The sequence below is a fragment of the Pan paniscus genome, chromosome 9 (assembly GCF_029289425.2).
Source record: "Pan paniscus chromosome 9, NHGRI_mPanPan1-v2.0_pri, whole genome shotgun sequence".
NCBI classification, from domain to species: Eukaryota; Metazoa; Chordata; class Mammalia; order Primates; family Hominidae; genus Pan; species Pan paniscus.
In genome coordinates this window covers 64,843,707-64,902,609 of record NC_073258.2, presented here as the reverse complement: position 1 = coordinate 64,902,609, position 58,903 = coordinate 64,843,707, and the positions used below count along the sequence as shown (strand labels likewise).

Here is a 58,903-nt window from a genome sequence, read left to right as displayed (position 1 = left end):
ATGGTGCGATCTCAGCTCACTGCAAGCTCTGCCTCCTGGGTTCACGCCATTCTCCTGCCTCAGCCTCCCAAGTAGCTGGGACTACAGGTGCCCGCCACCACGCCCAGCTAATTTTTTGTATTTTTAGTAGAGACGGGGTTTCACTGTGTTAGCCAGGATGGTCTCGATCTCCTGACCTCGTGATCTGCCTGCCTCGGCCTCCCAAAATGCTGGGATTACAGGCGTGAGCCACCGAGCCCGGCCACTATTAGGATATTCCTGTGGCAAACATAAGCAAAGGTGAATATAGCAAATCTGTATCCTCATCCCCACTGCCTTTTTTTTTTTTTTTTAATGGAGTCGCTCTGTCACCCAGGCTGGAATGCAGTGGTGGCATGATCTTGGCTCACTGCAACCTCTGCCTCCTGGGTTCAAGCCATACTCCTGCCTCGGCCTCCCAAGTTGCTGGGATTACAAGCATACACCACCATGCCTGGCTAATTTTTGTATTTTTAGTAGAGACAGTGTTTCACTGTGTTGGCCAGGGTGGTCTTGAACTTGTGACCTTAAGTGATCCATATGCTTCAGACTCCCAAAGTGCTGGGATTACAGGCATGAGCCACTGTGTGCTGTCCCCCGCCCCCCACTTTCTTTCTTTCTTTCTTTTTTTGGAGGTAGAGTTTGCTCTGTTGCTCAGGCTGTAATGCAGTGCTACAATTATGGCTCACTGCATCCTCTACCTCCTAGGCTCAAGCAATCCTCCCACCTCAGCCTCCCAAGTAGCTGGGACCACAGGCACCCCACCATACCTGGCTAATTTATTTGTTTATTTTTGGTAGACATGGGATCTCCCTATGTTGCCCAGACCATTTTGTTTGTTTGTTTGTTTGTTTGTTTGTGACAGAATTTTGCTCTTATTGCCCAGGCTGGATGCAATGGCGGGATCTCAGCTCGCTGCAACCACTGCCTCCCGGGTTCAAGAGATTCTCCTGCCTCAGCCTCTGGAGTAGCTGGGATTACAGGTGCCTGCCACCACTCTTGGCTACTTTTTTGTATTTTTAGTACAGACGGGATTTCACCATGTTGGCCAGGCTGGTCTCCAACTCCTGACCTCAGGTGATCCACCTGCCTCGGCCTCCCAAAGTGTTGGGATTACAGGTGTGAGCCACCACTCCCAGCCCCCAGACTGGTCTTGAACTCCTGGGCTCAAGAGATCCTCCCAGTTAGACCGCTGTGCTGTTGGCTGAAATACCAATAATGAAGTAGCTGACAAGGTCTTAAGCTTTCAGTATGTTACCATGTTGAGGACCTAATATTCAACTTTATAAGACCCTATCAAGTGGGGTTGGCTATTTTCTTTTTACAAATGAAGATGCCAAATCATTACCCCATTTTACACACATGCAAAATAAGGTATGGAAATTTAAATGATGCCCAGGGATGTAGTATTCCAACTTGTCCCTTCCAAGTTGCTTAAATACTGATCCTGCACATAGAGGGCAGAAAGCTGAACTGTGTCCCAGTACAGTCACAGTGAATGATATTGCCTCGGCTGTCTATCCCACAGGACTGCGAGTCTCTGGAGGATAGGAATGTGTCTTATGCAGCATTATGGCCTATCACGGTACCTGGCATATAACAAATGCCCTATTTTTGGAAAGCTTTGGAACCTGAGTCATGGTGGATGCCATTGCAGAAAACAATTTTGCTATTTTTGTGTTTCGTAAACCACTTGAGTATCTTGAATATTTATGACTTTATTTTGCTTTTCCAGAATGAATATGCTGATTACCAATTTTGATCACTAACCACGCAGTCATCATTTCCAAACACACAGCTCACTTAGCCTAGAACAACCGTGTGGGTCTTTAAATCATTTTGCAGATGATGAAATGGGTTCAGAGAGGTTAAGTAACTCACCCAAGTTTGCATAGCTAGTGAACATCAGAGCCAAAACTCAGAGCCAGGTAAGTCTGACCCCAAAGCCAGTAGTCTGTCCACTCAAATATGTCTACATGTCACCTACTTCTGGAAAACCTCAAGGAAAGCTCAACCTCTGATCATAGCACATGACTCAATTCAGAGTGAGATAGCTGAAGGCAGGCTGTAACCAGTATCGTCAATATTTGGCACTTTCAATGTCCAGTGTTTTGATGACCCTGGATATTTGAGAAGGAAATAACACAAAACATGTTTCTCATTTACAGGGGTTGCTTTCTAAGTTGTGACTAATCCTTAAGTCCACCTATAATTTGTACTGTTTTGTTCCAAATGCCAAAAGCTTCTACAAGGGCTACAATGCTGATGTGCTAACATTGACCTTGATACCTTGATGATGTAATATTGAGACATATATCAGTATTTGCTGTTCACTTCCTGAGAAGTTGGATTTCAGTGAATCTCTGGGGAGCCCTTAAAATAAACTAGGGTATTTTGTTCAATAGTAAAAGTTAGGTATTTAATATTAAAGGAACCAGAAAGTGAGTGAGCAGTGTTAGATGTAACATATATCTTCTTCATCCATTAATTCAATAGATATTTGAGTCTCTATTATCGGCCAGCAGTATTTAGGGACTGGGGATATACAAGTAAACAAAACAGACAAAAATTCCTGTTTGGAACTTACATTCAGTGGGAAGAGACAAACACAATGAAAGGTAAAACATAAGTCAGATAGTAGCAGGAAGTCTTTTTTTTTTTTTTTTTTTTTTGAGATGGAGTCTTGCTCTTTCTCCCAGGCTGGAGTGCAGTGGTGCCATCTCCACTCAATGCAACCTCTCCTGCCTCAGCCTCCCGAGTAGCTGGGATTACAGGCGCCTGCCACCACGCCTGGTTAATTTTTTGTATTTTTAGAAGAGATGGGGTTTCACCATGTTAGCCTGGCTGGTCTCGAACTCCCGACCTCAGGTGATCCAACCACCTCGGCCTCCCAAAGTGCTGGGATTACAGGCGTGAGCCACCGCGCCTGGCCAAGTAGTATGAAGTCTTTTGGAGAAAAGTAATGCAGGGAAAAGGAGCAGAGAATGCTGGGATGTGCGTGCAAGTTTTTTTTTTTGTTTTTTTTTTTTGATGGAGTTTTGCTCCTGTTGCCTAGGCTGGTGTGCAATGGTGCGATCTCGGCTCACTGCAACCTCCGCCTCCTGGGTTCAAGCGATTCTCCTGTTCAGCCTCTGGACTAGCTGGGATTACAAGCGTGCGCCACTACGCCTGGCTAATTTCGTATTTTTAGTAGAGACGGGGTTTCTCCATGTTGGTCAGGCTGGTCTCGAACGCCCACGACCTCAGGTGATTCACCCGCCTCGGCCTCCCAAAGTGCTGGGATTACAGGCGTGAGACACGGCGCCCGGCCTGGACTTCTTACATTAGCTATCAGAGCGGTGATGGTGCGCATCAGCCATGGCCAGGGACAGGAATATAGGCAGATGATAATAAAGGTGGTAATGAAGTCACGGCCACCTGCCCTTATGAAGTCAAAATCATTAAAGACCCAGTGACGTTCATGCCATCCAGGGTTGAGGCCTCTCTTCTGCCCATCTGTGGTCCCAGGCCTAGTTAAACACCAAAGCTGTCTCTCACACTGGGGGTTCCAGGATAAAGCCTCGGCCTGGGGCCTGGTCTGCACGTTAGGCGCCGGCCGCGGCTCGCAGGAGGACCCGAGCCAGCCCGCCCCTTCCCGCACAGCCTGCTGGGAGTTGTAGTTCAGTCGTCGGAGAACCACGCCAAGCCCCGCCCCAGATGAGTGCGCAGTATGAGGACCGCTGGGGGGGACCCAGTGAGCGCGGGACTACAATTCCCAAAGGACGTAGCACCCAGCGCCCCGCCAACAGGTACCCGGCGGCTCGCCTCGCGCACACGCGGCGCGCACACGCGGCGGGCGGTGGCGGGATTCTGCCGCGTGCGCTTTCCCGCCCCGCCTCGCTTAGCCTCGCCTAGCCTCGTCCTGCGCTCGCCACGCCTCGGGCTGTCCGTTGGGCCACGCAGACCGCGCTGCGCTCGCTCCGTCGCGGCTCCGCGTGCCCCACCTTCTGGCTAGTTTTTTCTAGAGCCCAGGCTCCGCCCGTTTCCCGCTTCCAGGGCCCGGTTCGTTCCCGCCCCCACCCGTCCCTCTCCTCTGCACCCCTACTGCTTCTGCTTTGAAGGCGGAGGCTCCATGTTGTCCCCTCAGCGAGTGGCAGCAGCTGCCTCAAGAGGAGCAGGTGAGGCGCCGATTTTCCCCGGATCGCCCCGCGGCCACCCCCGCCGCCCTCCCTGCTGTAGTTCTGAAAAGAACCCCCGCCCGCGCCGCCGCCCTTCCTCGTCCCGGGGCTGGGACCGTGCGTCCCTCGCCGGGGTCACTCGGTTTCCGAATTTGTGGCGGGGGGCCCCTCTTCGGGCCCAGCTGGTCCAGCGAGGGCGGCACCTTCCTTAGTTTTCGGCCGGGGGCGGCCGCCGTCAGGGCTCGGGCCCTGGCGCCGCCGGGGGCTCCTCCAGCTCCTCCCCTGGGCTGCAGCTGCCCCTGGGCGGCCCAAGGGCCGGTGGTCCCCGTGGGCGGCGTCCGGAGCTTCGGCCCCGCCGAGCCCCGCCCTGGGCAGAGCCGGGCGCTCCAGGGCGCTGCCCCTCCGTGCCCGGGCACTCAGCGCCCTCTCGGGTCGGAAAATCGGGGCCCGGATGGAGCGGGAAGGTGAATGCTGGTTTATTTGGCCTTTCTGGAAGTGCTGGAAGGCTGCGAAGTGTCTTGGAAGCTTTATTTTTATCCTAACGACCTTGAGGCACTGACCACAAGTATTAGGAAAGTTGGTTTTCAACCCATACTTAACGCCGTAAAGAATTGGTCTAAATTGGTTTTTCGTAAGTTAGTGCTTTTGGCACAGTACGTTGTTCTTTTGCTTTCCCGAAGACATGAAACATAGTGAAAGTATTAAGTAAAAACCAAATAAGGAGTCACCGTGTATTCACGGATCTGATTTAGTCTGTCATTTTACTTGGCTTTATTCTAGTGTAATGTGTGTGCTGTTGAAATGACCGTTTCACTTGCGAAATCGAAGGGCAAAAAGGAAAAGAACAGTGAAGAATTTTTAAATGAGTCTCAGTTCTCAAATTCAAATACGAAGCAATGGAACGTTTTGTCAGTCTTGGAATAACGGACCAAAAATGTACGATTTCACATATTGGCTTACTTTTGGAGATTTAAGAAGCATAACCTACGGAGTACTAATCCCTGTCAAGAATTTAGCATTGCAACATAGGTACTGAAATTCAAATTAGTGCTTTTTTTTTTCCATTCCCACAGAGATTAGCTTGTACTCCAGAAATTCCTGTTGCCGCTCTAACACCTGTAAACACTTGGCTGAGAAGGATCTCAGTATTGCAGTAGTCCAGCACATTGTTTTATTATTATTTTTTGAGACGGAGTTTTGCTCTGGTCACCCAGGCTGGAGTGCAATGGCGCGATCTCGGCTGATTGCAACCTCCGCTTCCTGGGTTCAAGCAATTCTCCTGCCTCATCCTCCCGGGTAGCTGGGATTACAGGCGCTCTCCACCATGCGCGGCTATTTTTTTTTGAGACGGAGTTTCGTTTTTGCTACCTAAACTGGAGTACAGTGGCGCAGTCTCAGCTCACTGCACCCTCCGCCTCCTGGGTTCAAGCGATTCTCCTGCGTCAGCCTCCCGAGTAGCTGGGATTATAGACATCCGCCACCAGGCCCAGCTAATTTTTTGTATTTTTAGTAGAAACGGGGTTTCACCACGTTGGCCAGGCTGGTCTCGAACTCCTGACCTCAGGTGAACCACCCTCCTCGGCCTCCCAAGTACTGGGATTACAGGCGTGAGCCATCGTGCCCGGCCCATTATTTTATTAGCTACAGTTTACTACCTCATTGTAGTAGAATTCATGAAATAGAAGTAACGGGATAGATGTGGTGTTGTGTACTAGCTTAATTTTCTCTTTCTTTTCTTTTTTTTTCTTCTGGTGAGAAGGAGTCTTGCTCTCTCGCCCAGGGTGGAGTGCAATGGCGCGATCTCTGCTCACTGCAACCTCCGCCTCCCAGGTTCAAGCGATTCTCCTGCCACAGCCTCCCAGGTAGCTGGGATTACAGGCGCCCACCACCGCGCCCGGGTAATTTTTGTATTTTTAGTAGAGACGGGGTTTCACCATGTTTGCCAGGCTGATCTTGAACTCCTGACCTCAGGTGATCCGCCCAGCTCGGCCTCCCAAAGTGCTGGGATTGCAGGTGTGAGCCACCGCGCCTGGCCCAGTTGCGTGGTATTTCGATTGTCAGAACACCTTAGATATATTTCACAGCTGAAGTATGTTAACAGATTAGAAGACAGGCTTTCCTGGTATAGTAGGCGCTAATTAGGAAATCCTTACTTGGCCGGGAGCTGTGGTTTACTCCTGTAATCCCAGCATTTTGGGAGGCTGAGGCAGGTGGATCACTTGAGGTCAGGAGTTCAAGACTAGCCTGGCCAACATGGTGAGACGCCCCCCCCCCCCAAAAAAAAATTAAAAAAAAGTTAGCCAGCGTGGTGTTGCAGGCCTGTAGTTCTGGCTACTCAGGAGGCTGAGGTGAGAGGATGGAGTGAGCCCAGGAAGTTGGCTGCAGTGAGCCTTTTTTTTTTTTCTTTTCTTTTTTCTGCAGTGAGCCTTGTTCTTGCCACTGCACTCCAGCCTAGGCAACAGAGTGAGACCTTGTCTCAAAAAAAAAAAAAAAAAAAAAAAAAGGAACACAGCTAATTAAAACCTTTGGTGGCATTCTTATTCTTAGGAAAGAGATACAAAAGTGTTACCGAGCTCATTCCATTAAAAAGGTTTTTTTCCTCCACTTGTGATATAGCCTGGCATCATTTTCAGATTCAGCCCTCTCCTTGGATTTTCTGAATCTTCAGTACCATTTAGTCATAGATAATTTTTGTAAACCTATGAAGCATTACACAATCCTTAGTCAACAACAAAAAATATGGTTTTGTTCAGCCTTCTGTGCTATGGCAAAAAGATTTTCTACAACAGACAAATATAAAATTTGCCCAGTATTCTGGTTAATTAGATTTAAATAGTATTTTCACCGAAACAGCCTTAAGCGTATTGCAGTGTATCTACTGGCACAATCACTGCCTTAAGACAAAACGGTATATAAAAGCACCCACCCCTCCACCACCAGAAGGATCCTACCACACCCAGCAGTTCTAGAGTTGGCTAAGGTCTTAGTATACTTACTCTTGCCTGTGATGATGTTTTCTCTGGCTTTGTCAGTTAGAAACCTTAAAGACTGCCAGCAAGAACAAGGCATGAAAATGGTATGCCTCTGTTTTGGGTGTGTTGCTCTTGCCCTTTGGAGAATATGATATTTTATAAGGAGACTGGAAAACTCAGGTCATAACTTTACCCTGAGTCATACATGAATCTACTCAGCAAAGTGTTTCTGTGACTGGTTACTTTGTTTTCAGAACTCTTTGAATGGTAAGGATGAGCACCAAGGCTGACTCTACTCAGTGGTTCTTAACCTATGGTAATATTGCCTCTTCCTGCCCCTGGAGCATTTAGCAATGACTGGAGACGTTTTTTGGGTGTTAGAACCTGTTGTGGGGAGTGTTACTGGTATCTAGTGGGTAGAGGCCAGGGATGCTGCTCAATAGCCTGTAGTGCGTAGGATAGCCCCCCACAACAGTTGTGCAGCCCCAATGTCAATATGTCAGTAGTGCTGAGGTTGAGAAACCCTAGTCTATACTGTCTTTTTTTTTTTTTTTTTTTGATACAGAGTCTCGCTCTGTCACCCAGGCTGGAGTGCAATGGCGCGATCTCAGCTCACTGCAGCCTCCATCTCCCAAGTTCAAGTGATTCTCCTGCTTCAGCCTCCCGAGTAGCTGGGACTGCAGTCATGCACCACCACGCCTGGCCAATTTTTTTGAATTTTTAGTAGAGTCAGGGTTCCACCATATGGGTCAGGCTGGTCTCAAACTCTTGGCCTCCCAAAGTGGTGGGATTACAGGCGTGAGCCATTGCACCCGGCCCACTTCTCAGGAATCCTAAACTCTTGGGAGGCTGAGGTGGGAGAATCACTTGAACCTGGGAGGTGGAGGTTGCAGTGAGCAGGAATGACGCCACTGCTCACCAGCCTGGGCGACAGAGCAAGAATGTGTCTCAAAAAAAAAAAAAATGCTTTCTAATTATACAAAGATTTTCAGCATTTTCTACATACTTGAATTGATGAGTGATAGAATATTATCATGAGCTATTTACAGCAATGAAGTAGTCCCCATTATCTGAGGGGCATATATTGTAAGGCCCCCAGTGGATGCCTGAAACTGCTGATAGCACTGAGCCCTGTATACACTACGTTGTTCAGTGAGAAGGCTACTAAATAACTAATGGGCATGGTAGTGTATAAAGTGTGGATACTCTGGAAAAAGGAATGATTCATGTCCCAGGCAGGATAGCACAAGATTTCATCATGTTACTAAGAACTGCATTGCAATCTTAAGACTTACGAATTGTTTATTTCTGGAATTTTAAACATAGGTTGTAAATTCACATAAATACATATGAATGACAGATGTAACAGTGGTCCAGCTGTAGCTTTGTGTCTGTGCAAAAATATCACGTTATCCATATTCATGTAAGTAATGTAATACAGCATTAACTGTTGTTGCAGTATGCAGAATTAGACCTTGGAAAATAATTGCTTCTCTAAAGGGACAAGGCATGTAAAGTTGCCACTTACAGATATTTTTAGTACCCTCCCCGGAGACTAGATCTCCAGAGTTTAAGATTCCTGACAAGTGGACCGGGCACGGTGGCTCATGCCTGTAATCCCAGCACTTTGAGAGTCTGAGGTGGATAGATCACTTGATCGCACGGTGTGCGATCCACCCCCCTTGGCCTCCCAAAGTGCTGGGATTACATGCATGAGCCACCGCACCCAGTTAGCACTTGACCCATTTTAGTGATGAAACTGAAAACTAGACATGCCAAGGATCACACAGGTTGTTAGTGGTAGGGCTGGAACAGGAACTTGTGTTTTGAGTCCTAAATTCGTATATTTCCACAGGTTACTTCTGAGAGTAAGCAGGTGAATCTGTCCCTTAGGCAGTGTACATTTAGACTAAATGCAAGTTAGAGATCTGTGAAGTTGTATCATCCAAATAGAGGGTAGGCCGGGCGTGGTGGCTCACGCCTGTAATCCCAGTACTTTGGGAGGCTGAGGCGGGTGGATCACCTGAGGTCAGGAGTTCGAGACCAGCCTGGCCAAGGTGGTGAAACGCCACCTCTACTAAAAATACAAAAATTAGGCATGGTGGTGGGTACCTGTAATCCCAGCTACTCAGGAGGCTGAGGCAGGAGAATTGCTTGAACCCAGGAGGCAGAGGTTGCAGTGAGATGATACTGGGAGGCTGAGGTGGGAGGATTGCCTGAGCCCGGTAGGTCGAGGCTGCAGTGAACCATGATTGCACCACCGTACCTCTAGCCTGTGCAACAGAGTGAGACCCAGTCTTAAAAAAGGTGTAATACATAAGCAGCTCCATTTAACTTGCATTATTGGTGGTGTGTACAGCTCAAAATAATTCTTCCCTTACATAAGCCCAAACCCAAGGATCACTGTCAGTGAACAACATCTTTTTTTTTTTTTTTTTTGAGACAGGGTCTTGCTCTGTTGTCCTGATTGTAGTGCAGTGGTTGACTTACTGCAACCTCTGCCTCCCAGGTTCAAGTGATACCAAGTAGCTGGGATTACAGGCGCGTTACCACCAAGCCTGGTTAATTTTCATATTTTTAGTAGAGATGGGGTTTCGCTGTGTTGCCCAGGCTGGTCTCGAACTCCTGATCTCAGGTGATCTGCCTGCCTCAACCTCCCAAAAGTGCTAGGATTATAGGCGAGACCTCCCATGCCTGGCCAACAAGATCTTTTTTAATCTGGTGGGTGTTGATAATCATGCTTATATTACTGGTGTGAAGAGAAATGCAGAATCACCCCAGCTCTTCCAACTAAACAGAGCCTGGTTCCCTTCCTTTGTTCTTGGGTACCGTGCTACAGAGAGAGGAAGAGATGAGTAAGGACTTTTCCCCCATAGCTGTCCTCAGTAGTCTTCAGCTTCTCTTGAAGTGTAGTTCACTGTACACAACTGTATACATTCTTCTTTTTTTTTTTTTTTTGAGATGGAGTCTCACTCTGTCACCCAGGCTGGAGTGCAATGGCTTAATCTCAGCTCACCGCAACCTCCGCCTCCCGGGGTTCAAGCGATTCTCCTGCCTCAGCCTCCCGAGTAGCTGGGATTACAGGCATGTGCCACCACGCCCAGCTAATTTTGTATTTTTGGTAGAGACAGAGTTTCTCCATGTTGGTCAGGATGGTCTTGAACTCCCGACTTCAGGTGATCCGCCCACCTTGGCCTTCCAGTGTTGGGATTGACAGGCATGAGCCCCCATGCCCAGTCTCAACTGTATACATTCTTATCATTGGATTACCCCATCTTGTAACCACGTAACTTTATCTTCCATGTCTACTGCTCTGACAATGCCACTTGCATCCTTTGGGTTGTAGCCTTCAACTACATTATGGTACATGTCATTCATTCATTTTACAATAGTTTATTGGCCGGGTGCGGTGGCTCACGCCTGTAATCCCAGCCCTTTGGGAGGCTGAGGCAGGTGGATCACAGGGTTAGGAGTTCGAGACCAGCCTGGCCAATATGGTGAAACCTTGTATCTACTAAAAATACAAAAATTAGCCAGACATGGAGGTGCATGCCTGTGGTCCCAGCTGCTCGGGAGGCTGAGGCAGAGGAGTCGCTTGAACCCGGGAGGCGGAGGTTGCACTGAGCCAAGATCGTGCCACTGCACTCCAGCCTGGGCAACAGAGCGAGACTCCGTCTCAAAAAAAACAAAACAAAACAAAACAATAGCTTATTGTATGTGCTGTGTGTCATTACATTGATATTGCTCATTACATTCACATTGCTCAGTACGCTTTTTTTTTTTTTTTTTTAAAGACAGAGTTTCGCTCTGTTGCCCAGGCTAGAGTGCAGTGGCGCAATGTTGGCTCACAGCAACCTCTGCCTCCCGGGTTCAAGCGATTCTCCTGCTTCAGTCTCCCAAGTAGCTGGGATTACAGGTGCCTACCACCACGCCCAGCTAATTTTTTATATTTTTGGTAGAGATGGGGTTTCACCATGTTGGCCAGGGTGGTCTCGAACTCCTGACCTCAAGTGACCTGCCTGCCTTGGCCTCCCAAGGTGCTGGGATTACAGGCATGGGCCACCATGGCTGGCCTCGCTCAGTAAACTTTTAATAGTGAAATAGATAAAACAAAAAGATCTGGTATGATGAACTTAATTGTAAAGTCCTGGAAGACTGTTGTGTTGGCTGCTAGGCTTGGCTGTATTTGATGGAGCCTCCAAATAAGTGATTTAAGCAAGGTAGACATTTATTTTTCTTTCACACAGAAGTGAACCAATATGGCAGTTCTGCTATATGAAATCTGACCTCTCTTGTTTCTCCAGCATTCCTGGGGTGTTGCCCTCATATGCCTGGCCCAAGATGATTCACTCCCACTTTTACATCTAGCCAGCAAGCAGGGGGAAAATGCCTGATCTGGAAGTTGTGTCCAGATCAGGATATGACCACCTGGTCATATCCTAGCTATAAATTTGGGTTGGAAATGTGTTTCTTCTGGGCAGTTGTATGTCCAGCTAAAAATCTATTATATAGCAGGAGGGAGAAATTAATATTGGGGGAACAACCAGACATCTCTGCCACAATCGAGACTTTGTTTTGTATTTCTTTGAGTGCTACACAGTACTTAACACTGTGGCTTATCCCTGAAGTCTGAATAAATTCTTCTCATTAGTTCTTTGTATGAAAGACTGAAGGTCTTTGGATCTTGGATTTACCTGCCGCTGGGGCAATAAGAACCCTAAGAGATTATTCACAGAAGTGTTTCCTTTTTAATCCAGGCAATAACAGGAAAGAAAAGTATTAGTATACATTGATTACAATGATAGCATGACATTTAACCTATATTTATAACTTGTTTTCCAATAGTCTGCAAAAACTTAAAAAGTAGGAAGAAGCCAGCCACAGTGGCTATCATCCACATTCACAGTGGCCTATCATCCCAGCATTCTGGGAGGCTGAGGTGAGAGGATCACTAGAGCCCAGGAGTTTGAGACTAATGTGGGCCACATAATGAGACCCCCATCTCTACAAAAAAATTAAAAAATTAGCCAGGCATGGTGGCACACACCTGTACTGCCAGCTACTCTGGTGGCTGAGGTGGGAGGATTGCTTGAACCCAGGAGTTTGAGGCTGCGGTAAGCTAGGATTGCACCACTGCATTCCAGCCTGTGTGCCAGAGCAAAATACTGTCTCCAAAAAAAAAAAAAGTGCGAAGAACCCTTCTGTTGCTATCTGATACTATAAATGTAAAAAGTGAGCAGCAATTCCAGTAGCTTGAAGGGGAGAGAGTCTTGCAGTCAAACTGTTTTGTCTGCTTTGCCTGCCATGATCGTGTAGCCTTCAGTGCTGGTTAGACAAAGTCATTTTGGAACCATCTTTGTGATTTTGGCCATGTCTGCCTGTCAGTACTAAGCTTTACTTACTATGTCTCCTTAAGTCTACTTTAAATTGACTTCTTGGCTGGGTACTGTGTCGCTGTGATTTTGGCCATGTCTGCCTGTCAGTACTAAGCTTTACTTAATATGTCTCCTTAAGTCGACTTTAAATTGACTTCTTGGCTAGGTACGGTGTCGCTGTAATCCCAACACTTTGGGAGGTTGAGACGAGTGGATCATTTGAGCTCAGGAGTTCAAGACGGGCCTGGGCAACATGGTGAAACACTGTCTCTCCAAAAATACAAAAATTAGCTGGGTGTGGTGATGAATGCCTGTAGTCCCAGCTACTTGGGAGGCTGAGGTGGGAGGATGACTTGGGCCGGAGAAGCGGAGGTTGCAGTGAGGCAAGATCGTGCCACTGCACTCCAGCCTGAGTTATAGAGCCAGACCTTGTCTTAAATAAATAAACAGACTTCTTAAACTTAGCATCCTTCTAAAGAATAATTTATCAAAATACAGATTTGTTGTTTTAAAGTATACATTAACATGCATAATTATTAAAATTACTATGTCCTTTTAACTACCTAGAAACATCTTTAATACCAGTGACACATACTCTTAGGGAAATAGTTCTTTATTCATTCCTTACGCCCCACTGGTAGTTTTTTGTGAACTTTCCATAAGTTCTACTAAGTGGCTCTGAATTTCTTTCTTTCTTTCTTTCTTTTTTTTTGAGATAGAGTCTTGCTCTGAAATCTAGGCTGGAGTGCAGTGGCACGGTCTTGGCTCACTGCAGCCTCCACCGTGCAGGTTCAAGTAATTCTCCTGCCTCAGCCTCTGGAGTAGCTGGGATTACAGGCACCCACCACCACGCCTGGCTAATTTTTGTATTTTTAGTAGAGATGGAGTTTCACCATGTTGGACCAGGGTGGTCTGGAACTCCTGACCTCAGCTGACACGCCTGCCTTGGCCCCCAAAGTGCTGGGATTACAGGTGTGAGCCACCACGTCTAGCCTGAATGAATTTCCTTCTTGCTTTCTTTTCACTTTTTTTTTTTGAGACGGAGTGTCACTCTTTCGCCCAGGCTGGAGTGCAGTGGTGCAATCTCGGCTCACCACAACCTCCACCTACTGGGTTCAAGCGATTCTCCTGCCTCAGCCTCCTAAGTAGCTGGGATTACAAGCACGTGCCACCACACCCGGCTAATTTTGTATTTTTAGTAGAGATGGGGTTTCTCCATGTTGGTCAGGCTGGTCTGGAACTCACAACCTCAGGTGATCTGCCCGCCTCGGCCTCCCAAAGTGCTGGGATTGCGCAGGTGAGCCAGCACGCCCGGCCCCTTGCCTTCTCTTCTCTTTAAGACAGTCTCTCGCTATATTGGCCAAGTTGGTCTTGAACTCCTGGCCTCAAGCAATCCTGCCATCTCAGCTTCTCTAAGTGCTAGGATTACAGGCGTGGATGCTGTGCCTGGCCTGAATTTCAAATTAATTAATTATCTTTGTGCTTTGGTAGGGAAACTCTGGTAAGGAAAGTATAATATAGTTAGTGCTTAATTTTGAACTATAGAATTAATTGCTTCTAAAACTTTTTGAGTTATTACTAGTGATATGCAAAATACAACCACCTAAAGATCTTTTTGAGCTTATATCTAGGACCTGTTGGGCAATATGCTGAACCTTCATAAGCCTTCATTTCCTTCTTTTTTTTTTTTTGAGACCAAGTCTCACTCTGCCACCCAGGCTGGAGTGCAGTGGCGCGATCACGGCTCACTGCAGCTTCTGCCTCCTGGTTCAAGCAATTCTTCTCCCTCAGCCTCTTCAGTAGCTGGGACCACAGGTGTGCGTCACCACGCCTGGCTAATTTTTTTTTTTTTTTTTTTTTTGTATTTTTATAGAGACGGGGCTTTACCATGTTGGCCAGGCTGGTTTTGAACTCCTGACCTCAAGTGATCAGCCTGCTTTGGCCTCCCAAAGTGCTGAGATTGTAAATGTGAGCCACTGAGCCTGGCCATTTCCTTCTTCTTAAAATGGAGCAGTATTATTTACATCAAAGAGTTGTTCTGAGGATTAAATAATATATATATATGTGTATATATATATCTAAATAAAGCTTAGCAGTGGCAAACACTATTATTGATAGACATTGTTTTATTTCCACTTTTGGACTGTTTTGAGTAAAGCTGATAATGAACTTTCTGTTTTTGAGATAGAGTCTTGCAATATTGTCCAGGTTGGTCTTGAACTCCTGGGCCCAAGTAATCCTCCTGCCTCAGCTCTCCAAGTAGCTGGGACTATATGTGCGAGCCACCACGCCCAGCTCAACATTCTTGTATATATGTTTTTTGGTGGACATAGGCATTCATTTCTCTTAGGTGTGTACCTAGGAGTAGAATTGCTGGATCACAGATATATTTAATTTTTGTAGATACTGCCAAACAGTTTTTTGAAGTGGCTTTAGTATTTTGTGCTCCTATCAGAATGTGTGAGAATTGCGGTTGCTTCATACCCTGTCCCACAGTTGATATTGTCAGTCTTTAAATTTTAGCCATTCTGATGGGCAGGTAGTGGTATCTTATTGTGGTTTTAATTTAGATTTCCCTGTTAAGTAATGATATGGAAGTACCTTTTAATAGGATTTGTATATCTTTTTCTTACAAAGTGCCTGTTATTTTTTTCTTATGGATTGCTATGTTGATGCTGGATGTGGGTCCTTTGGAAACAGATATTGTGAATACTCTTCCCTAGCCCATGGCTTGCATTTTTACTTATTGAAGTCTTTAAGTGAACAAAATTTTTAATTTTAATGAAGTCTGTGTTGTCATTTTATTTTCTTTTATGGTTAGTACTTTTTTTCTTTGAGACAGGGTCTTTTTTTTTTAACAACATTTTATTTTATTTATTTATTTTTTATTATTATTATACTTTAAGTTTTAGGGTACATGTGCACAATGTGCAGGTTAGTTACATATGTATACATGTTCCATGCTGGTGTGCTGCACCCATTAACTTGAGACAGGGTCTTATCTGTCACCCAGGTGGGAGTGCAATGGCATGATCTCGGCTCACTGCAACCTCTGCCTCCCAGTTTCAAGTTATTCTCGTGCCTCAGCCTCCCGAGTAGCTAGGACTTACAGGTGCGCGCCACCACACCCAGCTAATTTTTGTATTTGTTGGTAGAGATGAGGTTTCGTCATGTTGGCCAGGCTGGTCTTGAACTCCTGACCTCAAGTGATCCACCCACCTCGGCTTCCCAAAGTGCTGGGATTACAGGGGCGAACCACTGTGCCCTGCCCTTTTATGGTTAGTATTTTTGTGTCCGTTTTTTGTTTTGTTTAGTTTTGTCACCCAGGTTGGAGTACAGTGGTGTGGTCATAGCTCACTGCAACCTCAAACCCCTGGGCTCAAGCAGTCTTCCTGCCTCAGCCTCCCAAGTAGCTAGGACTACAGGTATACACCACTACATCTGGCTAATTTTTTAAATTTCATAGCGCTGGGTTTCACTGTTTCCCAGGCTAGTCTGAAACTCCTGGCCTCAAGTAATCTTTCTGCTTTGGTTTCCCAAAGTGCTGTGATTATAGGCATGAGCCATTGAGCCTGGCCCTGTCCCCTGTTTAAGAAGTTTTTGTTTTCCCTATATTCAAAAACATATTTTAAATATTTGACACTGATTTTTTTTTCTCTGCATGAACATAGGTGATGCCATGGAGAGCAGCAAGCCTGGTCCAGTGCAGGTTGTTTTGGTTCAGAAAGATCAACATTCCTTTGAGCTAGATGAGAAAGCCTTGGCCAGCATCCTCTTGCAGGACCACGTCCGAGATCTTGATGTGGTGGTGGTTTCAGTGGCTGGTGCCTTCCGAAAGGGCAAGTCCTTCATTCTGGATTTTATGCTACGATACTTATATTCTCAGGTAAGATAGAATTATTTTATTTCAAGTAAAAAGTGAGACTTTAATGTCCAAAAAAGCGAAATAAGCTCATAGATTATCCTTGATGCATAAAATTTTTAATTTAAGATTTAATGGAAATTTCTTACTTCTGTAGAAGGAAAGTGGCCATTCAAATTGGTTGGGTGACCCAGAAGAACCGTTAACAGGATTTTCCTGGAGAGGGGGATCTGATCCAGAAACCACTGGGATTCAGATCTGGAGTGAAGTTTTCACTGTGGAGAAGCCAGGTGGGAAGAAGGTAAGGATGAAAATGACCTTACAGATTAACAACAACAACAACAAAATATGAACTTCAGCATGTACTGTGTTAACCCAATTAAAAACCTTTTATCAAAGAATTTAAAATGGGTAAAGTAAGAAAAGTTAAAAAGTCCCTGTTTTGTCCTGAAATTTTAGTCTGTTGTGGATAAATAGGATTTTCTGACACAGATATGCGAAGTTGTAGCTCTGATGTCTAGCTGTAGTCTCCTTGGTCTGCTGATTGCATTATTTTAATTTTCTTTTCTGGAAAAACATTTTTGCTAAAAGCTATACAGACTTTTTTGTTTGTACCTAGCAGTACTTTATGTAGTATTCCTTAGGGCTATGTAGCATTTTTAGATTCAGTTAAAAAATATTAATCTGTTGCTGACTCTGTTAATTCCTATTTCAACATGTGTTTCCTTGAATAATTCAGGATACAACTTACTGTGTATGACAGCTTTCCTTCACACACTATTTTTGTGGGTGTGTGTATATCCAACTTGGGGAGAATTTAAAAAACACATAGCTTTTTAATTTGTTTGAAACAGACCTTCTGCCTGTTACATTTTGTGCTCTTAACCAATTAAAGAAGCCAGTGGCAGCCGGGTGCTGTGGCTCACGTCTGTAATACCAACACTTTGGGAGGCCAGGGTGGGCAGATCACAAGGTCAGGAGTTTGAGACCAGCCTGGCCAACATAGTGAAACCCTGTCTCTACTAAAAATACAAAAAATTAGCTGGGTGTGGTGGTGGGCGCCTGTAATCCCAGCTACTTGGGAGGCTGAGGCAGGAGAAACGCTTGAACCCGGGAGGCAGAGGTTGCAGTGAGCCGAGATCACACCACTGTCCTCCAGCTCGGGCGACAGTACGAGACTCCGTCTCAAAAAAAAAAAAAAAAAAGCCAATGGCATTTTTAGTTTCATATTGTGTTTTCCACTGGTATATACCTGTTGATTTGTTTGTGTCTTTTATGAACTGTTATTTTCTGAAATTTTTTTTCAATAAAAGGAAGGAAGATGTGAAAACAACTTTTTATCAAAGTGAATGATTTAAAATTAATACATATTGATTGTTTTTAAGATTCTTAAATAAAATGCATGAATATAGTTTAAAAGGTCAGGTACTACTGTAAGGCTTCTAACAGAAAGCAGCTGTCATGTGTGTTATTCTCCTCTCTACCCAGTTTTCACTTCCCAGAGGCTGATGCTCTTATGTGTTACCACTTCTGTTCTTTACTTCCTTACTCCTGTATGGGTGGCACAGACCTGGCTGTTGTTGTTCTGGGAGTTGAGCAGGGAAATGGCATTGGGGATCTCACTGTTCAGAAGGTGGGCATTCACTGTCCCCTAGCTATCAGTAGGGCTTCTTAGCCCCAGTCTCATCTATGCCTTGTAAGCTATGGGCATAGAGCCTCTCCACAGATTTCTTTGTAAGGATCGGGAGGGGTAAGTCATGTGTTTCTTATACAGACTTTCATCCATTACTTCTGTTTTTAGCCCAATCCTATAAGCATGCCTTCACACCTGTTTGTCCTTTTTTTTTTTTTTGAGATGTAGTCTCACTCTGCTCAGGCTGGAGTGCAGTGGCACCATCTTGGTCCCTACAGTCTCCGCCTCCCAGGTTCAAGCAATTCTCCTGCCTCAGCCTCCTCATTAGCTGGGACTACAGGTGCACACCACCATGCCCGGACAATTTTTGTATTTTTAGTAGAGACAGGGTTTCACAATGTTGGCCAGGCTGGTCTGGAACTCCTGACCTCGTGATCCGCCTGTCTCAGCCTCCCAAAGTGCTGGGATTACAGGGGTGAGCCACCACACCTGGCCACCTTTGATATTTTGAAGTGCTGGAGTGTTGGTACTGAATTCTTTTAGCTTTCATATATCTGAAAAATCTTTATTTTGCCTTTGTTTTGGAAAATATTTACTCTTAGTGTAGAGTTCTAGGCCAACGTATTTTTCTCAGTACTTCGAAGGTGTTGCCCCTTTGCCTTTTTGCTGACATTGTTTCTTTTTTTTTTTTTTTTTTTTCTGAGAGGGAGTCTCACTCTGTTTCTCAGGCTGGAGTGCAGTGGTGCGATCTCGGCTCACTTCAACCTCTGCCTCCCGGGTTCAAGCAATTCTCCTGTCTCAGCCTTCCGAGTAGCTGGGACTACAGGCGCGCACCACCACGCCTGGCTAATTTTTGTATTTTTAGTAGAGACGGGGTTTCGCCATATTGGTCAGGCTGGTCTTGCACTCCTGACCTCAGGTTATTCACCTGCCTCTGTTTCCCAAAGTGCTGGGATTATAAGCATGAGCCACTGTGCCCAGTCTGCTGACATTGTTTCTGACAAGAAATACACTGTTATTCTTATTTTTGTTCTTTTGTACCTAATCTGTCTTTTTTGTCTGGTTGCTTTTTTTCTTTAAATTAAAAAAAATTTTATTTTCATGGGTACATAGGTATATATATTTATGGGGTATGTCTGGTTGCTTTTAAGATTTTATCACTGTTTTTGAGCAAATTATGATGTGTTTTGATGTAGTTCTTTTTTTTTTTTTTTTGAGACGGAGTCTCACTGTGTCGCCCAGGCTGGAGTGCAGTGGCACGATCTCGGCTCACTGCAAGCTCCGTCTCCCGGGTTCACGCCATTCTCCTGCCTCAGCCTCCCAAGGAGCTGGGACTACAGGCGCCTACCACCACGCCCGGCTAAGTTTTTGTATTTTTAGTAGAGACGGGGTTTCACTGTGTTAGCCAGGATGGTCTCGATCTCCTGACCTCGTGATCTGCCCGCCTTGGCCTCCCAAAGTGCTGGGATTATAGGCGTGATCCACTGCGCCAGGCTGATGTAGTTCATGTTATTTGTATGTGGGTTTTGTTGAGCTTCTTGAATCTGCAGATTTATAATGTTTATCAAATTTGGACATTTTAAGGTTATTATTTCTTCAAGTTTTTTTGATCTGTTACTCCCTTTGGAGACTCCTATTACATGTGCCTCTTGCTGCTTGAAGTTGTTCCACAGCTGGTTGATGCTTTGTTCATTTAAAATTCTTTGGCCAGGTGCGGTGGCGCACGTCTGTAATCTCACACTTTGGGAGGCCGAGGTGGGTGGATCACCTGAAGTCAGGAGTTTGAGACTAGCCTGACCAACATGGTGAAAACCCATCTCTACTAAATACAAAAATTAGCCGGGCATGGTGGCTCATGCCTGTAATCCCAGCTACTCGGGAGGCTGAGGCAGGAGAATCGCTTGGACCTGGGAGGTGGAGGTTGCAGTGAGCCAAGATCGTGCCATTGTACTCCAACCTGGGCAACAGAGTGAAACTCCATAATCCCAGCACTGTGGGAGGCTGAGGCGGGCGGATCATGAGGTCAGGAGATCGAGACCATCCTGGCTAACACAGTGAAACCCCGTCTCTACTAAAAATACAAAAATTAGCTGGGCGTGGTGGCGGGCGTCTATAGTCCCAGCTATTTGGGAGGCTGAGGCAGGAGAATGGCGTGAACCTGGGAGGCGGAGCTTGCAGTGAGCCGAGATCGCGCCACTGCACTCCAACCTGGCCACAGCGCAAGACTCCGTCTCAAAAAAAAAAAAACCAAATTGTATCTTTATTTTGTTTTAGGTTTTCAGGAAAATTAGTTGCAACCTGCCCAGTTCCCACACTCTCCTTCAGTTTGCTCTGTTGTTTACATCTTGTAATAGTGTGATACATTCGTTACAATTAATATTTGAACCAATATATTGTCATTAGCTAAAGCCCATACATAGTTTACTTTAGGGCTCACTCATTGTGTTGTACATTGGATTTTGACAACTGTATAGTGACACATGCCCACTATTACTGTATCATACAGAATAGTCACACTGCCCTAAACATTCTCTGTAATGTACCTATCTGTTCCTCTCTTCTTCCCTCCCCACAAACTCCTCCACTGATCTTTTTACTGTCTCCATAGTTTCGCCTTTACTGGAATGTCGTATAGTTAGAATCATACAATATGCAGCCTTTTCAGATTGGCCTCTTTCACTTAGCAATGCGATTTTAAGATTTCTGCAACTGTTTCGTGTCTTGATAGTTCATTTCTTTTTATTGCTGAATAGTATTCTACATTATGAATGCACCAGTTTGTTCATCCATTTGCCTGTTGAAGGAAGGACATCTTGGTTGCTTTCAAATTTTGACAATTAAGAATAAAGCTCCTGTAAATACTCATGTGTTGGTTTTTGTTGAGACATAAGTTTTCAGCTCCTTTGGGTATATACCAAAGATTTTTGGTTTTTTTTTTTTGGGACAAAATCTCGCTCTCTCACCCAGGCTGGAGTACAGCGGTGTGGTCTCGGCTCACTGCAACCTCTGCCTCCTGAGTTCAAGTGATTCTCCTGCCTCAACCTCTGGAGTAGGTGGGACTACAGGTGTGCACCACCACGCCCATTTTTTTTGTATTTTTAGTAGAGACGGGATTTCGCCATGTTAGCCGGGCTGGTCTCGAACTCTGGACCTCAGGTGATCCACCTGCCTTGGCCTCCCAAAGTACTGGGATTACAGGTGTGAGCCACTGCGCCTGGCCTAATTTTTGTATTTTTGGTAGAGACACGATTTCACCGTGTTGGCCAGGCTGGTCTGGAACTCCTGGCCTCAAGTGATCCACCTGACTTTGCCTCCCTCCCAAAGTGCTGGGATTACAGGCATGAGCCATTGCGCCTGATCTAATTTTTTAAATTTTATGTAGAGACTGGGTCTCACTATGTTGCCCAGGCTGGTATTGAACTGGGCTCAAGTGATGCTGCTGCCACGGCCTCCCAAACTGTTGGTATTATAGGTGTGAGCCACTGCACCTGGCCAAGATGAATATTTTTTAGTTTCTTTTTCAACAACAGGAAACATCCAAATGCCTGGCTGGGTGATAAGCTAATTGCTTTCAACTTTTGTCTGTTTCAATTGGTGGGGCAATTTTTGCCTTCCATATTGCTCTGTATACCTCTGGATAATCTTCAGTAGAGTGCTGTAGTCAAAGCAAAGCACCTAAATAGTCGTACAGAACCTACAAGCAGGTGCTTAAGGCTCACATAAACATTACCTGTACTTAAGTATATATTAACTGTACTTTTCAATTTCTCCTTTACGGTTTCCTCCTTCTTAGTTTAATCTCTTTTGTTTGTATTTTCCTTTTTTTTAGGTTGCAGTTGTTCTGATGGATACCCAGGGGGCATTTGACAGCCAGTCAACTGTGAAAGACTGTGCTACCATCTTTGCTCTAAGCACTATGACTAGTTCTGTTCAGGTAAAAACCACTTGACTCAGAAAAAAGCTCGCAAAGGAAATAAGATAAAGGGAGGAAATACAGTTTTGGTTATTGTTCTGTTAACAGAATTTCTAGGATGATATGTAAATATTATTTTTAAACTGTAGATGCAGTTAAACTTTTAAAAGTTTGAGAAGGAGCCAAAGAATTTTTCCTCTTTGGTCATAATTATATATAATATGTTCCAAGAAAAGTCCAAAAAATGGAAATTTATTATATCATATAGAAAATACAGATTTGATAAGAACTTAGGAAAACTGTTTTAAACTGTAAAGGAGGAATTTTCGATTTCAATCTTATGTGCATAGTTTTCCAAAAGACAGATCATATTGCTGTTTGAACAGGCCTCATGTTCTTATATGCAAGTCTTTAATTGTTCAAAGCTTCTGTCAGCCCTTTAGACTTATTTGGGATTTGTTTGAAGTAAGCCAGAGTAGTATCAATCTGGATTTTTGTTTTCTAGATTTATAATTTATCCCAGAACATTCAAGAAGATGATCTTCAACAGCTGCAGGTATATATTTCTCGTAACAATTTTAACATCATATTATTTAAAAGTTTTAAGATTAAGGAACATTTTACAACTGAGTAGTTTTTAGCAAAAGATTGAAATGTAGAGGAAGGTTTTTGGTTCATAGTAATTCTATACTGTGTATAGCCATTGGTGGGGTGGAGCAGGAGCGGTCGGGGAAGGCCTTAATGATTTGAGCAGAGAATGAAAGAAAGTGGGCAAGTGAGTCCTTCAGATACATTTGGGCGGAAAACTATTACAGGAGAGGAGCAGCTACTGGAAGACAGACCCTGAGGGGAGTGTGCTTGGCAAGATCAAGGAATGGCAGGGAGGCCAGTGGGTAGGATTGGAGAGTGTGACAGGAAGGGGTTAAGTGATGAAGTCAGAGAGGCAGTGAGGTCCCACTCATGCTGGGTCTTTTCCTCTGGGGAAGGTGGGAGCCATGGGAGGGTCGTCAGCAATGATGTTATCTGACCTGTTGTAAAGGGATCATTCTGGCTGCCATGTTCAGAATAGACTTTTTTTTTTTTTAAGACGAAGTCTTGCTCTTGTCCCCAGGCTGGAGTGCAATGATGCAATCTTGGCTCACTGCAAGCTGGGATTACAGGTGTGCGCCACCATGCCTGGCTACTTTTTGTATTTTTAATAGAGACGGGGTTTCACCATGTCGGTCCGGCTGGTCTCAAATTGTTGACCTCGTGATCCGCCTGCCTCGGCCTCCCAAAGTGCTGGGATTACAGGCATGAGCCACCGCGCCCGGCCTTTTTCTTCTCTTTTTTTATAGCAGCAGTTCTTATCTGTTTTTCCCACAAAATGCTCTTTTGTGAGTATTCCAGGGTTGGATGCAATTCTGGTATGTTACTCTAATGCTACTTCTCCCACTGACATTCAAGAAAGCATCAGAATGTGAGTGAGTAAGGGTGTCATTATTATAGGGATTACCTTGAATTAGTTCTATTTTATGTTTATTTAAAAAAACAAGGAAAATTCCTCCTAAACCTCGATCCTTAATGTTGCTTATGGCAATTGTCTGTACTTCATAATTGGTAGTTCTGTACCAGTGCCATGGCTTAGTGGTTGAGAGCTGTTGCTCTGTAAAACTTCGATCACAACTTGAGTTGGTCACCGTTTCACCTGAAATTTATTCCTTTCTAAGCTCCTTCCTTTCAACCATTTTTCGAATGCTTACCTTGTGTGAGGTAGAGGGCCAAGTGCTATAGATATATGTAAGGTCACATTCACAGGTACCAGGTGCGAGGACTTTAGCATATTTTTCTTCAGGACACAATTCAACCCATAAGAAGTAGTAAGTAGATTATGATGCAGTTATGTAATTCACCTTGTCTCACATGACAAGGCTGTTGGTAGACTCAGCAACTGTAAAATATAAATATTACAGAGGAGAAAGTAATATGTTTGTGTGCCTGGAAATCCGTAAGAATGAACTAGAAAATTATTTGGAACTTAAAAGATAATTAAGGTCTCCATTACAAAATACAGATACAAAATCATTAGGTTTTCCTCTCTACTAACAATAACCAGTTTAAAAATGTAATGGAAAAAATTGACTTTAGCAACAAAATATTGAAAACAGAATAAACTTAAAAAAGATCTATATGGAGCACTTCAGAATTGTATGAGGCATATAAAAGATTTAACATGCAGAAATATGCCTTGTTTCTTCTATATGGGGATGATAATAGCCAACATGTATTTATTGCTTACTCTGTACTAGATACTGCAGTGTGTTATAAACATTATCTCATTTAGACTGAGAATTATAAACTTGTCAGTTCTTCCCCACTAAACAAAATCATAAAGGCATTATTTTGGGAACTTGACAGAATTGTTGTGAAATTCATTTGGAAAGTTAAATTGTAAAACAGCCAACAAAATTACAGGGGAAATATGAGATAATTGACTTAGTGCATATTATAAATCTGTAATTACAAGAACATGGCATTGGTTCAGGAAAAAAATAGATCAATGCAGTGTACTTATGATATACTACATTTTCATATATTTTATTCTACTTAAGAATATATACACATATACCATAAAGCATAGATCAGTCAATAAGCGGTGTTAGGACAGTTGGCTATGTATTTAGATAAATTAGAAATTATATTCCTCTTTGGAATGCTGAGGCAGGCTGATCACCTGAGTTTGGGTGTTCGAGACCAGTCTGGCCAACATGGTGAAACCCCGTCTCTACTGAAAGTACAAAAAAAAAATTAGCTGGGTGCAGTGGCAAATGCCTGTAATCTCAGCTACTCGGGAGGCTGAGGCCTGAGAATCACTTGAACCTGGGAGGCAAAGGTTGAAGTGAGCTGAGAGCACACCACTGCACTCCAGTCTGGGCAACAGAGTGAGACTCTGTCTTTAAAAAAAAAAGAAGAAAAGAAAATTATATTTCTACCTTGTACTATATACAAAAATTCCAGATAGACCAGATAGATTAAATATTTTGATGTAAAAAAAGAAATCACAGCTGGGTGTGGTGGGTCATGCCTGTAATCCCAGCACTTTGGGAGGCTGAGGCAGGTGAATCATGAGGTCAGGAGTTCGAGACCAGCCTGGCAAACATGGTGAAACCCCGTCTCTATTAAAAATACAAAAATTAGCTGGGTGTTGATGTTCATGCAGAGCCTTCTGATTAAACACATTAATATTTCTTCAGTGAAATATATAACCAATAAAATGGGGTAAATAAGCCTATAAAAAGCTTCATGTCAGTTGAAGGCAGGTTTTGTTTCCAAAGAAGTTTCCCACCTAACCTGGATTTTTAGTACTTTTTTTTTTTTTGAGATGGAGTCTCCCTCAGTTGCCCAGGCTGGAGTGCAGTGGCACGATCTTGGCTCACTCACTGCAATCTCCGCCTCCCAAGTTCAAGTGATTCTGCTGCCTTAGCCTCCTGAGTAGCTGGGACTGCAGGTGCGTGCCACCACACCCGGCTAATTTTTTTTGTACTTTTAGTAGAGACAGGGTTTCACTATGTTGGTCAGACTGACCTCGAATTCCTAACCTGAAATGATCTGCCTGCCTCAGCCTCCTAAAGTGCCAGGATTACAGATGTGAGCCGCCGTGCCTGGCCTTTTTGTTTTTTTGCTTTTTTTTTTTAGAGACAGAGTCTCACTCTGCTGCCTAGGCTGGAGTGCAGTGGTGCGATCTCGGCTCACTGCAACGTCCACCTCCCGGGCTCAAGCAATTCTCCTGGCTCAGCCTCCTGAGAAGCTGGGATTACAGGCATGTGCCACCATGCCCAGCTAATTTTTGTATTTTTATTAGAGACAGGGTTTCGCCATGTTGGCCAGGCTGGTCTCGAACTCCTGACCTCAAGTGATCTCCCCGCCTTGGCCTCCCAAAGTGCTGGGATTAGAGCAGCCAGCCCTGCTAAGAGGCTTTTCTCAAATGTCTAGCTGGTGGTCCTTGACTACCTATTTAAGAGAGAGCCACTAACAATCCAACTGGGAGCTTTGATAAGAGGATAGGCCTTGTGTACTGGTTTGGATCACAATGAGGTAGGTGGTTTGGCAAGGTTATCTAGCTATTTTGTTGCCAACTCCTAAATGTCTATTTTTTTTGCAGATATTTATTCTTGGGTTGTTAGTTTCCCTGGAAAAAATTTCTTTAAATTCCTGCCTTGGTGGGTAGAAGCTTGCTGTGGCAACCAGTAGGGTGAGAGGGCTAAGGAGTCCCACTGCTCACTATGTGGACTTTGATTTAAGTACCTGTTTGAAGATAGGAGACTTACTCCTAACCTCAGCTGAGTTTGGTATCTAAGTCTAGATTTTTTTTTGGATTTATCTTCTCCAGATAGTACACTTCCCATCTTCTATGGAGGCAGGAAAAATACGGGGGTTAGAGAGGGGTGCCTGGAAGTGTAGGTACTTTCTCCTAAGACCACATATTTCCTAGTTGTCAGCTGGACTCCTACACCTCCTCCTGTAAGGTAACTGTATGCTTATAATTTCTGAGCATTTCAGGGATTTCTACTGAGATAATTTGCTTCTTCCTTGTTGGCCCCTGTCTCTTCCAGATTTCTTAGCAGAACAGAGAAAGCCAAAACTTGAGACAGTTCTCATTTGTCTATTTTCCATCCAGAATGTTTTTTTTTTTTTTATGGTATAAAAGATAAAGTTTTATTATTTATTTTTTATTATTATTATTTTTTGAGATGGTGTTTCACTCTTGTTGCCCAGGCTGGAGTGCAATGGCGCAATCTCGGCTCACCCCAACCTCCACCTCCCGGGTTCAAGTGATTCTCCTGCCTCAGCCCCCCAAGTAGCCGGGACCACAGGCACGCGCCACCACGCCCTGCTAATTTTGTATTTTTAGTAGAGACGGGGTTTCTCCATGTTGGTCAGGCTGGTCTCGAACTCCCGACCTCAGGCGATCCTCCTGCCTTGGCCTCCCAAAGTGCTGGGATTACTGGTGTGAGCCACCATGCCTGGCAAGAAAGTTTTATCTTTATAGGGCACTTACTATGAATGGCACTTCCAGGACTGGGAGTTGCTCTGGGTGAGAGAATGAGTGAGTGATGAATCAATGTGAAAACCTAGGACATTACTGCACACTACTGTAGACTTTAGGAATGCTGCACACTTAAGCTACACTACATTTATACATTTTTTTCTTCAATAATAAATTAAGCTTAGCTTTTTTGCTTTATACAATTTTAAATTTTCTTCAAGTTTTCAACTCTTTTGTAATAACGTTTAGCTTAAAATACAATGTAGAACTGTACAAAAACATTATACCCTTCTTTTATAAGATTTTTTCTATTTTTTTAAAAATTTTTTTAGTATTTATTGATCATTCTTGGGTGTTTCTCGGAGAGGGGGATTTGGCAGGGTCATAGGACAATAGTGGAGGGAAGGTCAGCAGATAAACACGTGAACAAAGGTCTCTGGTTTTCCTAGGCAGAGGGCCCTGACGCATTCCGCAGTGTTTGTGTCCCTGGGTACTTGAGATTAGGGAGTGGTGATGACTCTTAACGAGCATGCTGCCTTCAAGCATCTGTTTAACAAAGCACATCTTGCACCGCCCTTAATCCATTTAACCCTGAGTGGACACAGCACATGTTTCAGAGAGCACAGGGTTGGGGGTAAGGTCACAGATCAACAGGATCCCAAGGCAGAAGAATTTTTCTTAGTACAGAACAAAATGAAAAGTCTCCCATGTCTCCTCCTTTCTACACAGACACAGCAACCATCCGATTTCTCAATCTTTTCCCCACCTTTCCCCCTTTTCTATTCCACAAAACCGCCATTGTCATCATGGCCCGTTCTCAATGAGCTGCCCTTGGGTACACCTCCCAGATGGGGTGGTGGCCGGGCAGAGGGGCTCCTCACTTCCCAGACGGGGCGGCCGGGCAGAGGCGCCCCCCACCTCCCGGACTGGGCGGCTGGCTGGGCGGGGGCTGCCCCCCCACCTCCCTCCCGGACGGGGCTGCTGCCCGGGGGAGGGGCTCCTCACTTCTCAGACGGGGCGGCCGGTCAGAGACGCTCCTCACCTCCCAGATGGGGTGGCGGCGGGGCAAAGACACTCCTCAGTTCCCAGACGGGGTTGCGGCCGGGCAGAGGCACTCTTCACATCTCAGATGGGGCGGCGGGGCAGAGGTGCTCCCCACATCCCAGATGATGGGCGGCCGGGCAGAGACACTCCTCACTTCCTAGATGGGATGACGGCCGGGAAGAGGCGCTCCTCACTTCCCAGACTGGGCGGCCGGGCAGAGGGGCTCCTCACATCCCAGACGATGGGCAGCCAGGCAGAGACGCTTCCTAGACTGGGTGGCGGCTGGGCAGAGGCTGCAATCTCGGCACTTTGGGAGACCAAGGCAGGCGGCTGGGAGGTGGAGGTTGTAGCGAGCCGAGATCACGCCACTGCCCTCCAGCCTGGGCAACATTGAGCACTGAGTGAGCGAGACTCCGTCTGCAATCCCGGCACCTCGGGAGGCCGAGGCTGGCAGATCACTCGCGGTCAGGAGCTGGAGACCAGCCCGGCCAACCCGGCGAAACCACGTCTCCACCAAAAAACACGAAAACCAGTCAGGCGTGGCGGCGCGCGCCTGCAATCCCAGGCACTCGGCAGGCTGAGGCAGGAGAATCAGGCAGGGAGGTTGCAGTGAGCTGAGGTGGCTGCAGTCCAGAATGTTTTTGACAGGGCTTTTCTGCTGGCTGCTTTGTCCTGTTTATTTATTTACTTTTAAACTTTGTTTTGTTATGCTTTTAGTGAGGCTTCCTGAAGATTTAGAGGTAAATATACATGTAAACCTTAACCTTAAAGAATTCAGTCATTTGAATGACATAAATATTATGGGCCTAATACTTTTCTTGCTGCTGGAAATCCAGTAGTGCACAAAACAGACAAATATATTCTTGCCCTCATGGAGTTTAAATGCTAGTATAAAGACAGATGCAAATCAAATCAAGAAGAGGTATAGTATATTAGATAATGATAAATGTTAAGAAAAAAACTTTTAAGGCTGGGTGTGGTGGCTCACGCCTGTAATCCCAGCACTTTGGAAGGCCGAGGCAGGTGGATCACCTGAGGTCAGGAGTTCAAGACCAGCCTGACCAACATGGAGAAACCCTGTCTCTACTAAAAATACAAAATTAGCCAGGTTTGGTGGCACATGCCTGTAATCCCAGCTACCCGGGAGGCTGAGGCAGGAGAATCGCTTGAACCCGGGAGGCGGAGGTTGCGATGAGCCACACGCCATTACGCTCCAGCCTGGGCAACGAGCACAACTCTGTCTCAAAAAAAAAAAAAATTTTTTTTAAAGACACGAAGTAGGAAATATTATTGGCAAACTTGTAATCTTTTTCGGTAGATGGCCATGGAAGTCTTCACTGAGAAGGAGCTATTTGAAAGACCTTAAGAAGTGAGGGAGCAGATCATGAGGAAATTTGGGAGAAGAACTTATAGTTAGTGGGAGGAGCCAGTACGAAGGTCCTAAGGCAGCGGTGTGCCCCATGTATTTGAAGAACAGGAAGGAGGGCCAGTGTGGCTGCATCACACTGTAAGGACTGGCTTTAATACTGAATGAGGTTGCGGGGTTTTGAGCAAAGCCATTATATGATCTAACTAACCATATTATAAAAGAGTCAATGTGGCTGCTGTATTGAGAATAGCCCATAGGGAGGCATGGGCTGAGTCAGTTAGGAGGCTATTGCAGTATTCCAAGCCACATGGAAATAGTGTCTGGATTCTGGATTTGTTGATGAATTGGGATGTGGGATGTGAGCAGGGAATAACCAAGATGATTTTAAGGTTCATGACTCCTGTGGGCTTTTGAAACTGTAGAACTCTGGTATCAGTATAAATATAATGAATACTTTGCTAAAAAGGCCATAGAACTATTTTAAGTAATTTTGCTTTACAAACCATAATGCTTCTTTTTTAAAGCTCTTCACAGAATACGGTCGTCTGGCAATGGATGAAATTTTCCAAAAGCCTTTCCAGGTTAGAATATTTATTTTAAATATAATTACCTTTGTTTTTGTTTTCACAGATTGGCAAACTACAGCTCATAGGCCAAATCTAGCTTGCCACCTGTTTTTATATGACTTGTGAGCTAAGAATGGTTTTTACATTTTTAAATGGTTGAAAAAAATGAGCAGTACTATTTTATGACATGTAAATTACCTGAAATTCAAATGTCATTGTCTGTAGGTAAAATTTTAGTGTAACACAGCCATGCTCATTTGTCTTTGTACTGTCTGTGACTGCTTTCCTGCTACAACGGCAGAGTAATCGTTTAAAAAGTAAACTCTGTGGGTTGGGCGTGGTAGCTTACACCTGTAATCCCAGCACTTTGGGGAGACCCAGGTGGAAGAATTGCTAGAGCCCAGGAGTTTGAGACCAGCCTGGGCAACATAGCAAGACATCTCTTAAAAAAAATGGGGGTAGGTACAGTGGCTCACGCCTGTAATCCCAGCACTTTGGGAGGCCAAAGCAGGCAGATCACCTGAGGTCAAGAGTTCGAGACCAGCTTGGCCAACATGGAACCTGTCTCTACTAAAAATACAAAAATCAGCTGGGCGTGGTGGTAGGTGCCTGTAATCTTAGCTATTCAGGAGGCTAAGGCAGGAGAGTCGCTTGAGCCTGGTAGGTGAAGGTTACAGTGAGCCGAGGTCATGCCACTATACTCCAGCCTGGGCGACAGAGCAAGACTTTGTCTCAAAAAAAAAGAAAAAAACAAAAATAAAATAAAATAAAAAGGTCGTGCACGCCTGTAGTCCCAGCTACTCGGTGGGGTTGAGGTAGGAGGATCACTTAAGCCTAGGAGGTCAAGGCTGCAGTGAGCCATGATTGTGCCACTGCACTGCAGCCTGGGTAACAGAGCAAGACCGTCTCAACACAAACACACACATACACACTCACTCACTCTCTGTCTCTCTCTCTCTGCAAAAAGTCTTTGCTGACCTATGCCTCAGTTCAGTGTTTCTTGAGAATGAGGAAGCACAGCAGCCTCAGTCAATGGGATTAGAGGTGCTTTCAGTGTGTAAGCCTTATTTCTTTTCTTTTCTAATTTATTTATTTTTTTTGAGATGGAGTTTCTTTCTAAAATTTTGCCCAGGCTGGAGTGCAGTAGCATGATCTTGGCTCACTGCAACCTCTGCCTCCCAGGTTCAAGCAATTCTCCTTCCTCACCCTCCTGAGTAGCTGGGATTTCAGGCGCCCGGCTAATTTTTTGTATTTTTTGTAGAGATGGGGTTTCATCATGTTGACCAGGCTGGTCTCAAACTCCTGAGCTCAGGTGACCCAGCTGCTTCGGCCTCCCAGAGTAAAGGGATTATAGGCATGAGCCACTGTGGCTGGCCTTCCTTTCTAATGCTGAAAACAGACCTGATTTTTTTCTTTTTTGGAGACAGAGTCTCGCTCTGTCACCCAGGCTGGAGTGCAGTGGCGTGATCTGGCCTCACTGCAACCTCCGCCTCCTGGGTTCAAGTGATTCTCCTGCCTCAGCCTCCCGAGTAGCTGGGATACAGGCGTGAGCCACTGTGCCCAGCCACAGATCTGATTTTATGATTAGCTGGTGCCATGTGGTTTTCTCTTTTGTCCTTTACTGTATTCCTCATAGATTTCTTTAAGGCAGAGTCCCAAATTTACCATTTTCTCATTAATGTCTTCCTTCTGTTCCTACTAACCTGTGGGAACAAAAATAGCAGATAGGATATATTGACCTCATATTTAGCTTAAACATGTCCCTCCAGTGTTTGTAAAACTTATAAGACATTACAGAATAGATAAATCTGGCCGGGTGTGGTGGCTCACACCTGTAATCCCAGCACTTTGGGGGGCCAAGGCCACAGGATTGCTTGAGGCCTAGAGTTCAAGACCAGCCTGGGCAACAGAGCAAGACCTTGTCTATATAAAAAAATTAAAAAATAAGCCAGGAGTAGTGGCATGTGCTTGTAGTCCCGGCTACTTGGGAGGCTGAGGTGAAAGGATCACTTGAACCCAGGAATTCTAGGCTACAATGAGCTATGATCATGCCACTGCACTCTAGCCTTAGTGACGGAGCAAGGCCCAATCTCTTTAAAAAAAAAAAAAAAAAAAAGGTAAATCCTTCAGTACATATCTTTACCCCCTTTGTAGAAGCTGGCATTATGCAAAGACGTATTGCAGTTGTTCTCTTGAAAATGTGTTTATGCATGTTAAAATATGTTCCGCTCTTTTCTTAAATAGACACTGATGTTTTTGGTTAGAGATTGGAGTTTCCCTTATGAATATAGCTATGGACTCCAAGGAGGAATGGCATTTTTGGATAAGCGTTTACAGGTAAGTGGGACTATAATCTTCTGATGAATTATCTCAAAGTAGTGATAGCTTTCTCATTTGCTTTTGGCTATTGTGTTTAAAGCAGTTATTGAAAATGATATTGAATACATTAACTATATATGAATCTTAACACAAGCTAATATTTATTCTTGACAAGATTAAAGAACCTGTATATACAGTACACAGGAACTGTAGAAGAAAACTCTGGGCCAGTGCCCAAGCTTTGATTATAATTTCCATTTTACATTTTAAACCAAGTTCTATATGTGTCTTTAGAAATCATACTCAGAATTTTAGTTATGTTATTCTTATTCAAAATTTTTACTTATTTTGGGATAGATATAAACAGGCCTAACCTGTTCCCCCAAACCAAAACACAGGAATCCTTTGTCTGTCACTACTAATTGGTTAGATCCTCCTTCATCCCCACAAACCATCTCTTGTGTAATACTCATTTTAAATAAACTCTTACACACCTGTTTGCTAGCTATAGGAGTCAAGCCGTGGGTAATCAGATTTGTGTGTTTATTGCTTCTTAGGGTTCTGAGTTTTCTCATTTGGCCACTATGATCCATCAGAGTTGAGGAGTCTTCTTTCCTTTGTCCTTATACTAGTTGTCCCTAGTGAAGAAAACCAAATGACTTTTGGTTGGTAAATTGTTGGTCTTCATTGGCAGGTGAAGGAACATCAACATGAAGAAATTCAGAATGTTCGAAATCACATTCACTCATGTTTCTCCGATGTCACCTGCTTTCTCTTACCACATCCAGGACTCCAGGTGGCCACAAGCCCTGACTTTGATGGGAAATTAAAAGGTGTGTTCCAGGTGTTATTTTAAACCTGTGATTCGATCTTTGGAATTAAAAATAATGAATCACTTACAAATCAAGTGAATGCTTAAGAAAAATGGTGTGCTCTCTTAGAAAGAGTAGTATTTAAAGTCTAGTTCAGATTTTGCTCCTGACTTACTGAGACCATCAGAATTAGTTTACCTTGACTTCACCTGAAATGGTGGTGTTCATATCCATTAGTAGTCTTTCTAAGAGACTCATTATGGTTCTTGGTTTACAAGAGATACAAATGCTAAATAAAGGAAGACTAAACATTAGTCAGCTAATATTAAGTAAAATTAACTTCCTAAGGGAAGGCAGCATGATGCATGGCAGAGCTATTATTTTCATCTTATTTGTGATTATAGCAAAACCTGACGCTGGGTCATGTGCTAATATCAGGAAGTGCTAACTAAATGGTAGGTGAGAGGAATCGTAGTTGGGACTCTTGGGCTCCATTATCTTATCTTTGTTCCTTTTTCATTAAGGCCTTGAGTCATTAAATGGCTAGCCCTTAATTTATACATGTGTTAAACTGAGCACTTGTTAATAAGCTTATCCGAGTCTCTCAGATTCCTGGTAATGTTTGCAACACTATGCTAGGTACTTTGATATTTATGCTCCCAGTAATTCCAATGACTTTGATGTCATTTCCTTTATCTTATATGTGAGGAAAATGGCAAAAATAGTTAAGGAAAAGGAGGAAAGTTAAGTAACTTGCGCAAAGTGCTCAAGCTAGTTAAGTAAGTGGTGAGGCGTAGATCTACATCCAAGTTCTTGTTGCTCCAAACCCATACTGGGCTAAAATAGGGGTTCTTCTGTTATATGGAGGAAATCATTTAGAGGATATGTACTGTTTAGTTACTACTAAAAGGTTTTGAAGTGAATGGTTTTCATAGCCTCATATTAAATATAAAATGCATTATTTCCAACCTATTTGATTTAGTTGATCCAAGAAAATGAATGTTCAACTCAAGATTTTCATTCTAGCTGGTCTTAATATTGCAAAGAAACTGAGTTAAAGAGACTTAACCTTTACCTTTTATTTGTCACTTCTCTGATACTTTTACGTGATTGACAGCTTTCCTGAGGAGGAGACTTCCCTGGCCTGTTTCGTGGCAATTGAAAAATCTAAGATTATTGCTTAGGGAGAGAAATCCGCTTGGCAAGCAGTGGACCTAGAACCTTTTACCTGAAAAGCAGTTTCAAGGGAGTTTTCAGAGCTGAGTAGGGAGAGAAAGTTAAGTGTGTATGTGTATGTCTCTAGGTAATATATTGTTTAGGATTATAATGCTCCATTATTGGTTGTACTTTTCCCAACCTAAACTCAGATTTGTTCATCACTGATAGGGAGTGTGTCCAGTGGAATTCTTAAATGGAGGTGTTAGGAGAGGGTGAATTAGAGTGACTGCTAGTGATTATCCAGTATAAACACACACACATGGCATTCTTCCATAGTTTCAGTTTTAGTATTCCAACGCATTGCTTTAAAGTTCATTTTCATTTTTATCATTCAGGGAGTAGGCAGAGTTTTTTAAAGTTCAGTAACCCTGGCTTTTGAAATTTGTGTCACTTTTGGTTGTATTAATTTCCTGTGGCTGCCTTTAACCAATTACCACAAACTAGGTGGCTTAAGACAACGGAAATTTATTCCCCCACAAGTCAGGGAGCCAGAAGTCCAAAATGATGGTTGGTTCCGCCCGGAGACTCTGAAGGAGAACCTGTCCCACACTCTCTCCTAGCTTCTGGAAGTTGCCAGCAGTCCTTGGCATTCTTTGACTTGTACCTTTAATTGCCTCCAGGTTCTTTGTTGTCACATGACCGCCTTCTTTGTGTGTTCTGTCTTTTTCTTGTGAGCACACCAGTCTTTGGATTTAGGGCCCACCTTAATCCAGTATGACCTCCTTTCAGCTAATTACATTTGCAAGACTGTTTCCAAATAAGATTTTCTGAAGTTCCAGGTGGACATGCATTTTGTTGGGGAGGGGGATGCTGTTCAACTCACTATACATATATGTAGATTATGAATGGTTTAATCACTAAATATTAAGCGTGTCAAGTTTCATATATATATTACATTTATAAAATAGGGAACAAATTCTGTATGAGCAATCTTTAGTCTCATAATTATGTACTATTTGGTTTCCTCATCAAGATAGAGCTATATAAAATGCACTGGTAAGTCTTAAATCTTCCTTTCTTACATGAAAAGGCAAGTCCAAAAAGAAGAAATACAAATGGTCATTATATATTAATGAAAATATGTGCAGCATCACAATAATCAGGAAAGCACAAAAGCATTGGTAATAAATGATCATCTTTATGAATTGTAACGTGGCAGCATCAGAATTCAGAATGTTCACGTCCTTTGATCCACTATCCCACTTCTAGGAGTTTATCCTAAGGAACTATTTAAATAAGTGGATAAAAATATGTATACTGGCTGGGTGCAGTGGCTCACGCCTGTAATCCCAGCACTTTGGGAGGCCACGGTGGACGAATCACCTGAGGTCAGGAGTTTGAGACCAGCCTGGCCAACATGGTGAAACCCTGTCTCTGCTAAAACAAAAATTAGCCAGGCGTGGTGGCAGGCGCCTGTAATCCCAGCTACTTGGGAGGCTGAGGCAGGAGAATCGCCTGAATCTGGGAGGCAGAGGTTGCAGTGAGCCGAGATTGCGCCATTGCACTCCATCCTGGGCGACAAGAGCAAAACCCTGTCTCAAAAAAAAAAAAAAAAAAAAAAGATACTATGGTAGCATTATTATCATAGAGAATAACTGGAAACAACACAAATGTGTCTTTATGTGGAGTTGGTTAGATTATGGTACATCTCAGCCTCGGCAACATAGGGAGATCCCCCCCATCGCTAAAAAAAAAAAAAAAAAATACTAGCTGGACATGGTGGCACACCCCTGTGGTCCCAGCTACTCAGAAGGCTGAGGTAGGAGGATTGCTTGAGCCCCAGACGTCAAGGCTACAGTGAGCTGTGATTGCACCACCGCACTCTAGCCTGGGTGACAGAGTGAGACCCTGTCTCAAAAAAACAAAAACAAAAACAAAAATTAAGGTACATCTGCAGAAAGGAATAAAATGCAGTCATTAAAAAGGATAAGGTAGAGGCCGGGCGCGGTAGCTCACGCTTGTAATCCCAGTTTGGGAGGCCGAGGCAGGCAGATCACCTGAGGTCGGGAGTTCCAGACCAGCCTGACCAACATGGAGAAACCCCATCGCTACTAAAAATACAAAATTAGCTGGGCATGGTGACACATGCCTGTAATCCCAGCTACTTGGGCGACTGAGGCAGGAGAATCACTTGAACCCGGGAGGTGGAGGTTGCAGTGAGCTGAGATCGCGCCATTGTACTCCAGCCTGGGCAACAAGAGCGAAACTCTGTCCCAAAAAAAAAAAAGATAAGGTAGATAGTTGAATCTGTGTGTCTTTATATAGAAAGATGTTTGTGATATATTATTAAATGCAGAAAGATTGTGGAGTAGCATATGTGGTATGATCCTATTTATTTAAAAAAATAAGTACTTTAAAATTTGTATGCATTCATGTATGTATGTATGTATTTATTTATTTATTTTAGAGACAGGGTCTTGCTCTGTTGCCCAGGATGGAGTGCAGCGGCGTGATTGTAGCTCACTGTAGCCTCTAACTCCCAGTCTCAAGCAATCCTCCCACCTTAGCCTCCTCAGTAGCTGGGACTACAGGCATGCACCACTATGCCTGGCTAATCTTTTTATTTTTTGTAGAGACAGGGTCTCCCTATGTTGCCCAGGCTGGTCTCGAACTCCTGACCTCAAGTGATCCTCCCACCTTCCACTTCAGCTTCTCAAAGTGTTGGGATTACTGGCGTGAGCCACCACACCCAGCCAGTACTTTCTTAAGTGGAAAGATTTGAAAAACAAAAATTTGCTTTTTTGCCTAACTTTAAAAATGTGTTAAAAGCCTGCCCTCTGTGTTTATTTAAGGAACTACAATTATTATGAGGATTGTTCATGAAGAATTCTTACTAGCTCTGCAAAGGTTTATGTACATTTTAGATTTGGAGATGGATATTTTTTAATTTTAGGGAACCACTTAACCAAGATTTTGAAGGGTTTTGAGTGAAGAGTAAATCAGATGCTAAATTGCAAATAGCGGGTGATTTGTATTTGGCAAGTGCTAGCTTGAGAACCACACACACTTTATTGTAGGAGACCTGTTAGTAGAACTAATGTAGTTTTCAGAATTTAAAAAAAAGGGTAGGCATTATATTTTCTCAAGTATATACTTGTGCAGTTCCATGGTTGAGATTCTGCAGTCCTGTTCCATGTAACTTGGAAAAGACATTAGCCTGAGGTTGTTAGGGCTAATCCATAAAAGGAACTTAAAATGTAATTTTTGTAGAACATTTAAATTTCATAAGAACTACATTCTGAAACTATTTCTGCAAATGTTCCCCCAGATACTTTGGGAAATATTTTAGTGGTTTTATTTTATTTTTAAAGATCAACCACTTATTTAGAGGTAGATGCCTGCCAAACATGATCTTAGTTTTGGTATAACTGATGGCTGAGCTGCTGTTTCTTGAAGTAATTAGCTAGAATAGCTGCTGAGTTTTTTTTGTTTTGTTTTGTTTTTTGAGACAAAGTCTTGTCTGCACTCTGTTGCCCAGGCTGGAGTGCAGTGGTGCGATCTCAGCTCACTGCCACCTCCGCCTCCCGGGCTCAAGCGATTCTTGTGCCACATCCTCCTGAGTAGCTGGGATTACAGGAGTGCACTACCATGCCTGGGTAATTTTTGTGTTTTTAGTAGAAACAGGGTTTCACCATGTTGGCCAGGCTGGTCTTGAACTCCTGGCCTCAAGCAATCTGCCCACCTTGGCCTCCCAAGGTGCTGGGATTACAGGTGCGGGCCACCACGCTAGGCCTAGAATAGCTGCTTTTTGAGAATACTTTTCATCAGATGCAAGATGACTGTGTTGTCGCATAAAGAAAATTGTTATCTTCCTACTTAGGAGACCTAATACAGTAACTACTGAGTTGTTTAGTTGGAAATTAACACAGGAGGCTTTGTAGGGCACAGTCTTCTTTGACACCACTAAAGATTGAGTTTGTTTCTCTTATGAGATAGTTTTTGTCTATTCTAATTTTAAAACTATTATTTTGGTGTAGCCTTCATAGAAACATGAGTAGCATATAGGGTCTGTACAGCTTGTTAAAGTGACAAGTGTAGCATCTGGATCCTGCTGCTACTTGTGTGAGGTATTTTTGAAACACTCCATCTTTCAGTGTGATGGAAATTGAAACCATACAAAAAGGTTTTTTGGATATATAATACATTCACATGTTTAAAATTTTGAAAAGGATTAAAAAGTACTCAGTGAAAAGTCTCTCTTCCATTTTTATAGTCTTTCAGAGTTTCTTTAGTATATGAAAGCAAATGTGAATGTGTACAGAATGGCCTGTTATGTATACTTTTATACTTTTTCACTGCAAGGTTATAAAGTATTTTTCCCATGCTTTCTTGAAATTTTAGTTTCATTTTTCATATTATAGTCTGGTTGGTGGAGTATTAAAGAGTTCTTATTTGATGTGGGCTCCTACCTGCTTTTTTTTCAGTGTATAGCTGGGAACCCAAGAAGATGTTAGAAGATTATGTAAATCAGCTTTTCTGTATTTTAATTCTCCTGTGTCTTCATAGTTGGACCAGCTAATAATTCTTACTTTGAGGAAAGAGCTCTATTTAATGGCTGTACTGATCCCTCTGTGGGAACCTTGTAGAAGCTGCAGAGAATCTGTCACCTTTCTTGAGTTAGTGGTCTTTTCATTTTGGGGTGGTTCCGAGGGTCTCTGAGGAGATAATAGAAAATAAATATAATGAGGCACAGGTACTTCTACTTCTTTTAACATTAAAAAAATTGACAAGAATAAATCAATGACCAGTGATTTCTAATTGATTTAAAGGAGTAGTGCGAGGGCATGGCAAAGGCCTGAGACAACTTGAGAGGTTGAAAATTGACTTGTTGAAGACCCTGTTAATGAAATTCTTTTTTTTTTTTCTGAGATGGAGTCTCACTCTGTTGCCCAGGCTGGAGTGCAGTGGTGCGATCTCGGCTCACTGCAACCTCTGCCTTCCGGGTTCAAGCTATTCTCTGCTTCAGCCTCCCGAGTAGCTGGGATTACAGGTGCCCGCCACCACCCCGGCTAATTTTTGTATGTTTAGTAGAGACGGGGTTTCACCATCTTGGCCAGACTGGTCTTGAACTCCTGACCTCGTGATCCACCCGCCTTGACCTCCCAAAGTGCTGGGATTACAGGCGTGAGCCACCACGCGTGGCCATCAAATTCTTTAAAAAGTGAAATTTCTTGAAAGGCTAGGGAGTAGACCAGATATCCCAGAATGAAAACCAAGGTAAAGATATTCTGCATATATAGTATTCTATTTTGAACTAGAGAAGACTTTCTACTACAGTGGGGGAGGAGAAAAATGAAGGTACATTGGGACAGAGATCTGTCAGCAACTTGGTCATAGCCAGAAAGTGTCAAAACATAGTCTCAGACCCCTTCTTCTCTCCCACTTTTTTTTTTTTTTTTTTTTCTTGAGATGGAGTTTCACTCTTGTTTCCCAGCCTGGAGTGCAATGGTGCAATCTTGGCTCACTGCAACCTCCTCCTCCTGGGTTCAAGAGATTCTCCTGCCTCAGCCTCCTGAGTAGCTAGGATTACAGGCACCTGCCACCACGCCTGGCTAGTTTTTCTATTTTTAGTAGAGACGGGGTTTCACCATGTTGGTCAGGCTGGTCTCGAACTCCTGACCTTAGGCAATCCACCTGCCTCGGCCTCCCAAAGTGCTAGGATTATAGGCGTGAGCCACCGTGCCCGGCTTCTCTCTCACTTTTAACAACCAATGTTAAAAGCACTAGACTGGGAAGACTGCATTGTGTGTTCACCTTGGTTGAATAAGGCTGTTTGGCTTATTTTTCCCTTCTTTGTCGTCCTGTGAACAGATATTGCTGGTGAATTCAAAGAGCAGTTACAGGCACTGATACCGTATGTATTAAACCCATCTAAGTTAATGGAAAAGGAGATCAATGGCTCAAAGGTCACCTGTCGGGGACTACTGGAGTATTTTAAGGTAAATATGGGTTTTAGTTATTAAAATGTTTGATTTTTGGTAAAGCTGATCTCACTCGTAAATCAACTTGAATTTAAATATTTTGAAACTTAAACGAAAATTTTCTGGGGGAGATGTTGAGAGGCATTTTCAGAGACCTTGGTGTCCTTCCAGGAGTGGGCCATTGGGTGGCAGTATCGGTCTAAGAACCAAATGGATGTTCTTTGCACTCTCTTAGAGGAGCAATTAGCTGTGACTAAAGGAAGATTGTTCCTCAAGGAAGATGGTGTGGACAGGAGGTGGTTAGGAAGTTGCTGTGAGTAGGAGGAGACGGCACCTAGATGTGACACGACTACCTCAAGGCGGATGGTCACTCTGCCCACAGGTAGTGGTGAGGCCAGCGTGCATGGGGAGCTGGATGGGAATCCTAGCCTCTGTAGGCTTGTGCTGCTTGAGAACATTTTTAGTTAACTAAAAATGCTAACATGCACTCAAAGGTGTGTGGTGTGTTTTTGCTAATTCCTGGTTGTTGACCTAAGTCTTTAGGAAAATGCAGTTGTATGGTCACTTTCTAAAAATTAAATATGAGTAAGATATGACTGAATAACATTTTATAGCAGTTTTTATGTTTATATTTTAAGGCATATATTAAAATTTATCAAGGAGAAGATCTGCCTCACCCCAAGTCCATGCTTCAGGTAAACAATGATTTGACATCCTAAACGCTACCCTTAAATTACTTGAGTTGACCTGTATACAATAAGCAGAGTTCTTTAGGAAGAGAATGCACTTTTTCTCCTTTTTCATCATGCTGAGGTCTGTTAATTTTTTTTTAGCACATTTTGCAGTAGTGTGGCGACCTTTTCTAGTTCACTTGTTTGTATTCATGGGGGTACAGTTAAAATGAAATGGCCTCTCCTCACTGGGCCTAGTCTTTTCACCAAACACACTTTGGGAAGCACAGTTTATTATACGTGGTTGCAACATACCCACCATGTTAGACAAGCAAGTTCTTGTCATCTGTTGTTTATTTTTTTTATTTTTATATAATTTATAATTTATTATTTTTTTGAGACAGAGTCTCACTCTTGCCAAGGCTGGAGTGCAGTGGCACAATCTTGGCTCACCGCAACCTCCACCTCCTGGGTTCAAATGATTCTTATACCTCAGCCTCCCGAGTAGCTGGGATTATAGGCATGTACCAGCATGCCTGGCTAATTTTTGTATTTTTTAATAGAGATCGGTTTAGCCATGTTGCCCAGGCTGGTCTCCAACTCCTGGACTCCAGCAATCCGACCGTCTTGGCCTCCCAAAGTGCTGGGATTATAGGGTTGAGCCACCATGCCTGGCTATAATTTTTTTAATTAAAAAAAAAAAAATAGGGATGTGGTCTTGCTGTGTTGCCCAGGCTGGTCTCAAACTTGGCTCAAGCGATGTGCCTGCCTCAGCTTCCCGAAGTGCTAAGATTACAGGTGTAAGCCACTGTGCCTGACCTGTTATTTACTTTAGTGGAACATGTCCTGACACACCTGTTTACTATTCACTAATCAGGTTTTTAATTTGCAACTAGAATGTCATTTGGTTAAAACATAATTTTTGACTTTCGTATGTTGAACATAAGGGGATTTATTGCCAAGTGTTGATTTATTTTGTAGCAGAAAATTTTCATAAAGGGAGCTAGAGCCTGGGATTGACATTGCAAATATTTTTTTCCTTTTTTTTTTTTGAGGTGGAATCTTGCTCTGTTGCCTAGGCTGGAGTGCAGTGGCACAATCTCGGCTCACTGCAAGCTCCACCTCCTGGGTTCACGCCATTCTCCTGCCTCAGCCTCCCGAGTAGCTGGGACTGCAGGCGCCTGCCACCACGCCCGGCTAATTTCTTTGTATTTTTAGTAGAGACAGGGTTTCACCGTGTTAGCCAGGATGATCTCGATCTCCTGACCTCATGATCTGCCCACCTCAGCCTCCCAAAGTGCTGGGATTACAGGCGTGAGTCACCGTGCCCAGCCCCCTTTTTTTTCTTCTTCTTCTTTTTTTTTTTTTTAAATAGAAACAGGATCTAGCTGTGTTGAGCAGGCTGGTGTTGAATTCTTGGGCTCAAGTGATCCTCCCACCTCAGCCTCTCAAAGTGCTGGGATTACAGGCATAAGCCACCACACCCGGCTTTTTCCTTTTTTTTTTTTTTTTGAGACAGAGTCTTGCTCTATTGCTCAGGCTGGAGTGCAGTGGCGTGATCTCGGCTCACTGCAACCTCTACCTCCTGGGTTCAAGTAGTTCTCCTGCCTCAGCCTCCTGAGTAGCTGGGACTACAGGCGCACATCACCACGCCTGGCTAATTTTTTTGTGTTTTTGGTAGAGACGGGGTTTCAACATGTTGGCCAGGCTGGTCTTGAACTCCTGACCTTATGATCCGCCAGCCTCGGCCTCCCAAAGTGCCAAAGTGCTGGGATTACAGGCGTGAGCCACCACGCCCACCCTTTCCTTCTTTTTTTTTTTTTTTTTTTTTGACTCACACCTATTTCTTAAAGTTGGAGCAATGGAGCCAGGTGTGGTGGCTTACTCCTGTAATCCCAGCACTTTGGGAGGCTGAGGTGGGCAGATCACTTGAGCCTGGGAGTTCAACATCAGCTTGGGCAATATAGGGAGACTCTAGCTCTGCAAAACAAAAACTTAAAAAGTTAGCCAAGCGTGGTGGCACGCACTGGCAGGAGGATGGCTTGCATTCAGGAGGCGAAGGTTGTAGTGTGCTGAGATTACCACTGAACTCCAGCCTGGGTGACAGAGTGAGGCTCTGTCTTAAAAAAAAAGAAAAATTTAAACAATTAAAAAATAAATTGATGCAATGGAAATAATATTTTCCTTGAATTTTGGAGATTTAATTTTTGCTAAAGATTCTTATGTATAAGAATACATATTTCTGTGTATATGAACTTCTACCTTTTTTTTGGTAGAAAATTTGGCAGAAAAAGTGTATTCTATTTCATCAGTTGAACTATATGGAAATCTAGAAAAATAGAAGGTTAATAAAAAAGGAAGAATGGAGAATAGAGAAGATTTTTGTTAGGCTATTTGTGGAGGAATGTTAAAAGAGGAAGGATTTACAGTTCACGTTTTTCTCTCTTAAAAGGCCACTGCTGAAGCCAACAACTTGGCAGCTGCAGCCTCTGCCAAGGACATTTATTATAACAACATGGAAGAGGTACGTGGGACATACGCCTTATTCTGAAATATCTATAACCTGGGCATTGTTGCTGACTTCAAAAGCCCAACTTGATCCTACTTAATGTATCTTTAAGTGATGAGGCAATAAACTTATATTCAGGTTGTCCTGGTAACGGGGGCCTTCTAATTATTACCATTTCTTTGTTTGTTTGTTTGTTCTTGTTTTGTTTTGTTTTGTTTTGAATAGCAAATAGTTTATTGGTAAGTACATAGTTTCAATGGGAGTAATAAATTCACATGAGCAGGAGACAATAATCAAGTCAAAAGAATAAATGCTTACTAATCATCAGAAAATCTGTGGCCATTAAGGCTGGCACATAAAAATCCAAAATCACTCAGAGGCCGAATCTTAAAAGAAGATTCGTCCTCTTATTAGTTCATATGGAATAGGTCCATAGTAACTGGAATCTGTAGAATTCTGTAGATTTATCACCTTCTAACCAAACATGACCCACTGGGACATAACTGTAGCTTTTAAAGAAATCTGATGGACTAGTGGTGAGGATTTTGTCTCCTTCCAAACCAGTTACTCTTTTACAAAGATTTGATGTTGGATCACTTGGGCTTTTTGCAATCACAATGTCACCTCTTTGGATACTATAAAAATGTCGACTAAGATTTTCTGCAAAGACAGTATCTGAATTTTGAATTGTAGGCTCCATTGATGGTCCAGAACACATGACAACACCACCAACGTATTCAAAAGCACAGTGAGCTATACAGCCATACTGAATAGCATAGCCAACAAGTCAGAAGGTTTCCCCAGAGCACCACGAAGCATAGTTCTATGTAGACTCTGCCACCATTGGTCATAGATCTGTTCTATAATTCATTTAATTTTTAGGGAAGTCGCAGGGCTTCCAGAAAAAAAAAAATGAAAGCATGTCTCAAAGCATATGTAGGTGATCCATGATTTCAGGAATCCTCAGGTCCCAAAGAACCCTGAGGACCCTCAACCAGGACACAGGTGGGCCTTTCTCACCTGGGCCCCGCAGAAGTCGACCGTTTGCTTTTGTTTTTTAGAGACGGAGTCTCACTCTGTCGCCCAGGCTGGAGTGCAGTGGTGCGATCTTGGCTCACTGCAACCTCCGCCTCCCGGGTTCAAGCGGTTCTCCTGCCTCAGCCTTCTAAGTAGCTGGGATTACAGGTGCCTGCCATCACGCCCGGCTAATTTTTTTTGTGTTAGTAGAGACGGAGTTTCACCATGTTTACCAGGCTGATTTCAAACTCCTGACCTCAAGTGATCTGCCCGCCCTGGCCTCCGAAAGTGCTGGGATTACAGGCGTGAGCCACCGCGCCCGTCCCAGTGTCACTGCTCTTTCGAATTGATATTATCACCCTGGTTTTTTAAGTGTGCTTTTCAGAGGAAGTGAAACTAGACTTTATTGGTCTTAGTCATCTTTTAAAAGTTAACTTATTAATACATTGTTAACATCTTAAAACATTCTAATCCTTTCATTATCTTTTCATGTTTTATTTGGCACTTGTTTTTGAAGAGATCTTTTAACATATTGTTTCTTTGTTCTTTTTAGGTTTGTGGGGGAGAGAAACCTTATTTGTCTCCAGACATTCTAGAGGAGAAGCACTGTGAATTCAAACAACTTGCTCTGGACCATTTTAAGAAGACCAAGAAGATGGGTGGGAAGGATTTCAGCTTTCGTTACCAGCAGGAGCTGGAGGAGGAAATCAAGGAATTATATGAGAACTTCTGCAAGCACAATGGTAGCAAGAACGTCTTCAGCACCTTCCGAACCCCTGCAGTGCTGTTCACGGGCATTGTAGCTTTGTACATAGCCTCAGGCCTCACTGGCTTCATAGGTCTTGAGGTTGTAGCCCAGTTGTTCAACTGTATGGTTGGACTACTGTTAATAGCACTCCTCACCTGGGGCTACATCAGGTATTCTGGTCAATATCGTGAGCTGGGCGGAGCTATTGATTTTGGTGCCGCATATGTGTTGGAGCAGGTAAGTGGTGCTGCTGAAGAGCCTGAGGGTTGATAATGGGCAGATATTTGTGCTTCTGTTGTAAAATATCTCAGTTTGGAAGAATTTCATAGTGAAGACATGAGACAGTGGCCACTCTGTTGGCTGTTGTTTTCTGATAGACTGTATGTTTTATTATCCTTTAGGATATTAATATTTATTCTTAATATTTTGTTTCCATGCCTAAAAAGGCCCCCGCCCCGCTTTTTTTTTTTTTTTTGAGACAAAGTCTCGCTGTGCTCTCTTGCCCAGGCTGGAGTCCAGTGGCATGATCTCGGCTCACTGCAACCTCCGCCTCCCAGGTTCAAGTGATTCTCTTGCATCAGCCTCCCAAGTAGCTGAGACTACAGGTGTGTGCCACCATGGCCCGCTAGTTTTTGTATTTTTAATAGAGACAGGGTTTCACCATGTTGACCAGGCTGGTCTTGAACTCCTGACCTCATGGTCCGCCTGCCTCGGCCTCCCAAAGTGCTGGGATTACAGGTGTGAGCCACCGCGCCCAGCCCAAAAATAGCCCTTTAATGCAAAAACATTCCAACTTAGACATACTGATTGTGTTCCCCTTTGGCAACTTTTTTTTTTTTTTTTTTTTTTTGAGACAGAGTTTTACGCTTTTGCCCAGGCTGGAGTGAAGTGGTGTGATCTTGGCTCACTGCAACCTCTGCCCACTGGGTTCAGGTGATTCTCTTGCCTCAGCCTCCCAAGAGTAGCTGGGATTATAGGTGCCTGACACCATGCCCAGTTAATTTCTGTATTTTTTTTTTTTTTTAGTAGAGACAGTGTTTTGCCATGTTAGCTAGGCTGGTCTTGAACTCCTGACCTCAGGTGATCCACCCACCTCGGCCTCCCAAAGTGCTAGGATTATAGGCATGAGCTATTGCGCCTGGTCGGCAACTTCTAATTACATGCTCTTCAGACATAATTTTTATGTGATTCTCACTTCTCACCCCCTCTAGATTAATTTACTTCATTGAAAAGCAAGAACTTTGAAAAAATTATGAACTTAACGAAAAATGTTCGGTTTTGAGTCCTACTGGATTAGGAAAGGGATGGTATCTTTTTTATTTAAAAATCTTCCAAAAGCCAATGGCTTGGTTATTTATTTATTGGGTTGCTTATTTATTTATTTATAAATTTTTTTTTGGAGATGAGGTCTTGCTTTGTCACCCAGGCTGGTATCTTAGCTCATTGTAACTTAAAACTCCTGGGCTCAAGTGATCCTCCCACCTCAGCCTCCCAAGCAGCCGGTGTTACAGGCGAGTGCCACCACACCTGACTAACCCAGTAGCTCTTGGACATTGACATGGTCACAAGTTTTGTAGATCTTTGAGATGATACATTTGTTTTTCTGAGTAACATGAACAGGTGAGTTGGGTTAGCAGCTTGTGAAGCCACAGGAGCTGCCTATCCTACCCTAGCCACAGAGCAGATGTTCCCCTGGCTCTCTTGGGAGTTAGCTGCTGCCACAGCCTCTCTGTATCCCTGCATTTTCATTCAACTGCTTTCTGTAACATGCCGATGATGGAGACAGGTTTTTGAAAGTTTAAGGACTTACTTTCTTGTTGCTGTGTTGTATTTTATTAACTTATATGTTGAATAAATGGACTTTTGCAGGCTTCTTCTCATATCGGTAATTCCACTCAGGCCACTGTGAGGGATGCAGTTGTTGGAAGACCATCCATGGATAAAAAAGCTCAATAGCATCTTAACGTGAAGATCAAACAAGAACACAACAAGCCCCTACTGATTTCTGGGTTTCTGCCACGGCCACAGGTTCATATCCAGAGGAATGGCAGATCTGAGACGATCCAGGAAGAGCTAAAACATGGCCCTGTAATAAATGAGCAGACCTCTCCTGTGGTTTCAAATTATTAAACACACTTCCATTTCTCTTGGAAGCATTTCTTTTCCTTGCTGTTATAGATGCAAGCCTGTGTCTATTTTCATATTACTCTGCTTTGTGCACTTTATGGAGGAGGAAGCTAGAGGAAAAATGGAAATGCAGCTTTTAAGTTCTTTATGTGCCACTTAGTGCCTTTTAAGATTGATTCCATGGTTTTGCACACACGATGGGGAGGGGATGGAGGATAACCTCATGAAAGGTGCCATTTTCGGGTGAAACTTGACATTTCTTTTATACTTTACTCTTTTGAGAAGGATTCTTTTTTTTTTTTTTTTTTTTTTTTTTGAGTTGGAGTCTCGCTCTGTCACCAGGCTTGAGTGCAGTGATGCGATCTTGGCTCACTGCAACCTCTGCCTGCAGTTCTCCTGCCTCAGCCTCCCGAGTAGCTGGGACTACAAGTGTACGCCACCATACCCAGCTAATTTTTTTGTATTTTTAGTAGAGATGGGGTTTCACCATGTTGGCCAGGATGGTCTTGGTCTCTTGACCTTGTGATCCGCCTGCCCGCCTTGGCCTCCCAAAGTGCTGGGATTACAGGTGTGAGCCGCCGTGCCCGGCCAAGGATTCCTTTTTTAAAAGTTTACAGAACTTGGAGAAACTTCAGAACTAAAGACTAACTGAAAATGATGTCATTATACTCAAAAAAAATTTACAATAGGGAATCCTGTTGCCACATAGTGTGGAAAAATCATGTCATATTTAAATATACCATACTCTGAAATGTGAGGTTTTTACCCAGTAGGCTGACAGTTTTGTTGCAACTTGCTCTATTTTTTTTTTTTTCGTCCCTATAGCTTCTTTCTAGAAAAAGAGGCAAACGTGCCTTGAAAAGCCAGAGTGGCTCATAATAAAAGGAATGCGCTAGATACTTCAAGAAAAAAGCTAAGTTTAAATGAACCATGTGACCTCTGATAAGTCACTTGAACTTGTGCCTTGGTCAGGTTCACTGTAGGTTTACATATGTATGTATGTTTTACACAACTCTTGTAATTGTCATTTGAGGGGTTTTGTTTTTGAGAGTTCTGCATAAGAACAGAACTTTATTAAGGATTAGAGGGAAGATACAAATATTACTGCGTTTAATTGATGTCTAATTTCATGTGGCTTAGCAGCAATTAATAACCTGATTTAAGGTCTTTATTCAGAATGTTAATTTGCATTCTCTGCCATGTCTAATGTTCTTAATAATGAAGCTAAAATTAACCCATTTTATTTAGTGAATTATCTATTTAATTTTACTTTGGCTAGTCTGGTAGCTTTAAGATAGCTTTGCCTTAGCAAGGATCAAAGTCCTACCCAAATATAAAAAATATCTAGAAGTATCTAAGAGTTCTTTTTTTCTATTTACCTTGATTAGGAGATAAAAGTTTTATCTGTTAGTTGCTTTTCCTTTTGGAATTATTGTGGATTTTAAAACTTAAAACTTGCCTGCAAGTATTTATATAAACATTCAGGTATATAAGCCTTAATTTCTGAGATAATTTAACTTTTGTTATGGGAGGGAGGTAAGAGTGTAAATTTTATATACATGAAGGTAAGATCTGAGTGTAAACTTTATATACATGAAGTATGAATGGAAGGTAGAAAAAAAGTCCCTTTTCGCATGTAATCTCTTTATCAAAGAATTTTCTTTTGACACTTTACCACTGAAGTATTTTTGTAAGTCCTAAATTCCCAGCATATTATGTTTCATATTTATATGCCATCTTGCAAATAGTTCTTGCTATTTTATTCACTTGCTGTTACACTTTAGAAAAATTCCAGCTTGTTTATTTGCATTTATCAGTGATGCCAACCAAGCTTTGACTGTTAACTTGAAAGCTTGCTTCTGAAATGTTGGTGCATTTTCAGGTGACCTCTTATCTCTCTGAAAGTTCATACCTATTAGCAGGCTCTGTAAATATTGACATACTTAGCTTTTAATACATTCTATAAGTAAATTTATAGATTTCAGAATAACTTAAAAAATTTAATGGTAAGAAGGGGTGATGTGTCGAAAACTCATACTAAAGTATTAGGTCACGTTAAAAAAAGCGATAATGTATGATTTAATGAAATCTTAAGATTCAGTTACTATTTAAATTCACCATTTCTGTTTTGGTCTTATAAAGAGACCTTGGTTTAATTATCCAGAGGAAGTCCTCTTCACCATTTTTTTTTTTTCTTAGTTCTGCTTCTGGAAAGTGTTTTATAAAGTTTTCTCAGTGAGGGTTCTTAAGAGTTTTCTTTGGCCTCTTTTCTCTCAACAGTAAATTGATGATTTTATATCAGCTTTTTCAATAAAAGATGCATTATCGTTACTGGCTATAAATCATCCTGGGGAGATTTATAGCCAGGTTAAAAATAATGTCTTTTACTTCTCTCACCTTTTACTTGTGGTTCAGATGCTCAGACTGTGCCTGTTTGCGTCGTGTCTGTTGCTCTGCCGCTTTCCATGCAGGCATTTTTAATTTTACACAATCCTAACAATATATGGAACTCATTCCTATGAATATATAAAAGGAGGCTTCCAAAATTTTCTATTAAAATATTTCAGGATAAATTAAGTGTTGATAATTTGAAAAAATAATTTCAATGAGCTGCTTATAGTAAAAATGGTAGAATCAGAGTTTTCATTCTTTGAGAAATCTTTCTGTAAGATTGGCTCATAGATAAAATGAGACAAACTACTATGTATGATAAAACACCTTCAGAGTCATGCCTTGTTGTATTTCATTTTATTTTTTGAGACAGAGGTCTCGCTCTGTCGCCCAGGTTGGAGTGCAGTGGTGCAATCTCGCTCACTGCAACCTCCACCTCCCAGGTTCAAGCGATTCTCCTGTCTCAGCTTCCTGAGTAGCTGGGACTACAGGTGTACACCACCACGCCTGGCTAATTTTTGTTTTTTTACTAGAGGTGGGGTTTTGCCATGTTGGCCAGGCTGGTCTCAAACTCCTGACCTCAGGTGATCCACTCCCCCCAGCCTCCCAAAGTGCTGGGATTACAGGCATGAGCCACCCCGCCCAGCTGAGTCATGCCTTATTTTCGTAGTATACCAAGAAATGTTCTATGGAAGTTTACGTTTTAACGCCTCTTTTATACTTGGTAAAATTGCCTGTGTTTCGCTTTATTCCTTTTTTTTTTTTTGAGACGGACTCTTGTACTGTCACCCAGGCTGCAGTGCAGTGGCACAATCTTGGCTCACTACAACCTCCGCCTCCTGGGTTCAAGTGATTCTTTTGCCTCAGCCTCCCAAGTAGCAGGGATTACAGGCATGTGCCACCACACCCGTCTTATTTTTGTATTTTTAGTAGAGACAGGGCTTCACCATGTTGACCAGGCTGGTCTCAACTCCTCCGGGAATCTGCCTATCTTGGCCTTCCAGGGTGCTGGGATTACAGGCGTGAGCCACTGGAACCTGGCCTTGTTTTGCTTTATTTTTTCTCTTACATGAAGTAAAGCGCTTTGGTCAAACACACAAAAATACTGCCTTGTACTGGTGGTTGGTTTCATTAGTGGATCACACACAGTGTTCTACTTGGCTTGTAAAATGGTGCCTTGGATAGGGTGAGTTTGGATAAGTATGTATGTATGAGTTACAGCAAAATTAAGTAGATTGAATCAAGTCCATGCAAAAGCAATAAAACAGTTTTAATTTTTTAATTTTTAAAAAATTAAAACTTTAATAAAACAGTTTTTAATTTTTTGCTAGGTTCTTTTAAAAAATGATGTAACTTACATGGAAGTCTTCACAGGACTTTTTTCTTTCCTGGAACTATTGAAATGTAATTTAGGATGATTTGATCTTCCATCTCAAGTTGTCAACATGGCTGTGTCATTCTGGCTTACACATGTTTTATCTAACAAAATTCTAGTCAAGGGATAAGGGCATAATGAAGACAAGCTTCAGTTATGAAAGTACAAACTATTTGTGTGATTAATTTTTAAAAATGACATTAAGAAGCCCATTGTAGAAGAATATTTGCAGTCAAATGGTTTTTCTTGCTGTAAGTCCTGTTGTAGCTATGTTTAGGGTAGTGGTTCTCATCTACCTTGGAGTGCATAAGACTTACCTAGCAGGCTTGTTTAAAAAGTTCAGATTCCTAGCTTTGTACCCAGGGATTGCCTCAGGTGGTATGGGCTGTGGTCCTGGAGTCATCACTTTTATAAATAGTGGTTCAGAGACCACAGAGAGAGACTGCTTCATCGAATGGGAAGTACCAAGGAGAAAGTACAATTCAGTATTGTCTGGAGGCAAGTGGACACTTTGTACCTGAGGTTTAGAATAGGTGGTCTCTTGCCAGTACAATCCCCAGGCGTTTTCTGTGTTCAGAAGTAGTAAGAATGCCTTTAATTCAGAGGATTATCTAAGCTCCTTAAAGCTGTTTTTCTCCATTGTCATAGTGCCTTCTCTGAAAAATGAATGTACAAGTATCCTATTTTCTAACGTAATTAGGATTTTTTAAAAGCAATTTTTGATAGTTTTTCTTTTAAAAAGTAAAATTCAGCACTGTGACTTGAACCCCCAAATCTTTCACATACAGGTGAAACATTAAGCCACAAATAAAAATGAACAAGAAGGAAGACAAGATCCTAATTTCTGTCATTAGTGACCTAAGTACCCCATATCAGAAACTTTGCAAAACAGATCTAGGGACAGAAGGGCTTTGAAAGACATTTTTCTTTGGGGCGAATTTCGTGTGCCAGAACTACAGTTTAAATGTGTTTTTATGAGCAAGGGAAGGTAGCATTGATTCCCATAGCTTTCTAATTAGATACATGCTGTCATGGATGTAAGCCTTAAAGGAGTTAATACTAATCTTGTACATACACAACTTTTCCTCAGTTTTTTTTATTTTAAAAAATGATTTGTTAAAAGTACTTTCTGCTAGACCCTTGCCTTTGAGTGGCTTTGAAACTTAATATAGTTTTTAAAAAGTGCAATGGGATGAGATTATGCTATTAGTATATTAAAAGCATGTTTCTGTTTTACTCCAATTTGTAAGATCATTTAATGGAATAAAGATCACAACACCATGTTATCTGTGTTTTCTTTCTCTGTGTTTTTAATATGGGAGGTTCTGTGAAATAGTTTGGCTTGGCAAAGTGAATAAGACTTCTGACGGGATAGTGGCAATGTGGTTTGAGTTAGCTTTCTCTGTCCTACAAAACGACACTGAACAAGTATCTTACTAGCATAGTCCTGGAGAAGGCTCTATTGTTGGCAGGGTTGCTTAAAAGTGAGCACAAGGGCCAGGTGTCGTGGCTCACTCCTGTAATCAGCACTTTGGGAGGCTGAGGTGGGAGAAATGCTTGAGCCCAGGAATTTGAGACCAGCTTGGGCAACATATGGAGACACTTTCCACCTCTGTCTCTACAAAATAAAAGTGCATAGTGGCACCCACCTGTAGTCCTAGCTACTCGGGAGGCTGAGGCAGGATGATCACTTGAGCCCAAGAGTTTGAGACCAGCTTGGGCAACATATGGAGACACCTTCCACCCCGTCTCTGGAAAAAACAAACAAACAAAAAAAAAACAAACCCAGGCATGATGGTGCGCACCTGTAGTCCTAGCTACTCTGGAGGCTCAGGCAGGATGATCACTTGAGCCCAGGAGTTGGAGGCAGCAGTGAATTACGGTCCCATCACTGTACTGCAGCCTGGGCAACAGCAAGACCCTGTCTCTCAAAAAAAATTACGCAAATTTCATTTACAGTAACATGGACTTGTGAAGACCTCTGAATTTGTAGCACTTTCATTTAGTTGCCCCATCTGGAGCCAGCTGATTAAACAGTTGCTCTTCAGGGGTGGGGGCAGGGAATGTAAATCTCTACTTAAAGCTTTCTCTTTCACTGATGGACACAGTGAGGAGATTGAATTGAACTTCTCAAATACGACAAATAGCTAGACATATCCCATTTAGCCCTACAGTAAAAAGATTTCTTCCCAAGTTGGAAACACTGGGTGGGATCAGCAGCCTTTCTCTATCCAACCGTCCATCCCTGGTTGTTACCATGTGTCAGGTGCTTTGCCAGGTGCTGCCCTTGAGTTCATCACAGTTTAGCAGGGAAGGGGCAAACTCAGAGGCTGATGATGTGAAGAGTATGGTGAAAACAAAGATTCAGGACTTGGGTGCCACCATCTACACTGATGTGTAGACGCTCTCAGCATAAACTGGGGAGAAGGAAGGACCAGGGTGACGAATGCGGTCCTGTATAGATGGGGAGCAGTCAAGCAAGCTGGCTTGTCTTTGGTGCATTGACATTCTTGCTTTTGATTATCATATATCACTTTGCAAAAGACAAGTCCAACTCTAATTAGCTTAAAGAAGGAAAAAATTGTTAACTGGGAAAAAGTTTCTTGTAATCGGACATATGGGGGTAAAGCTGACATCAGGCACTGGAGGAACTCAAATGTCAACAGGGCTCTTATTTCAGTGTTCAGTGACCTATTTATCTGCTGTTGCAGATAGGTTTCCTCCATGCCCCAGGGGAGGACAGGCACCAGTGGTTCCAGGTTTATGTCATCCCACTTTAATGTGCCCTGAGGAAACAGGCTTTTTTTTTTTTTTTTTTTTTTTTTTTGAGCTACCTATGAAAAAACCCGTGTGTATATCTCCATTCCAGAGAAGGCTTCTGATTTGTTTGGCTTGAGTCATGCTCCTTCCATGGTCAACACTAGCCTGGCCTCTGAGGCATTATAACCAGCCAGACCTAGGGTGCAGGTGTCTGTAGTCAGAGTGATGACCACGTGCTATGACTGACAGCTCCACCAGAACCACACGGAGTCACCAAATGAAAGACTGCTGGGCAGACCAAAACAAATAATCCATTACAGATAACCAATTCCAGTTAACAATGGCCATTGAACAACAAGAGACACAAAACCTGGACATTTCCCAGGTTAAAGGTTCTGGAATTTTTTTGTTGTTGTTGTTTGTTTCTCTGAGACTGAGTCTTGCTCTGTAGTCAAGGCTGGAGTGCAGTGGTGCAATCTCGGCTCATTGCAACCTCCGCCTCCCGGGTTCAAGCGATTCTCCTGCTTCAGTCTCCTGAGTAGCTGGGATTACAGGCGCCCGCTGCCATACCCAGTTAATTTTTGTATTTTTGGTAGAGGCAGGATTTCGCCATGTTGGCCAGGCTGGTCTTGAACTCCTGACCTCATGTGATCCACCCACCTTGGCCTCCCAACGTGCTGGGATTACAGGCATGAGCCACCACGCCTGGCCTTCTGGAATGTTTTATTTTTATTTTTATCTTTATTTTTTTTGAGACAGAGTCTCGCTCTGTTGCCTAGGCTGGAGTGCAGTGGCTCAATCTTGGCTCACTGCAACCTACGCCTCCCGGGTTCAAGCGATTCTCTTGCCTCAGCCTCCTGAGTAGCTGGAATTACAGGCACGCACCACCATGCTAATTTTTGTATTTTTAGTAGAGATGGGGTTTCACCGTGTTGGTCAGGCTGGTCTCGAACTCCTGACCTTGTGATCCGCCCGCCTCAGCCTCCCAAAGTGCTGGGATTACAGGCGTGAGCCACCGTGCCCAGCCTCTAGAATGTTTTTTTTAAAGAGAAGGTAGAGATGGTTATGCTGCACATTTAGGCAGTGGAAGCTCTTCAGGGCATTTCAATAGGGATTTATTCTCTTTCCTCTTCAGTAGGACTTGGGTTTCAAAGGGGATTCAGAAGGAGGTTATACTTCACTTTTGGTTTCTTTCATAAAAGCCTGATTTTTCTGGTTAGAGGAAACTATCAAAATTGGCATAGTCACATGTTTTACACCTGTGAAAACCCTGCATTCAGCTGGCTGGTGGAGCACTTGAGACATAGTCCCATTTTGAATGTTGTCATGTTGTGAAATTTGTGGTTTCTGTTCCTTGTTGTGAACTTTGTGGATTCTGTTCCTTGTGTGCAAAGAAGCATTGCAAACAGCTTCCCTTTAAATGCAGTTTCCCTAAAAAAAAAAAAAAAAATGCAGTTTCCCTGTTCACTTTCTCTCGTCACCCTCGCACCCTTTCTTTCTCCTGCCCTTGCCTTCCTGTGTGTCACCCAGCTTGCTCAGATTCCCCATTGGGCCTATTAGGCCTGCACAGCAAATTAGCCTGTGCAATTTTCTCCCACCTGCTCAGCTATTCCTCCTCAGAGAGTCAGCAAAACAATGGATTCTGGAGGATCCATCTATCCTCCTTAGAAGGCAGAGAATGGAGAGATTACAAATACTTAAAAACTGGCCAGGCATGGTGGCTCATGCCTGTAATCCCAGCACTTTGGGAGGCTGAGGCGGGCAGATCACCTGAGTTCAGGAGTTCGAGACCAGCCTGGCCAACATGATAAAACCCTGTCTGTACTAGAAATACAAAAATTAGGCGTGGTAGCGTGGGCCTGTAATCCCAGCTACTTGGGAGACTGAGGCAGGAGAATCGCTTGAACCTGGGAGGCGCAGGTTGCAGTGAGCTGAGATCATGCCACTGCACTCCAACACTCTAGTCTGGGAGACACAGCAAGACTCCGTCTCAAAAAAAAAAAAAAAAAAGAAAAAAATTAATAGTTTCCTCCTTATCACAAGAGGAATGGGGCTTCATAGCCATGCTATGCAGAAAAGCCTGAAAGCTTTGGAGGTGGACACTAGTTGGATCCTGGCATCACAGTCCACCTGTCCACCTGCTCTGTGCGGGGGGTAAGGACCGTCTTGTTGGTGATGGTGTGGCATCATGGGGCAGTTTCTCAGTAAGTCCCGGGGCCTTTCTTAGAGAGCTCCTCTTTTGAGAACTGTGTGAGAAGTGAAAATACATAGCCCTCAGTACTGTTCCCCCTTCCCAGTATGATTTTTTTTGGTTTTGTTTTGCTTTTTTTCTGGCACAGCAACAGGAAAAGATAAGGGAGGTGACATCTGGGTGCTTCTGGAAGCAGAGGGTGAGGAAAAGCAGAAGTCAGCCCAGCTGCCTCAAAACCGAACCTGTCCATCCTGGGTTTGGATGACCTTATAGTCAGTCCCTGGCTCAGCGTGCTCCGTAATTTGTTTGATGAGTGATAAGGCACATAAAGCTATGGTATTTATATTGCCTCTGAGTCTCCTTGTCAGAAAGCTGGTGAAGATCATGTGATGTTGATGGGCACATACCTGTTCTCATGTTAATAACAGCCACTGTGTGTTGTGTGAGGATTTACCACGTGCCAGATGTCAGGCTCAGCACTTTATTTTTATTTTATTTTATTTTATTTTATTTTATTTTATTTTATTTTATTTTTTGAGACGGAGTCTCCCTCTGTCACCCAGGCTGGAGTGCAGTGGCACGATCTCAGCTCACTGCAAGCTCCGCCTTCCGGGTTCACACCATTCTGCCTCAGCCTCCCAAGTAGCTGAGACTACAGGCGCTGCCACCATGCCAAGCTAATTTTTTGTATTTTTAGTAGAGACGGGGTTTCACCATGTTAGCCAGGATGGTCTCAGTCTCCTGACCTCGTGATCTGAGGGCTCAGCACTTTATAAGCATCATTTCATTTGTTGCTCTGTCTTTGGGGAATATATTTTTTTTTACATTTTTTTATTTTGAGACAGAGTCTCACTTTGTTGCCCAGGCTGGAGTGCAGTGGCATATCTCGGCTCACTGCAACCTCCGTCTCCTGGGTTCAAGCGATTCTCCTGCCTCAGCCTCTCAAGTAGCTGGGACTACAGGTGTGTGCCACCACACCCGGCTAATTTCCTATTTTTAGTAGAGATGGAGTTTCACCATGTTGGCCAGGATAGTCTCGATCTCTTGACCTTGTGATCCTCCCGCCTCAGCCTCCCAAAGTGCTGGGACTGCAGGCGTGAGCCACTGCGCCCTGCCAGGGAATGTATTCTTATACATTATACAATATCACTAAGGCCCTATTTTACAGACAAACAGTTCAGAGAAGGAAACATGGCCTGGGCCCTACAACTATTATAGTAAGTGGCAGGGTCAGGATTTGGTCCAGACATCCTGACTGCAAGGCTCAGTACTGGCACTGGAGTGGTAGGAATACAGAGATGAACAAGAGCTGGTTCTACTCGTGTGAAGTCATATCCCAGTGCAGAGAAAGAGCCTGTGTTGGTCATTCATTCTTCATTCATGCATTCATTCATGGAATGCCTATGGTGTGCTAGGTTTTTTTTTTGTTTTGTTTTTGTTTTTTGAGATGGAGTCTCGCTGTGTGGCCCAGGCTGGAGTGCAGTGGTGCAATCTCAGCTCTCCGCGACCTCTGCCTCCCAGGTTCAAATGATTCTCCTGCCTCAGCTTCCTGAGTAGCGGGGATGGGATTACAGGCGCCCAGCACCACGAGTGGCTAATTTTTATATTTTTAGTAGAGACATGGTTTCACTGTGTTGGCCAGGCTAGTCTCGATCTCCTGAGCTCTAGTGATCTGCCTGCCTCGGCTTCCCAAAGTGCTGGGATTCCAGGTGTGAGCCACCATGCCCAGCCGATGTGCTAGGTTTTGTGCAAGGATTTGGGGATATGTGATGACATTAAGACCCAATAGTTAAAAGCACTTTCTGCTAGATCCTTGCCTGTGAATGGCTTTAAATTTAATACAGTTTTGTGAGCCCCACCTTCATCCTCTTAGGGTCTCAGCTGGGCCTAAGAACTAAATTGACATAAGATAGATCAACAGGGCCAGGTGTGGTGGCTCACACCTGGAATCCCAGCATTTTGGGAAGCTGAGGCGGGATGATTACTTGACCCCAGAGTTGCAGACCAGGCTGGGTGACATAGTAAAACACTGTTGCTTAAATAAAAAAAGAAATTAGCCAGTTGTGCAGTGGGCACCTGTCATCCCAGCTACTTGGGAGGCTAAGGTGGGAGAATCACTTGAGTGCAGGAGGTCAAGGCCATAGTGGTGAGCTATGATCTCATCACTGACTTCACCCTGGGTGACAGAGCGAGACACTGTGTTATTGCACTGCTATAAATAAATACCTGAGACTCGGTAATTTATAATGAAAAGAGGTTAAGTCGGTTGCGGTGGCTCACACCTGTAATCCCAGCACTTTGGGAGGCCGAAGTGGGCGGATCACCTGAGGTCAGGAGTTTGAGATCAGCCTAGCCAACATGGCAAAACCCCATCTCTACTAAAAATAGAAAAATTAGCTGGATATGGTGGCACATGCCTGTAGTCCCAGCTACTCGGGAAGCTGAAGCAGGAGAATTGCTTGAACCCGGGAGGCAGAGGTTGCAATGAGCTGAGATTGCGCCACTGCACTCCAGCCTGGGTGATAGAGGGAAACTCCCTCTCAAAAAAGAAAAAAAAAAAAGAGGTTTAATTGGCTCATGGTTCTGCAGGCTGTACAGGAAGCATGGGGGAGGCTTCAGGACATTTCAGTCATGGCAGAAGGAAAAGGGGGAGTGAGAACCTCACATGGCCAGAGCAAGAGAAAGGGAGAAAGGAGAGAGGTGCTACATACTTTTAAACAACCAGATCTCCCGAGCATTCACTCACTATCAGAGAGCAGCACCGAGGGGGAAATTCGCCCCCATGATCCAGTCACCTCCCACTAGGCCCCACCTCCAACATTGGGGTTTACAATTTGACAACAGATTTGGGTGGGGACACAGATCCAAACCATATCACCCTGTCTCAAAAAAGTAAAAAAGATTAACAG

General features: G+C 43.5%; 1 protein-coding gene and 1 pseudogene across 2 annotated transcripts; one reads left to right on the top strand and one right to left on the bottom strand.

The window, feature by feature from the left end:
• Window positions 1-2,145: 2,145 nt before the first annotated feature.
• Window positions 2,146-52,329, top strand: ATL3 (atlastin GTPase 3). 2 transcript variants are annotated; one of them, XM_003828531.7, is made up of 13 exons: window positions 2,146-3,806; window positions 16,194-16,408; window positions 16,542-16,685; window positions 21,847-21,951; window positions 22,436-22,486; window positions 29,894-29,950; window positions 32,180-32,272; window positions 32,949-33,087; window positions 40,096-40,223; window positions 40,844-40,900; window positions 43,329-43,400; window positions 44,956-45,387; window positions 47,020-52,329. In XM_003828531.7, exons 1-13 carry the CDS (start codon window positions 3,728-3,730, stop codon window positions 47,104-47,106), a joined length of 1,659 nt encoding a protein of 552 aa, XP_003828579.1. In that variant the 5' UTR covers window positions 2,146-3,727; the 3' UTR covers window positions 47,107-52,329. The 2 variants fall into 2 exon arrangements, with proteins under 2 accessions (XP_003828579.1, XP_008952177.1); XM_008953929.5 differs by having other exon boundaries at window positions 2,148-4,175.
• LOC100978337 (mitochondrial inner membrane protease subunit 1-like) lies at window positions 43,413-44,204 on the bottom strand (annotated as a pseudogene).
• Window positions 52,330-58,903: the final 6,574 nt, after the last annotated feature.

What these genes read in the sequence shown, in the direction of transcription:
- ATL3 (XM_003828531.7), top strand. Translation starts at nt 3,728, where the DNA reads ATGAGGACCGCTGGGGGGGACCCAGTGAGCGCGGGACTACAATTCCCA. An exon ending in GACTACTGGAGTATTTTAAG is followed by an intron (nt 40,224 to 40,843) that starts GTAAATATGGGT and finishes TTATATTTTAAG; the next exon opens with GCATATATTAAAATTTATCA. An exon ending in CCGCATATGTGTTGGAGCAG is followed by an intron (nt 45,388 to 47,019) that starts GTAAGTGGTGCT and finishes GGACTTTTGCAG; the next exon opens with GCTTCTTCTCATATCGGTAA.